This window comes from Cupressus sempervirens, chromosome 9, assembly GCF_028749045.1.
Source record: "Cupressus sempervirens isolate cs-2001-9-10 chromosome 9, ASM2874904v1, whole genome shotgun sequence".
NCBI classification, from domain to species: Eukaryota; Viridiplantae; Streptophyta; class Pinopsida; order Cupressales; family Cupressaceae; genus Cupressus; species Cupressus sempervirens.
Genome location: NC_143126.1, coordinates 305392244 through 305464332, shown reverse-complemented (window position 1 = coordinate 305464332; position 72089 = coordinate 305392244).

Sequence of the window (72089 nt, the reverse complement as noted above, 5' to 3'; positions counted from 1 at the left end):
GAGTAAGAAATGATAATATATTGAAATATATATTATAAAATAAACTCTTCAATGCATGATTTATGTACTATTATATCCATCCCAAAGTTAATGGAGATGGATTACCAAAAAAACAATGATCGCCAAACCTATGCAGTTCAATACAAAATCTGAAACAATAATCATAATAACACATTCTAAAATAATAATCATAATAACACATTCTATGAGTTATATAAATCTAACACACATGACTTATCTAATAAAACATAAGCAATTTCAGTGAGTGTTCTAAGAGGGGGCCCTTCCTCTAGTCAACTGGTGAGCTTAAAATAACTTAATCACACAATTATGCCATAACAACCATTAATTGTATATTCAATAATTAAATTAGAAAAGATACTATATATTTTAGGTTTGTAAATTATTTCAATTATCTATATGTTTCTATCATTGATTGCATACATATATACACAAATATGTAAAGGTCACTTGTCCATAAAATATGAGTTATAAACATAGGATCATTTATACCCGATTAATAACTAATTATATCAAATTAGAATATAGTTTTGGTTGTGGGACATTAAACCATATTTAGTTAAAATAGTATGTGCTAGATTCATAGATCTAAAACTATTCCATCCAACCATGAAAAATGAAAAAGACAAAAAGCTTGTATTGCCATTAATTCCCCTTTCCACTCATGCTCTTTAATCAATTTGGTCCTTAGTTTCCTCATGATGGATTCTTTTGGTATTTTTTTAATATATATTAAATGTGGAAGCCAAAGTTTAAAGAATATCATTCTTTCCACTCTAATAAAAATTCAAATATTTCCTTATTTTCTTGCTAGTTAATTAGTAACTAGGGACTAAAGACATGTGATAGATCAAGGATATATGGACATAAAGTATGACAGTTTTAACCCCCATAATTTCCCCCTAATTGAAAGACTTTTCATGTCCTCATGAAAATGAATAATACAAACCAAGTAGACATGCATCAAACTTGGATCCTTCTATTCCCTCTCTATTCTTGTTCACATCATTCTGTTGTGTGGTCATTGCTTACAATCTATCTCTTAACATCTAATTATCTTTCTACAATTGTACCATCATCTATAATAGCTAGTTGACTAGAAGGAGGAAGGGATGAAAAATTTGTTGAGAGGATTCCTCTTTATAAATTGTAATAATTATTAAACTTTCTTTATTATTGTCCATGATAGCCTCTATGTTTGGCTTTTATGGAGATATAACCATTTGAAGGCTTGCAAATTGATTAAGTGAATATTCATTATTCTTCTCCAAATTTTTCATTATGCCTAATTCATCACAATGAGGGATTTTATCTAAAGGAACTTTCCAATCATCAAGGTTAACATAATATCCAAGTTCTTCTAGTAGTGCCTTACCTTGAAGAATAGAAGCAATCTCCTCTTCATAAGCCCAATGGATAATGGAATCAAGGGATTCAATATCTTGAACCTCCATGACTTTTGGGATTTTTTTTTCTCCAATGGCTTCCTTTTCTATAGGGGATTCATGTTCTATAAGGATTTATGTAACTTATGGAACTCATGTATTGCAGGGAATTTAGTGGATTCATCTATTTTATGCATCTCATCTTCCTTGGAAGGGATTTACTTATGCCCTAACTTTTCTTCTTATGTTTCCCCTAGTTTTGAAATGCTCTAGCACACTTATATCATTTTCCTTGATATGATAGTTGGTGGAAAATATTTCCACATCATGAGCAACATCATCCAACTCATCAATATTTTTAGGGGATTTTCCAATGGAAACATGACTAATTATTATCTTTTTGTTGGCATAAAGATAAGAGATTATGTAGATTTTTTCTTATAAAAGGAAGACAAAGGTGAATCTCATAAGGTTTCAATAGCTTCTTTAGAATATATGTGTTTGACTTTTTCTAATGGGCTACCCTCTTCTTCAAAATGAAAAGGAGTGTTTTCCTCTTTTACATATGTATCTATGAAAAAGTAATCCCAAGTAATTGGAGGTTGAAAGGAATGAAGGCCATGAATGACTATAAATTTAATCAAATCATGGTGAACTAAGGATTATTCGTGACTTCTCCTACAATATTGATATGAACACTTTAAGAAACAATAAAAATAGTAAGGTACAATAACTAAGACATGTTTATGAAGATGAAACATAAATGAAAATGATGGTCATAGACATAAGCATATTGTCCCTCATAGATGACATACTAGATGAGAAACTTCACTACCTTATCATGTGGTGGAGGAAGTGACTTGCAACCTATCCCTTGCCCTTTAATAATTGTAACCCTTTCACCTCTCTATAGAAATTATGTCCTATAAATTTTTAGGTCATTCATTCATGGGTTTTCAATTGGAAAGAAAGATTCTATTTTATGAAAGCCTAGTAATATATGTTATTATTTATGTAATCATAGGAAAATCCAACCCTTGTATTTGTGCATTGACCTTTAGAAACCCTCTAGCAAATTTTATAGCAACATGTTCATCAAACCCTATAGCTTCTTGAAATAGTTTATCCATCCTACTTTTTGGAATGTTTTATAGGCCTTTATACATGCAATCATCTTGTTTATCCATAGAGGTTCGTGGTGCTTATTGTAGTGCTATGAAATTAGTGTGCAAAGAACATCAAGATTAATATAACATTCACACAACTAAATAAAATAGTAATACATATGAGAGGATGAAAGAAATACTGTAGAGGAATGCAAACCAAGTATGGAAAGCTCCTCAAGTGTGACCTTGATACTTCGATGTGTCCAAGCGATGGTGGATGTGTGCTCAAGTTCTCAAGATTCAAATGATGGATTTGTGATCAAGCATAAATATGGATGAAGGATTCAAAAATGGAGGTGTAAATGGATTTTGACATAGTAAGGATGTAATGAATAAATTTGGTGGTTAATGGGGCATTATAAGTTTGCATGAAAAGTGGATTATTTGTGAGAGGGGAAGGTTCCAATTTATAGGCCAAGGGGTAGTGAGATGGAGGGCCAAGATGCAAAGATGGAGGTTTGATGAGGAAGGGATAGGATGCAAGGAAGGGGAAGCACATGGATTGTGCTTCTTCAAATCCATAGCATTGTGACAAGTGTCACAAGGGGATTGGATAGGGGAAGAGTGTAAAAAATGAAGGGTCACAGGGATCTATGAGCGAGGAGTGGTGTGGAAGAGGGATGTAAGAGGAATTAAAGAGCCATTAAGGCATGTAAGAACCTTAAAGTCCTTGGATAGGAATGTAAGAAGGATGGGATAGGACTTTGAGTTTGGATAGGGTTAGAAAGTCTTAACCCTTTCTTAAAGTTGTGTAATGTTTAGGAGGGGGATTAGGCTTAGCTTAGGAGTGGATTAGGATGCAAATGGCTTGGCATTAATGAGATAGGTCAATTAGCTAGCTAAGTAAGGTTAGTATGGGTGAATGGGTTGGATTTGGATAATGATAGGGTTTAGAAATGGTTAGGGTTTGGGATTAATTTATTAAATGATTTATTTAGTAAAAGGGCATGTAGGATTAAATTAAATAGATTTATGTTATTATTTAATTTAGTAGAGGAATAGGGATTTAATTGATAATTTGACTTTGGGTTGTTATTTGATTTTATCAATTGTACTTAGTTAATTAAGTAAATTAATGAACTAGGGGATGATGATAAATTAATTAAATATTTAATATTTAATCAATAATATCCTAGAAGATGACTAAATAATATTACTTAGTGATCTAATCAAATTTAGGTGTCTACATTTTGCCTCTCTTTGACATAGTGTTGGGACAACACAATTTTACAGAAGTTTGAGCATAAATGATGCAAAGAAGATTTATTTAAAGCAACATAGTTACCCCAATCATGAATAGAAGAGGAAAGAGTAGATTTTGTGATGCCCCCTTAAGAAGGTGGTGAGGAGAGAAGATCAAGATTGATGACTTCTTGAAAAGGTACAAGTTGGGGTGAGCAGGAAGATCTAAAAGAGACTATAAGAGTGGTAAAATTACAATAAAATTGCAAAATTAATCTATTTGGAGGGAAAATGGAGTGCTAGATGGGGTAGGAGGAGGGGAGGCCATAGTAGGAGGGTCCATAGTGGGAGGGAGGAAAGGGGGCCCAGGGGAGGAGGAGGAGTAAGAGGATTGTTGGCAGGCAGAGGAAATGGGGGATTGGCGAGGAGATATACCTCCCTATAGTAGGCACATGATGCCATGAGCTAGCCACTGTGGGATACTCAGCAGAAGAGGGACCAGCTTAAAGTCAAGTGAGATTAGTTCTAGAGGGAGTGGGATGTGACTTAGGGACATCTAGATAGAGTAGAGATTCAACTAAGGGGATTGTGGTTGTAGTCAAGGTGGTTGGAGGGTTGGTTGTCTATGATGGAGGCAAAGAGGGAGAGGGTCAAGGGGAGGGTGGATAGTATTCAGGAGGAGAGAGATAGGTTGGTGATGGAGGTGGTGACTCTTAGGTCATAGATGGTGGTGGGGGGAGGTTTGGAGGAGCTGAGGAGATAAGCGGGGAGATGGAGGATCTACAAGAAAGGGCACGTTTCTATAGGGGGAGATACCATGCAGTCATGCTAGTGGATAAAATTGAGCACTATAGGTGACCAACATGGTTGGGTATAGCTAGCATATAGATAGGTATGCAGGGTGGTGGGGAGAGTGGGTGGAGTATTGGAGGGTCTTAGAGGACTGGTGGATTTCAGCGAATAGGACAGAGCCACAAATCAGGGTAGAGCTAGAGACAGGAGAGGGGGATAGCTAGAAGGAGGGATGAGGTGAAGAGTTTAGGGAGTAGAGGAGGGTAAGGGAGGATGAGGCCACCACCACCACCACCACCAATGGCAAGTGTAGAGATGGATCCATGTGAGTCTCATAGGGAGGAGGTGATGGATAAGGATGCAGATGAGTAGTGATATGATGTAGTGTTTATGATTTTAATGATAATTTGATGTATAGATATGGATTTTTATGGGCACAGGTCTAGATGTATTTGTATGGATATATGTACTTCATGGACACTGGTTTGATCTATGATGGACATTTTGTATTCTTTTAGGGGTGGGTGATGCATTTTTTTATTCTTTGGAGGATGTATATATATGATGAACATTATTTGGGGTGGGATATCTATGTGTGATGAGTAGTGTGTCTATGGGATTTGATTGTATGGTATATTTTTATGAGATAAATGTGGATATTTTGGATGATGTGGACTAACATGTGTTATGTAGGGTGTGATGCTTGATATGAGATGGATGATATGCATGATTCTACTAACGTGTGTGATTGCAAGATGTGATGGTGTGGATAAGATGTGTGATGTTACTAACATGTTTGATGCTGGATGTGATATTGTTCATGGGATACATGATGTTACTGATGTTATGTTTCTCATGAGATATATGAGATGTATGATGGTACTAATGCTTTTTGATGCAGGATGGTGTATGGCAAGCAAAGAATGATAATGTAAAAATGATTTTTAAAGAGCCTATTGATAATGTAAAATGATAACTAAAAATAAACCTAAAAACATGATGAGGCGAAAGGATAAATAATGAACTTTAAAACTATGATGATCCCAAAAGGATAACTAAAATGAACCTAAAAAGTATGATGAGGCAAAAAGATAAGTAAAATGAACCTAAAAACTATTGTGAGGCAAAAAGATAACAATGAACCTAAAAATCATGACAAGGGAAAAGGATAACAATGAACCTAAAAGCTATGATGAGGCAAAGGGATAAATAATGAACGTAAAAACTATGATAAGGCAAAAGGATAACAATGAACCTAAAAACTATGATGATGCAAATGGATAAAAATGAACCCAAAAACTTATGATGATGCAAACGGATAAAAATGAACCTAAAAATTTATGATGATGCAAAAGGATAAATAATGAACCTAAAAACTATGATGAGGCAAAAGGATACCAATGAACCTAAAAACTATGATGAGGCAAAAGGCTAAATAATGAACCTAAAAACTATGATGATGCAAATGGATAAAAATGAACCTAAAAACTATGATGATGCAAATGGATAAAAAATGAACCTAAAAGCTTATGATGATGCAAATAGATAAAAATGAACCTAAAAACTTATGATGGTACAAAAGGGATAAATAATGAAATTAAAAACTATGATGAGGCAAAAGGACACCAATGAACCTAAAAAATATGATCATGCAAATGGATAAAAATGAACTGAAAAAGACCATGTTAATGAGATAAGAGATAAATGAAAATAATGTGAATGCAAGTATAATGGTAGGGAAGTGAATGTGGGAGTAGGGGAATGGGTAGGATCAACTTGTAGCATATTATTGGTTGACTGTAGCCTCAAGTTGGGGGGTGGGGGCATAACATGCACGAAATTTGAATGTAGATGTTTTTAGGAGATCTAGGGAGAGTTAATAAGTGTAGGGATGGGAGAGAGAGGAATTGGGGATAGGTGTTGGACTAGACCTATGTGTTGGGGTGGAATAAGGATAGGAAGATAGGAGAATTGGGGATGTATTGGGAAAAGCAATGGTAAGATAGGTAGGAAAGATGTGTATGATAAGATAGAAACATGTAGGATTGGTAGTAATGATGTGGTAAAGGGAGATAAGGGAGATTATTTTTCAAGAAGATAAAGGTAATGGGGGGAGGAAATTATGCTTGAAGCTTGAGGGTGGGGTACTTCATAAAGAAGTACCATCATGTAGTTTGAGCATTTAGTTTTATATAGGAATATTAGGGATATGCCAAGGTTACCAAGAACATCAAGGCATGTACATCAATATTACATAGGACTGACTTGAAATAAGCACACAAGAATTTCTCTAGTATCACACATGAATCCCAAAGGAATTAGAGTGGAAATGATACTGGGTGATCCACATGCAAACAAAATTTCCTAGTTGCACCATGTGATAATAAATAATCATATGTTTGGAAGATGCAAGGATCACATCCGACTAACTCATATGAAAAAAAGACCATGATCAAGACCTCATTTTATAATTGCCCCATTTGTAGTGCACCATGATATAAAGGATTGTGGTGACCTTGAGGAGGGAACAACCAAATTGCTTGGAAAATATATTTAAAGAATTGAAAAGTGAAATCCAATATCAAAAGAAAGAATAAATCCATTAAAAGTAATCTTTTTCCAAAGAGATCCATGGGACTAGATACTGAAGGACCAAGATCAAAGATGATGAAGGATGTGTCTTGCAAGGACCTATTGGTAGTATTTGGGACTATGATGAGTTTGGCAACTATAACCTTCTTAGGACAATATTTCGATGACAAGGAATCTCACTAGAGGGTTTGAAAGATGACTTGGTAGGAGAAGTGTGATCTCTGACTAGATACAAACTCACCTGAAAAATAAAATGATGTGTGTGCATAGGGACTAGACTAGGAAGGATGAAATCAGGGATGTACAATAAATTCTACAAGATATGTTCAACAATTTATGTACAAAATCTCAGAGGTGTGAGATAGTTAGTGCGATAAGGTAGCAGTTTTATTTACAACAGGAAAAATTTCAGTATGAGAAAATAGCAGAAAACAAGGTATGGTACATTGTTCTAATAAATGCAAGTGGTATGATACATAAATATGATACATGAGAGAGGATATAACTAATATGATATATGTGATATAAAACATATGATAGGATACATGGATATGATATACGTGGGGAGCACCATGATATAATAAACTACTCTAATTCAATTTCCAAGCTCAGGTATGGAGATAGAAAGTGTGATGTAATAAACTACAATGTGAAAATGTGTAGGATTAGGAGATAGCACGAAACAAGATATGGTACATGGTGTTTTACCTATACAAGGGGTATGATACATGGATATGATACAAGAGAGAGGATATAACTAATATGATATAGGAGATATAAAACATGTGATAGGATACATGGATATGATATACATGGAAAGCACCATGATATAATACACCACTCTCATTCAATTTCCAAGCTCAAGTATGGGGATAGCAAGGGTGATAGTGTGGTAATAAGATCTTTGGAACACGTTCAGAAAATGGAGAGATGGATGATGAGATGTGGGGAAAGATGGTGAGGGTAGATGTAGACCATTGATAGATAATGGGAAGGCTAAGTACACATGGTGCCTATTTACTAGGTTTTCACTAGGTACCTATTCAAGGTGCTTGAATTGCCAAGTTTTCACAATTGGATGCTTATTTTTCTTTATTGTTTTCTTCTTTTTTTTAGATTTTTTTATTTTCATTTTGGTCTTTTTTTAGGATTAGCAAGATACACTGAGGAGCTTAGGCATAGAACTTATTTAGGTGAATGATGTTGGTAGGATCATTGAGTGTTTCACCTTTGAGTGTTGATCTTTGATGAGAGAGTGTAAGAATATCATAAAGAATAAGATTGTAGACCAAAGGGGTTTAAGAAGAGGGAAAAGTTGGGAAAATAAGGGGGGCATGGATTGAGAGAAGTGTGAGATGCAAAGAAAAATAAAAAGAGAAGAAGTAAACTAGACAGAAAAACAAGAATAAATTAGCCCAAGGTCAAAATTGAAACCAACCAAAAGACATAAGGAAAGACCCGAGAGAAAAAGTTCATTTACCCAAATGAAATACTAATAAACCAAGCATTAAGATACTAAAAAGGTAAAATTAAAATATATAAGGAAAATAATATAAATATATAGATGTGTGTGTGTGTGCGTGCGTGCACGTGCGCAAGTATATATATCTATATTATATTTATATACTAGCATAAGATATAAAAATGTAATATCTAGAGATGTATGTATAAAAATATAATAAACAAAAGATTGTAGAAAATATAAACATTGATATGTGTGTGTGTGTGTGTGTGTTTTCACGTGCGCACGTGCGCCCACACACACACACGTGTGCGTGCACGCATGCACACACATAATTAATAATACTAATTACACTCATAATGAAAATATAGATAAAAAGTTGAAAAGGATTAATTATTAAATACTTTAAAAATAAATAAAAGTAAATAAAATAAAAAATAATAATAAATAAAAATAAAAATAAAAGTAAAAATAAAAATAATATAATATATATAAAGTATATATAAAAATAAATATTAATAATATTAATACTAATAAATAATAATGATAAATTGGCAATAAAATACCAACAAAAATAATAATATTAATAATAAATTAAATTTAAAATAAAACTTAAATTTTAATTTTAATTTTTTTTTTAAAGTTAAAAAATAAAAATAATAATAATAATAGTAAAGATAAAAAAACCATAATACTAATATAAAGACACGAGCGAAAACCACAAAAGAAAAAACAAACAAAAAATGCAAAAAATTAAATCAAGTCAAAAAATAAAATAAAGATCCAATAGGAGAGAAAAATAAAATAAATTAAGCAACACTGTTTTTGTGTGTGTGTGTGTGTGTGTGTGTGTGTGTGTGTGTGTGTGTTAAAAATAAGAATAAAATTAAAAATTAAAAATGAAATAAAAATAAGACATGCATTAGTTTATATATATTCTAGTATATATGGACAAATAATCATAAATGAATAAGGAAGAAAAAGAAGAAGAAAGAATGCCTAAAAAATTGACAAAGAAGACAGACCTCAAAATAACATGTACAAGGATGAGGAGCAGGGGGACCAAGAGCAAGGAAGCCAAAGAGACACCCACACCTAGTAAGGAAGATAAAGGTCAGAGGGAAGGGGGCAAGGAGATGAATAAAGGGGGACCATCTACAAAGAAGAGAAAGATAAAACACAAGGACAACACAAAGGGGAGAAATAGGGAGGAAGGAAAAACTCCAAGAAGGAGTAGGGGGAGTAGGGAAGGGGGGAGGAGGGGGTAGAGGGGGTCAAAAGGAGGAAAATGGCAATCCTTGAATGAGGATAAAAGAGGGTACCATGAGAGGTTGAGATCCCACCCCTCATCATGATTATGATTGCAGGGGTGATTGAAGATCACAATCACCTCTGTCATTTTTCTCTTAAAGAAATTATCTTCTTTGAGAAGAATTTGGGTATTTTCCAAACAAATGTGATGTTTGGTGGATGATGAGTGCTCAGCCAAAGCTGACTTGAGAACTCGCTCATGCCTGATATCAACACTATGCTCCTTAATTCCAATAACAAATGATCTTCCTATTTCACCAATGTAAGGTGATCAATAAGAGCAAGGAATTTTGTAGACACCTGAAGCAGAAAAGTCATCTCTAGAGTCTTTAAGAGGGGGTAAACAAGATCTGATGGAGGATAAGGGTTTCAAGGTGCATTGGACTCCTTTTTTCATGAGAATTCTTGCAATTTTTTGATAGATACCTTCAACGAAGGGGAGGAAAGCAGTCAGGTGAGAAAGTGCCTAAGAATGGGCAGGTTTGGGGATGGAAGGGAAAGACCTAGCTTTCTTGAAAGCTTTAGAGATTTTCTTGCTATAATACCCATTGAGCCTAAAGACATGATGAAGATGGGACAGCTCTTGGTTGACATTATCATCATTGCAAATATGTAGGTCTCTCAAAGTTAGGGTCTTCAAGACCCCAACTTTCTGGCCTAGGTGATGAATCAAGGAGGCATGCAGATAAAGGTTAGTATGACTGGTCTTGTGAAAAGCCTAATGCCCAAGTGAGCCATTGGGTTTTTGGAGGAGCCACACATCAAAAAACAAAAAATGACCATAAACTCAACCTCCTTGGTGAAGGTGATGGAGGGGGACAAGTTGTTGAGGTGGGCATGGAACTCCTCCAACTTTTCAAGGCCATGAAGCCAACACACATTAGTGTCATTGACATAGCGTTTTCACCATTTAGGTTTGAGGTGGAAAAAGTGTAGATCCATGTCTTCAAAGTGCTCCATATAAAGAATTATAACGATAGGAGAGAGTGGGAACCCATTGCCACCCCATCAACCTGCTCATAGATGACACCTTGGAAGGAGAAAAATGTGGATCTCATGCACAACTCTACTAGAGAGTCGATCTTGTTATTGACTTTACACTTGATAATCTCAATATAGCTAGGAATTGGGACCTTGGTAAATAGGGAAACAACATCAAAGCTTATCAAAATGTCACCACTATCCACTCTAGCATCTTTGATGAAGCTAACAAAGTTGGTCGAGTCCTTGATGAAAGAATCACCATTACCAACCAGGGACAAGATTAACTTGGTCAGAAAGGAAGCTAAAGAATACATGGGAGATCCCATAGTGTTGATGATGGTCCTAAGAAGAACATTGGCTTTATGAATTTTAGGGACCCCATAAATTTGAGGGGTGATCTCTTTGGAGGGGAGAAGACACCTCTTGGTAGTCTTATCAAATGAGGATCTACCAATTTCTGCTTTAACTTGTTTAAGGATCTTCAAACAGGGATTGTGGGTGGAAATTCTATAGCAACTAGAGTCTGAGAGAAGAATGTGCATCTTAGATAAGTAATCATCTCTATCCAAAATGATAGTGGTGTTGCCTTTGTCATCTTTAGAAATAATAATATCATTGTGATTAACAAGATTTTTGAAGGCAAGAAACTTTTCCTTGGGGATGTTTTTTCTACGAGGCTTAGCACATTGAAGATCCACTAGACAGTCTTGCCTAAACTCCTCGTTCATCTAAAAAGGAAGAGCATGAACATCAATTTTAATTTCTCTTAGGAAGTCAATCATAGGAATGCACTAAGGAGTAGGGGAAAAGTTAAGGCCCCTCTTGAGGAAATGGAAGGAGAGGGGGTCAAAGATGACACCCAAGAGATTGAAAACCAATCTCAATTCCTAATTATTAACTAAGAGATTAGTAGAGGAAGGGGGAGGGGGAGAAATGAGCCCGATGCTCCTAGCCTAAGGAATCAAAGAAGGAGAATGAATGGGTTGACCATGCAAGACGATGCGAGAAGAGGTGAGGTCTAGCATGGATAAAACTTGAGAAGAGGATCCTAGAGAGAGAGGAGAAGTAGGTGGATCCACCATAGGAGAGAAGGGTTCAGACATGGAAACATGGCAAAGGAAGTGAGGGGGAAGAAGAGATTCTACCCACATCAAATGATCTATGCATGCATTTCATGAGGAGAGATACATGGTTTATTTACATCACAAGGAAGGAGACTAACAAAATTAAGGTCATGAAGAAGAAAGCAATCAAATAGAGTTGTGCCTAGATGCTCATTCAAAGAGAAGCTAGAGACAAGATAGTGAGACATTGGTGGTAGGGGGACATTAGAGACCATCTGCTGCATGCCCAAACTCCATGTAGGAAGACCATTGGACACCATGAGGGGATTGTGAGCACTCTAGTGGAACACCCAAGCAAGAGGATTTAGGTCATTAAAAGTGGGAGGAGTGACAAGGATCAAACCAAGGGGTGAGCTACAACCTTGAAAAATGGCCATCGGTAGAAGAGAAGACCATTGTACCAAAGGTGAGCACTGATAAACATTGTGAGGAGGAGTGAAATTGAGTTGAGATGAAGAATGCTCTTAGGCTACATCAACCATAGATGATTCACAAAAAGGACTAAAACAACTAGAGTGATGGTTATGAGATGACTAGGGAAAAGGGAGCCATGATTGGCACTTCTTAAGAAGGGAAAATATTTTCTTCTTTTATCTCTTAAATGAAGCAAACTAGAGACCCATCACTCTTTCAAAGGAGGTGGTGTCAAGATGAATCCACAAGTCTAGTGTAAGCAAGGAGGAAAGCTCCAGGTGCAGCAGTAGGAGTCTCGAGTTAAGAACATTGATCGATCTTTCGGTTGAGCTGATGACTAACCTAAGAAGAGATAGGTTGGCTTGGGAAAAAATGTAGTCAGTGTGGGAGCTCCACAAGTGATGAGAAATTATTGAAAAGGAAGGAATCACCTACAATTTTTTGCATATTTTCAGAAATGTGAGGTCTACAATTTTCTTTGAGAGCTTGATCCTTAACCACTCAAATTGTTTACATTTGTTTCCCAATTCCCTCCCATGAAGGGAAAATATTATAGTTAGGATATTTCCACAATATATATATATGCACAAACACACACACATGAAAAAAATAAATATATCATTGTTTATACTTTCTACAATCTTTTGTTTATTATATTCGTATGCATACATCTCTAGATATTGCATTTTTATATCTTGTGCTAGTATATTGGTATAATATAGATATATATACTCGCACACATATATATAATTTTTATTATTTTTCTTTTATATTTATATTTATATATTTCAATTTTCCCTTTTTAGTGTCTTAATACTTGGTTTATTAGTATTTCATTTGGGTAATTGAACTTTTTCTCTTCAATTTTTCCTCATGTCTTTTGGTTGGTTTCAATTTTGACCTTGGGCTTATTTGTTCTCTTTTTTTCTCTCTAGCTTACTTCTTCTCTTTTTCTTTTCCTTACTTCTCTCAATCCATGTGCCCCCCTTACTTTTCCAATTTTTCCCTCTTCTTATACCCCTTTGGTCTGTAATCTTATTCTTTATGACATTATTAGACTCTCTCATCCTGATGATGGATCATGGAGTATGATCCAAAACATTGATGGTTAAATTTTTTATACACAATCTTGGCCTAGAAAAATAGTTTCATAGGACTATACCACTTGTGTGAGCACCACAAAGTTTGGCGTGTACCACATTGAGATCCATTGTAGCCTCATTTTTGTCTAAAAATTGAGAGAGACTATCATGATAACCTCAACAATATAGGGTATTAGCTATGATAGTGTAGTGGGATGCTCTATAAATAAGGTTTTGGCATTGGGTTCATGTGAGGTGAGGAGATATGATACCATTTTTTAGATAAGCATGAATTTTTTTGTACCTGAAGGATTGGGGACCAACCAAGATGCATACCTATGTTGATTCATTTTTCTTGTATGTGGGCTCATGTAGCTTCTTGACCAAGTATTCATATTGTCTAGCTTCCTAAGGGATCTCCAAGAGAGAACCGATAGTGGCCATGGCATCTGCAACCTTGGTACCTATGTGAATTGGATATGAATAAAATGTTATTTTAACTAATCAACCAATTCTTTTTAGGGTTGAATTTTATCACCCTTTGTCTAGTTCTCATCAAGGACTTGTGTGATAATCAGTTGTGAGTCTCTAAAGACTTGTAGCTTTGTGATGTTTTATTCAACTACTATCTTGAGTCCTGCAATAAGAGCTTCATACTCTGATATGTTTTTGGTGCACTAGAACTAAAGTTTGAAAGCTTTAGGAATTTATTCACCTTGAGGGGTAACCAACAATATGCCTACTCTAGAGCCATGGGATGTATAAGATCCATTAAAGTATAGCTTCCATTATGGTTGTTCTCTATCATATAGAGGTGTTCATCTAGAAACTCCATAATGAGAGGGTGATTAGCAACTAAGGGTGCATCATCCAAATGATATGCTATAGCTTGTCCTTTGATTTTCCTTCTATCAACATATTGGATGTCTAATTCACTAAGAAGTATGACCCATTTGGCTAGGAAGCCTGTGAGTATTGTGCATGATAACATGTATTTCAAAGGATCAATCTTGGATATGAATTGCACAGTATGAATCAACATATAATGGCAAAGCTTCTGAGTGGGAAAAACCAAAGCTAAATAAGCCTTTTCCATAGGCATGTAATTAAGCTCATAGCCAACTAGAGTTTGGTTGATGTAGTAGATAGCCCTTTCAGTTCCTTTATCATCAAGTTGTGCTAGAAGTGTGCCTAATGTTGTTTGGGTAGTTGTTATGTATAATACAAATGGTCTTCCGAAATTGGTTGAACTAGGATAGGTAGGTTAGCCAAGGATTTCTTGATCTATTCAAAGTTGTGCTGGCAAATAGGATCCCATCTAAAATTTTGATCCTTTTTTAGAAAATGTGTGAATGTATGACATTTACCTACAAGTTGTGAGATGATTCTTCTAATTGATTGCAACTTCCCTTAGAGAGAGTGAAGTTATCATAGTGTTTTGGGAGGAGACATGTCCATGATGGCTTTGAACTTCTGGGGGTCAATCTCAATACCATGCCTTAATACAATAAAACCTAGGAGCTTTCCAAATGTGATATTGAAGACACATTTCTTGGAGTTGAGCATGATAAAATACTTGGCTAACTAACCAAACACTTTTTCTTGGTGAGATAAGTCATCAAGGGCATTGAGAGATTTGACCAAGATGTCATCCACATAATCCTCAAGAGTTTTATGGATGAGATATGAAATATGACCATCATAGGTTACGATAGCTTGCTCCTACATTCTTTAACCCAAATGGCATCATGTTGTAACAAAAGGCTCTCTAAGGGGTAGTGAATGTTCTCTTATGTTGATCTTCTTATGATATCTAAATCTGATTATATCTAGAGAAACTATCCATAAGAGATAAGAGCTTGTGACCTACTATGAGATCAAAAATCATGTCTATATTTGGTAATGGGAAGGCATCTTTAGGAAAAGATTTATTGAGATCTCTCAAATTTGTGCAAGTTCTAATATCACAAGAGGGCTTGGTGACAAGTACCATGTTAGAGATCCAATCTGAATAGTCAATTGGGTGAATGATCTTTACATCTAGCATCTTTTCTAAATCCGCTTTGACTAGTAGAGAAATGTTGGGATGCATCTCCCAGAGTTTCCTCTTGACTAGTTTAACCTTTGGATCTATAGGCAAGTGATGTACCACTAGCTTTGGATCTAGTCCTTGCATGTTTGGATAAGATTATGCAAAGTGACCAGTATTTTCCCAAAGCTCCTAAATGAGAAGGTCCATTTTCTTGTGGTAAAAATGTTGCAAAGTATGTGATCCTTGGGGTCTCTATTAAAATGATGTTGACTAGTCTAGTATCCTCTATCAGGATTGATGATACTATATGCCTATGATATTGTGAAGGAAGGATGAAATATCCATCCTCAGGTGCCTCAGAAAGGTTTTCACTGTCGAATATGTCCTTTATTTTTATTTCATTTTCTGAATGATCTAATGGTTCTCTAGAAGAGTTTTCACTAGGGCATGCCTTTTCTTTTCTTTTTTTCTTTTGGTTTTCTTTCTTTTGATTATTATTGTGACTAGAGATTTCATCCTCCCCAAAGTAACCTTTGGGATCCAACTTCTAGACATAAGTTGATTGTGGTGGTGGCTTTTTGTGTGGTGTCTTAGCTCCCATGAATATGAGGAGCGCATAATCCATAGAGAACTTGTCAACATGAATAACACTCGGTTGGCTCTAGTCAATGAGTTCAAGGTGAGCAAGGGGTAAGTCTATGAGGTTAATGGATAGATCGCAAAGCATAGAGGCTCCTAAGATGAGTTTGTCAAGGAAAATATCATCATAGAATTTCTTTTCAACTTCCTTAGGGATGTATTTGATTTTATCAAGGTTGTTTTGGATTAAAAGACATGACCAACTTTAGTAGTGCCCCTATTCATGGGGTTCCATAGCTTAGACCTTTCTTCTTCTCCTCTTTGTATGCTTCTACTAGTTGTCTGATGCCTCTTTCACAGTCGAGGCCACATCCTTGATAATCAAACTATTTGGTAGTAAGGAAATGTGAATGTGGGTATTTCTATCAAAAATAGTCAAGGAGATCTTTACCTTTTGGAGGTGGGTTTTTGTACAACCATGTACTAATATTAGGTGTTTTTTCTTCTCCATTAAGGATTCCATTGGTGAAAAATGTGGTGGATCTAAGTAGTTTTATTTGGGGATTTGTGTTTGTCTTTGGTCCCTAATAGGTCGGGCACCCCTAAGTATGTGGATCAAGTGGTAGAGCACCAATAGCAAAGGCATATGAAATATTGTATTCTCCACAACCTTCGTAGTTGATCTTAATAGTAGAAAGAGTGTAGGCTAATATACTATCTAGATTGTGGCAAGTACTAGAGGAGCTATCCATGGTGTTGCCAATCTTGATTCTAGGACAATTGTTATCATATGAGGCATCTATCACATTGCAATAAGAAAAGGGTTCAAGATCAATGTAAATGGTTATCTCAATGCCATGATATGGAAAATTGAAACACTAATGATAATTAGAGGGGACAACCTTCATAGCATGAAGCCATGGTCAGTCAAGGAGTATATTCAAGGATGGGTTAAGATTAACTACATGACAAACAATCTCTTAAGTGGTGGGGCCAACTCTGGTAGGTAGCAAGATAGTTATCTTGATGGTCCACTCCAAGTTGTCATAGGCATCGATAATGATGACTTCATTTATGATATCTACCTCAGTGTATCCTACTTATTTGATGAACTTTAAAGTACATAGATTTAAGGCTGATCCATTATCTATCATGACCCTTTGACAACAAAGTCAAAAACCATGAAGGCTATGCAGAGTGGAAGGATATAATCTAGCTCAATAGTTGGGATGTCAGAACTTTTGAAGGATAATGTGCATAAGGTGGAGAGATGGCCTACCAACTTTTCAAACTCTATGGTGTTGATATTAGTAGGGATGTGAGACTCATGCACAACACTATCAAGGATTTCTTTGAAAAGTGGATTGGTGTGCAAAAGATCTAGAATAGAGATTTGGTCCAACATTTTGCCAAGGTGTTTCAAGATATTATACTATGGACTAGATGGAGTAGATATAGATGGTCCAGTGATGTTGATTCGAGTTCTTCTTGTGGTAACTACACATTTGTTATTTGGGCCTTTGATATTTATTACATTTATATAAGGCTCTATCTAAGATACATAGATGATCAATTTACCATAGTTTAAGTATGTCGATGTATAGTTTTTTAATTTGTCATGATTATCACCTTGTTTGGTCTAAACAATATTTTGTTTTTTGGCATTGTTGGCAGTAGTATCATTCACAACGGCCTTGCTCACATTTTTTTTGTGTGGGGGAAATGAATTTTAATAGATTGGTAATCTTGCACTCGGAGAGGTTTGTGCCCCCACTATGATTTCCTTTTTCTTGATGAGATCGTGTACATAGTCTTTGATTTGCATACATTTTAGGGTGGGATGCCCTTTTGTTAGAAATAGTAGTCCACCAGTATAACTAAGAGGGGGGGTGAATCAATTATATAGAAATCTGAAAATTAAACCTCTTAAGAAATTGTTAATCATTCAACCAAATCAAACAGCAACCATAAAGAAATGCACATACATAATTACACCAGATATGTTGACTAGGGAAACCCTTGATTAGAGGGAAAACCCTAGTAGGAATGATGCCCACAAGATAATGTACTAATCTGAATATTCCTTGTTAGAGGATGGACCCTATTAGGAGTCGTTTACAATGCTTAGTATAGAGATTCCATATTAGGAGACCTTGAATCCCTATTAGGAGTTGAAGAAGGTGGTTGAACCCATTGTCCAAACAGCTTCAAGATCATATCAACAAACCCACTATCTAATTAATCTCAATACTATTCCTTTTAGAATAATAGATGTGGAACAATCTCTTATGTCTTCCTTTTTCCAGTACATCAAACTTCTTTACCCTCAAATCATGCAATCAAATATGGAATTCAGCAACAGTAACCCTTAAGGTCACTTACACACATTACCAAATTACTTTGCTCTTCTACATTGCAATTCATAAGCCTTTTCTTCTTCTTGGTCTCATTAATCATGACTAAAATTTGGAAAACATCTTTCCTTTATACCACACTCAACATTAATTCCTTGAGTCAGCTCCATACACTCCTCATTAATTCATTGACTCAACTCCATATTTAATTAAATGAAATAAACATTTTAATTAATGTTATCAGCTCACAATTATACACAAAATTTCACACATGCAACTCTCATACCTGCACACTTTCTGATGTCATCAGTGGTTAGTATACTTCCTCTAATTAACTACATAATCTTTCATTTCAAATACAATGTGCTATATTGATCATACAATAGAAACTATTTTCCCAATGCTCTATTTCCATGTGGTTCTCTATAAATCATTTATATCTTTTGTACATTGCTGATTCAAGTTCTGTGCACTTGCCCACATGTCAAATACATGTTGTAGTGTATGTAATTGCACATAAGTAGATATGCAAGGTCATATCCTTAATATACAAATCTTAGTCAACTGCTCTGTTAGTCTTTTGCAAATTTATTGCTATGTTGTCATCAATGACAAACACAGTCATAACACTATTCTGTAATGCTCCCCCATAGCATGAACATTCATGCTAACAATCTCCCCCTTTGGCATTGATGGCAACATAGATGAAAAACATCTAGTTCCAAGAATATCAATGAGTTTCTTCATCACTCAAATCTTGTATCATGCAAATTCTTAATTGCAACATTTCTCCCCTATAGTACAAATTCTTTCTAATTTTTTTCATGTCACTATCTCCCCCATTGACATCAATGTCAAAGGTAGTACAAAAATTATACATATAATAATCTATCAACACAACCACAAGCTAGTCTATTGCTTTACAACTTTTGCATATAATTCACAAGTGTCTAAAGACACTATTTCACACCAATTACCTATTGCTAAGAGCCCTTGATTGACACTGTTCATGATAGATACTCCCCCATTGAGGAAGCATCAGCATTCAGTCCAGTCAAACAATGGTGCTATGTACCCTAGATTGATGCATTTTGCATCTTCTACTCTGAGCTAGGTAGGAGCATAACCCCAAGCATATCTCTTAGGTACTCATAGGTATCCTTTGGTAAGGCCTTTTTGAAAATGTTTACAATCTATTCCTTAGTGTTGATGTACTCTAGTTTGATTTCTTTCTCTGCAACTTTTTCTTTTAGCACATGATATTCTATTGCTATGTGTTTAGTTTTGGAATGCAAAACATGATTCTTGGACATGTTGATAGTACTTGTTTTATCACAGTAAATGATAATAATATGTTTTGTGAATGTAATTCTAATAGCCTTCATCATTTGTTTCATCCATATGATTTTATTACAATTGTTCATTGCTACAACATGCTCTGCAATACTTTGTGAGGTACAATCTTGCTTCTTGTTGAGCCAAGAAACTAGTCTTCCTCCAAGGAAAAATGTTCCTCCACTAGTTCTTTTTTTGTCATCTCTATCTCCAACCCAATCAAAATTAGTATAAGTACAAAGAGTAAAGTCATTACTTCTATCATACCAAATGCCATAATCTGATGTTCCTTTCAGATATCTGAATATCCTTTTTACTATTGCATACTGATATTCTTTAGGATCAAGTTGAAATCTTGCTACAATTCCAACTGCATTAGCTATATCTGGTCTAGTATGAGTTAGATACTGCAATCCTCCAATCATAGATCTATACTTATTTTGTTCAACAGTAGGCATCTCATCTTTGCTTGATAAGTTATGACCAGTTACCATAGGAGTTCCAACAGGTTTACAATTTTCTAGACCAAATGTTTTCAGCAAATCTTTTAAGTACTTGGTCTAAGAGATAAAGATACCCTCTTTGTTCTAAACATTCTGCAATCCCAAGAAAAAATTCATTCCTCCTATCATTCTCATTTCAAACTCATTCTTCATGTATTCTAAGAATTTTTTACTAAATTATGCCATCAACAAATACAATGATTATTAGCAAACCATCTTCTATTTTCTTTTTTAAGTACAAGTTACAATCTATTGTTCCTTTAGCAAATCCAAGCTTTGCTAAGTACTTTTCCAACCTTGCATACCAGGTTCTAAGTGCTTTCTTTAATCCATACAAGACTTTCTTTAATCTACAAACCATGTCTTTTTCTTTTGTTAAAGAAAAACCCTCTAGTTGTTCAATGTAAACTTCTTCTTCAAGTTCTCCATTCAAGAATGTTGACTTAACATCCATTTGATATACCTTAAAATTCTTGTTTGTTGTATATGCTAGGAAAATTCTAATTACTTCCATTCTTGCTACAAGTGCATATGTTTCTTCATAATCAATTCCTTCTTTTTGAGAGTAGCCTTTGCATATAAGTCTTGCTTTGTTTCTTATCACTTCTCCTTGTTCATTCATTTTATTTTTGAATATCCACTTTGTGCCTATCACATTTTTTTCCTTTGGTCTAGGAACCAATTCCCATGTATCATTTTTTATTATCTTCTAAAGTTCTTCCTCCATTGCTTTTATCCAATGATCATCTTTGATTTCTTCATCTGTGCTTTTTGGTTCTACTTGAGATATCAGGCATAGTTCTTCATTAATTATACTCCTCATCATTACTCCATTTTCTTTACTTCCTATTATTTGATCAATATGATGATTTCTTATCATGTTCTTATTTGGAGTAGGATTTGTTGCTTCAATTCTTATTTTAGGCACTGTGCTCTGCTCTTCTCTTACATCTTCAATCTATACATTATTCTAGAAGTCATTGTTAGTCTTGAGAAATAATTCATTACTTCTATTAGTCATTCCAAAATAATCATTTGCATCATAGTTATAATCCATTATCCTTTCCTTGGTGCAAAAGTTTTCATCAATTTTAACATTTTCTCTCTCTACTATAGGTTTTGTTCTATAGTTGACACATCTATAAGCTTTACTTTTTAATGAATAGCCAAGAAACATACCTTCATCACTCCTTGGGTCAAACATACTGATATCATCTCTTTTGATGTAACATTTTCTTCCAAATATCTTGAAGTACTTGATTGATGGTGAGTGACCAAACCATAACTCATAAGGTGTTTTGCCCATACCTTTCCTAATCTATACTATGTTCAGTGTATATAATATAGTATTGACTACTTCTTTCTAGAAGGTCTTTGGTACATCATTCTCAAACAACATAGCCCTTGCTAATTTAGCAATTGATTTGTTTCTTCTTTCAACAATCTCATTCTACTCGAGTGTATGGGGTGAAGATAATTCTCTCTTGATACCATGCTCTTCACAATAGATATTGAATTCTCTAGAGGTGAATTCCCCTCCTCCATCTAACCTTAAGCTCTTGATTTTGACTCCAAATTCATTCTCAACTTTTTTCTTAAATATCTTGAATTTCTCAAATGCTTTTGAATTTTCTTTAAGAAAAGATACCCACATCATTCTAGTGAAATCATCAACAGAAATCATAAAGTACATTTCTCCATAGTATCTTCTTGTTCTTGTAGGACCACTTAGATCTGTATGAGTCAGTTCCAACTTTTGTGTAGTACAAAACTGCTTGCTCAAAAATGAGACTCTCTCCTACTTAGCCAAAATACATTCCTTACAAATAGTATCAGTGGGCTTAGTGATCTTAGGTAAATCTCTTACAGCAAGTGTATTACTAGCCTTCACAATGTTATCATAGTTAATGTGACAAAATCTTCTATGTCATAGCCAATTATTATCAATCTTAGCTACCAAACATGTTATTTCAATGGAGTTTAACTAAAATACATTACCTTTGGTTCTTGTACCAGTACCAAGTAGTTTTTCTTCCTTGTTCTTGATAATGCATGTGTCATTACCAAACTACAATTAATAACCTTTGTCCATAAGTTGTCCAAAACTCAATAAGTTATGTTTCAGTCCATCAACAAAATAAACATCATCAATGCATGTTTTACCATCAAGAGTGATAGATCCAATTACTTTCATGTGATAGGCTACATTGTTTCCTACTCTAACAATTCCTCCATCATGGCTTCTAAATTTGACAAATTTTCTCATATCACAAGTGATGTGATGTGAACATCCACTATCAATGATCCAATATTTCTTTTCAACTTGTGAGATTAGCATACTTTCTTCTCTAATTTCTCTGTCAAGATCATCCTCCTTTATAGCTATGAATCCTAATTTGTCTTCACTCATATTTTGATTAGATTCCTCTTCTTCTTCTTCTTCTTCATTAGCATACAAACAATTTCTAGGTCTTCTAGACTTGAACCTTCCCTTATACTTTCTTTCTCTCTTAGGACATTTAGATGCATAATGACCATATTCATTACATGTCCAACATTTGAAGATATTTTTACCATCTTTTTCTCTTTCCATAAGAAGAGCTACTCCCTCTTGGATCTTTTCTTCAATGGACTTGCTACTACTGGAAATGTCTCCCTACGCTTTTGTGTTCCTTGCTATACCAAGTTTGATGTTTAGTGCATTAAATGTTGTCTCAACTTTTTCCAATTCTCCATATTGTTTTAGATCAAATTTTGCAACTTCTAGTCTACCAAGCAATGTCTCTTTGGTAAAATTAGTAGTACAGGGTATCATTAGTTGAATCATTTGTGCTACTATCTTGAAAGGTGGCATTAGAATTATCAAAATCTCCCATATCACTTCATCATCAAAATTCTTTCCATCAAGAGATGTAATTCCTGCAAAATTCTCATATATTCTCCCAACATAGCTTCTTATAGATTCATCTTCCATCATTCTAGCATCTTGAAATGTGCAATACAGATTTTGCAATCTGACCTTTTTTGCATGTGTATCACCCTCATAATTAGCCTCTAAAGTTTTCCAAATTTCATGTGATGTTTTGAGTAGTTTTACCTGACTATACTCACTTTCAAGTAATGTTGACAATATTGCTTCTCTTGCCTTTATGTTTTACATAAACACTTCTCTCTGTTCCTCAATACAAGTTTTGAGATTGTCTTCTTCTAGAATGGTTTTTGAGGTCTTGGTTACAAGCCAATATCTTGGACCCATGCACAAGAGATGAGTCTTCATTTTATCCTTCTAGCTGTCATAGTTAATGCGATAAAATCTAGGAATTTCCTTCCTAAATAGATTCACCATGCATCTCCCAAAGTTGTTAAACTTCCCTTCAAGGACCTAAAGCTCTAATACTAATTGTTAGAAATAGTAGTCCACTAGTATAACTAAGAGGGGGGTGAATCAGTTATACAGCAATCTAAAAATTAAACCTCTTAAGAAATTCTCAATCATTCAACCAAAGAAAAAAATAACCATAAAGAAATGTGCATACACAACTAAACCAGATATATTGACTAGGTAAACCCTTGATCAGAGGGAAAACCCTGGTGGAATGATGCCCACAAGATAATGTACTAATCTAAATATTCATTGTTAGAGGATGGACCCTATTAGGAGTCTATTACAATGCTTAGTACAAAGAGTCCCTATTAGGAGACCTTGAATCCTTGTTAGGAGATTCCAACCCTATTAGGAGTTGAAGAAGGTAGCTGGATCCACTGTCAAAATAGCTTTAGAATCAGATCAATGAACCCATTGTCCAATTGATCTTAGTACTATTCCTTTCAAAATAATAGATGTGGAAAAATATCTTATCTATTCCTTTGTCTAGTACGTTGAAATTCTCTACCCTCAAATCATGCAATCAGATCTAGAACTCAACAACAGTAACCCTTAAGGTCACTTACATGCATTAGTAGATTACTCTACTCTTCTACTTCACAATTCACAAGCCTTTTCTATTTCTCAATCTCATTAATCATGACAAAAATTTGGAAAACATCTTTCCTTTATACCACACTCAACATTAATTCCTTGAGTTGGCTCCATACATTCAACATTAATTCCTTGCATCGGCTCCATATTTAATTAAATGAAATACACATTTAATTAATGTTGTCAACTCATAGTTATAGAAAAACTTTTGCACGTGTGACTTCCATACCTGTGCACTTGTTGATGTCATCAATGGTCAGTATACTTCCTCCAATTAACTGCATAACCCTTCATTTCAAACATAATGTGCTATATCGATCATACAATAGAAACTATTTTCTCAATGCTCTATTTCCCTATAATTCTCTATAAATCATTAATATCTTTTGTATGCTATTGATTCAAGTTTTGCGCACTTGCCCACATGTAAAATACATTTTGTAGTGTATGTTGGTAACTATTCATAAGCAGATACACAATGTGATGTCCTTAATATACAAATCTTAGTTAACTGCTCTATTAGTCTTTTACAAACTTATTGCTATGTTGTCATCAATAACAAACACAATCATAACACTATTCTATGATCTTCCCCCATAGCATCAACATTCATCCTAACACCTTTAACATGGTTTAATTTGGAAAACTCATTTTCTTTATACCAAGATTCTCTTGATTGATTGTAGTCTAATGGTTGAGTCTGTGGATGTCGGATAAGATTTTTTTGGCCAAATTTTCAAAGATGACATCAAGTGGTTCCCCCAAAGGGTTGTATTCTTGGGATTTCCTCTAGATGTAGGGCCTTAGCCTGGCTGCAATAGTAATGGCATTAGTCTTATATTGAGGATTTGGTGCTTGTGGAATTTGTTGATTATGTTGTAATGGAGGTTATTGGTATGATTTTTGGTATGCACTCTATTGATAGGTAGACTATTGTTGTTGTGTTATTTGTTGATAAGGAGTATTTAGTGCATTGGGAGGTTCTCCTGCCACATGAACTTGTTGGGTATCAGTGGCACCATCGGTGACTATGCTTTTGTTTTTGTTCCAATATCGTGGTATGTCATTGTATTGCCCTCATTCTTGGGTGTTTTCTTCGTAAATATTGATGACACCATATTTAATGAGTCCTTTCTCAAGGCCCATCTCCTTTTCCTTAATGTATTTGTATGTTTGGAGGAAATTCATTATCATGAGATGAACAAGAAGGGGATGAGCATTGTCAATAAAATTTTTGACAAGGTGATGCTCTAGGATAGTGCAAGAGATCTGGGTAGTGAGGTTTTGCCATCTTTGCAAATAATCAGCAAGGCTTTCTCCTTCTTTTTATCTAGTATGAACTAAATCAACCATGGATAACTCAGTCTCAACTAAGTGAGCATATTGGGCCACAAAGGCTCCTGATAATTTAGCAAAGGTTTTAATTGTGTCATAAGGTATCTGATAAAACCATTCAAGAGTGGGGCCTCCTAAGATTTTAGGAAAGAGGTGTATGAGAAACACATCACTATAAGACACTTTGTGGTGTGCATGTAAAATTCCTTAACATGTGTGATAGGATCTCCTTTTCCCCTAAATTTATCAAACTTATGGGCCTCAAAATGTTTTTGAAATGGTCTCATTATCATTGCTCTATCGAATGGATATGGAGAGACAGTTTCAAATTTGAAATTTTTGGATTTTGTTCCATCTTTGGGTGCATTTAGGGAACTCTTCATCCCTTCCCACTTAGGTTTGATATGTTTTAACATTGGTTCCCCTAATCCTTATGCCCCTGGTGTAGGGTATGTATTAGATTGGGCGGGTGAATATAGATAGTTTTGTTTGGTTTATTTTGGTGGGTGAAACATGGATTGAACTATGGTTTGGATGGGATTTATTGGTTACTAGGGTGGCGGTTGGACATACTATTGCATCTATTGGGTAGACTATTGATACTATAGTTGGTGCAACATGGTATAATTTGCAAAACTCACTTTCTTTATACCAAGATTCTCTTGATTGATTGGGGTCTAATGGTTGAGTCTGTGGATGTCAGATAAGATTTCTTTTGGCCAAATTTTCAAAGATGACATCAAGTGGTTCCCCTAAAGGGTTGTATTCTTGGGATTTCCTCTAGATGTAGGGCCTTGGCCTAGCTACAATAGTAATGACATTAGTCTTATTTTTAGGATTTAGTGCTTGTGGATTTTGTTGATTATGTTGTAATGTAGGTTATTGGTATGATTTTTGGTATGCACTTTGTTGATAGGCAGACTGTTGTCATTGTATTATTTGTTGATAAGGAGTATTTAGTGCATTGGGAGGTTCTCCCACCACATGAACTTGTTGGGTATCGGTGGCACCATCAGTGACTATGTTTTTTTTTTTGTTCCAGTATCGTGGTATGTCATTGTATTGCCCTCATTCTTGGGTGTTTTCTTTGTAAATTTTGATGACACCATCTTTAATGAGTCCTTTCTCAAGGCGCATCCCCTTTTCCTTAATGTATTTTTATGTTTGGAGGAAATTCATTATCATGAGATGAACAAGAAGGGGATGAGCATTGTTAATAAAATTTTTGACAAGGTGATGCTCTGGGATAGTGCAAGAGATCTGGGTGGTGAGGTTTTGCCATATTTGAAAATAATCAGCAAGTCTTTCTCTTTCTTTTTATTTGGTATGAACTAAATTAACCATGGATAACTCAGACTCAACTAAGTGAGCATATTGGGCCACAAAGGCTTCTAATAGTTTAGCAAAAGTTTTAATTGTGCCATAGGGTATCTGATAAAACCATTTAAGAGTGGGGCCTCATAAGATTTTAGGAAAGAGGTGTATGAGAAACACATCACTATAAGCCATTTCATGGCAGTGCATGTAAAATTCCTTAACATGTGAGATAGGATCTCCTTTTCCTCTAAATTTATCAAACTTAGGGGCCTCAAAATGTTTGGGAAATGGTGTCATTATCATTGCTCTATCGAATGGAATTGGACGTATAGTTTCAAATTTGAAAGTTTTCAATTCTGTTCCATCTTTGAGTGCATTTAGGGAACTCTTCATCCCTTCCCACTTAGGTTTGATAGGTGTTAAAATTGGTGCTCCTGATCCCAATGCCCCTAGTGCATGGTATGTATCAGATTGGATGGGTGAATATAGATAGTTTTGTTTAGTGTATTTTGGTGGGTGAAATGTGGATTAAACTATAGTTTGGATGGGATTTATTGGTTACTAGGGTGGTAGTTGGGCATACTATTGCATTTGTTGGGTAGACTATTGATATTGTAGTTGGTGCTAGGGTGGATAAGTATGTGATTGTTATCCAAATGGATAATTCTATATTGGTGCTTGGATAGGCTTCTTTTTTGGTGGTTGTTGTTGGAGAGGCAATGGTGGAAATATGGGGCTATGTTCTAAGATTGTACATGTTTCCCAACATATGCGGGTTGCACTCCTACTTAAGAAGGAAAATGAGTGTTGATTGGTGTCAAATAGTTGGTGTAGGGAATCATCCCTATTTTTGGTTGTTGTTGCTATGGGATTATTTCACTACTTGTTAAGGGTGGCATAGAAAATTAGTTGGTGATGGGTGGTAATGGATTGATTGGTAGTAGTAGTGGTTGATGTGCTTAGAAATTTGGCATCGATGAAGTACTAAATGTGAAACTTGTGGTTGACCCTTGTGTTTTTCCAAAACCCCAAGGACCAAGTGAGAATGGAGTGGTGGTATTTGGCATATATGTAAATGGATTAGTGGTGACAAAAGGTGGGTTGGTAGGTCAAACTAGTGGTATCCCCATTGTGAATTGTAATGCTAATTGGGCATTTGGTTGAAATGTTCTAGATGCAACACTAGTGTGTTAGAAATAGGGATTACTAAGAGTAGGGGGTGAACCAATAATCTACAAACTTTAGTCACCAACTGGATATTATTACTTACTTTAAACAATACATAACAAAGAAATAAAGTAATTTTGAATAGTAACAGTAACAATGCACAAAGATAACTCATAACACCATATTTTGTTAACAAGGGAACCCTTAGCCAAGGGAAAACCCCAGTGGTGATGATACCCACTAGATAATATATTGATATATATGTTCCTTGTTAGAGGATGGACACTATTAGAATTCAATGAGCAAATTTAGTATAACAATCCCTGTTAGGATACTTTGAATACCTATTAGGAGATTCTAACCCCATTAGGAGTTGTAGTGTAATGTATGCAAGATGAGCCCATTGCCCAAACATGTAATTTCAACCACGTGAATAGCTCACTACTCAATCAAGTAATCTATTTTTATTTTCCTTCCTTCACTACTCTCTAACCTTTAGCTCGATCTTGAGTCACCAGATAGTTCATACAAAACTTCGCATATATTGCTTTCATAAAAGTTTGCTCATTTTGCAATTTACAATTACATAATCATAAGACCACTTCTTATCATAATAAATCATATGCATAAATACCATGCCTTTTTATAAAATATTTTTGGGTTGGCTAATACCAAAATTCACTTTTCCAAGTTAGAGTAAACATCTAGGATATTGGCCCTAATTGGAAAACAATTTTTTCCTTCAATTCCACTATCTTGCATCATCAAAACATGATTGACTCTCTTTTGTATAGTCCATACAAACTCCCAAGGTTATACACATCATCTCCAACATGTATACTATCTCCATGTAACTTCATGTGTCATAATATGACATCTGCAACATGTTATAAACAAAACAATAAACTATTGTAAACCAAATTCTATACTCAGACAATTTTTCGATAACCAAACACTAAGTATATTTATTTCTAAGGTTTCCTATCAGCATGTTCATTATGTGTTTCCATTAATGACAACAATTAAATATCACAATTAGCCAATTTTCAACAATTTCTTCCTTTGGCATTGATGGAAATAGAATAGGGAAAATTGGCTAAGTGACAAAAACAAACTATCAAAATAAACATTACATCTATTACAACTTTACAAATATGCTCCCCTTTCAATATATTTCATACTACACCTATATCTCTCCCCTTTACTATCCAAATTTTCTGCTTTCCAATTTTCTTTTGCTATTACTCCCCCTTTCACATCAATGACAAAGGTCTCAAAATGTCAAGATTTTGTCCAAAACTGTCAAAACTGCTTTTCCTTGCCTTTATGCTAAAATAATCTTCATACAATCATCAAAAATAGCCTTCAAATTGTCTATATCTTTGTTCCATGTTTCTTTGGTTGGCTCTACTGATGTGAGAATTTCACATAATGCATATGATGTAATCTCAACTGCATTGATATCTGAATACAAAAAAATTGTATATGTGTCTTTGGCCTTGACACATTCTTCTAGCTTCTTTTCAACAAATGATAACTTCAGAGCAATAGATTCTTTAAAATCATATGTTCTCTTCAATGTCTGCTCTTTTTGAAGTTCTAGTTTCCTAATCTTGTTGTGAATACTAGTAACTTGACTCTCAATATCATCAACTTTTTTAGATGGGTGTTGGATTAGGCTAGATAAAGTCTCTAGTTCATTCATGTTTGCCTCTATTTGACTATCCAAGTCCTTAATTTTTATGATAATGTAGACTTAACATACAAAGCTTTCCCTTCCTATTGACATTTCTAAAGTTCTTTGATGCATGTATGAAGGTTGACTAAGTCATTCTTGATACTTTGGTAGATGGTGCTAAATAAATGACCATCGTGGAAAATTTGAGCATTTTCCTCTGCAACATTCAAAAAAATTGTAAACTCTTCATTGAAAGACTTTAGCACTATCTGTGCTCTCAGTTTCGCATCTAACTCAATATGTTGTACTATTAAAGTATTGTGCAATCTATCAGTTACTTCCATCAATGATTTATGAAAACTCTTCACTGCCTTATTTTTCTATAGGAGTTTGGATAAGGATGAAATCAGATCTAGCAAGAGAGAGTACAGTAGATGAACTAGATGGTTTAGTCTCATCCTTCATCTATTTCTTTGGTACTTCCTTAGATTCCCTCTCTTCCTCTTCTTTCATTTTCTTTTCCTCTCTTTGTTTCTTCTCTTGTAATATTTTCCTCTCTTCTTCATATGTTTTCTTTGTCCTTTCTTCTTCTACAATTGTCCTATTATCTTTGTCTTCCTTTCTTTTTCTTTCATCCTCAAGCAATTTTCACTTGAATTCCTCTATCTTCTACTTTTCAATTTCTATTAGCCTCTTTTCGTCCTCAATTTGTTTCAATTTCTCTTCAACATCTTTAGTATTGGGTACATTTGGTTTGGAACCACCAAATGGATTGGTATCATCAATGTTGATAGTAACATTGGTTTGATCAATCTTCATAGTATCACCACTAATTGATACTTTTGTGGTTCTAGGAGCTAAAGGAGTTTTTGTTGATGATTCTATCAACATCTGGATGATAGCTATTGTTATCAAAGTTCACATGACATAACCTCCTATTCCATAACCAACTTTCTTCAACTTGAGCAATGAAGCATGAACATTTGCCAAGTTCAAGATAAAACAAGTTACCTTTTGTTTGAGTGCCTGATCCAATCAGCTTTCCTTTACCATCCAGCAGTCTTGATTTTCCATGCATGAATTCCATTTTGAATCCATTATTGAGTAGTTATGCCATGCTCAATAGATTATATTTTAGTCCTTCTACCCAATATGCATTATCACATACAAGTTCTTTGGTTAGTGAGATTCTTCCTTTTTCTTTTATGCAATAAGGTTAATTATTACCAAACCTCACACTACCACCATCATAGTCTTCAAAATGTTCAAACTTAGTTTTATCACCAGTCATGTGATGAGAGAAACCACTATCTATAATCCATGTATCATTTTTTCTCACATGAGAAATAAGTGCCATTTCCTCGTCATTATTAGACTCATCCTTTATAGCAATGTAAAAAATTTCATCTTCTTCTTCATCATCAAAACCATTAGAATCTTTAGCCATGAAACATGTTTTCTTACCTTTGTCCTTGAATGATTTGAAGTCTTTCTTGGCATTTCATTTGTGACCTTTCTTCTCATCCTTGTTTTGCTTATTTGGACACCTAGCAGCAATATGTCCAATTTCTTCACAAGAAAAATAAATTAAAGGAACCTTACCTTTGTATTTCCCTTTGCCTCTTGAATATTTCCTTGCTAGCAGAGCTTCAACCACCTCAAGATCACTATCTAAACTCTATCCTAATTCTTCATCACTATCTGACTGAGAATCATTTATCTTCTTGCCTTTCTCCTTGAGTGAAAGCTTGGCTTCAAATGTTGATTCAATATTCTTGGCAACTAGAACATAATTATCATAGTTATCTAGCTCAAATGCAGTCAATCTTCCAACTATGGCCTCTAAATTTATCTTGTGATTTTCTTCACATCTTCTTTCTTGAATTGCAAAAACTCTGATTACATAAATGGGAAGTAATGTTCTAACAACTTTACTTATAACTATTTCCTCCTTGATGTCTCCTCCAGATACTTTGATTGCACTAACACTTTCTTTAACTCTTTCAACATATTTTGCAATGTTTTCATCTTCTCTCATCTTCATTTGATCAAATTGTCCTCTTAAACTTTCTACTTTGGCTCTTCTCACATTATCATCTCCTCCATAGATTTCCTTTAGCTTGTTCCACATTTCAAAAGCAATTTTGCAATCCTTGATATCATCAAATTCTTTATAACTTAGGGCAGATGCAATATCTATCATCATGTTGTTATGAGTCTTCTTTTCAGCAATATCATTGATAGATAATGTGCCTACAAGTTCTACATATTTTTTATCAATATACTTCATCCCTATGTCACCAATAGAAGCTACATGAAGTCTCATTAATCCTTGCCATACTGAGAAGTTGTCCTTGATAATTCTTAGAATTTCTCTCTTGTAAGACATCCTGATCTTTGGCTTAGATCCTTGAAATATTTTCCTACAAGCATCTAAAGCTCTGATACCAATTGTTGGAATTATAGATGGAGTAACTGAGAGGGGGGGTGAATCAGTTATTACAAAAACAAATCCTGAACCCTTAGATGTCTTTAAATAACTAGTTACTATTGTCACTTGGTAAACATTCACAAAAATGTTGTAACTTGGTACATTAACTTGTTAATGATCTTTAAGCATTCACAATTATTAATATGCACATAAAAGAAAATAACATGAACACCAAAGATGCAAGATTTAATGTGGAAACCCAATATGGGAAAAACCAACAAGTAACTAGCTACCAATTTTCACCCTTCTGAAATGAGCCCTGTTAGGAGCCAACCTTGTTAAAGGTTACAAAATACATTGTTAGGTGTGACCCTATTAGAGGATTTAATCACCCTATTAAGAGTCACCTTGCTAGAGGTCCTTAGAACAATTCAACTGAACTGTTACCTTGTTAGAGGATTTACAAAATGCCTTCTAAACCAACTCTGTTAAGAGATTTTGAAATCACTGCTACAATGGTTAGAAAGTAACAATGAATTGACCTAAATAAGATGCAACTAAATTTGCTAAATACAGATCTCTATTCTGCACCATTAGATCCACCTTGATCAAATATAACTTTGCTACTCCTCAATGATCCCTAATCATTCTTCAAAAAATTTCTCTCCAATAATCAGTCCTCCTTCATATTTGCATCACATCAAACCCATCACACACACTTATAATTTGCAACTTGACCTCTTATATATACCATTCATATTATCAAGTTGGCTCATTCACAAGTTACATTTACAATTAAACCATACATCAATCAGCTACAAATATTACATTAAACAAATAAACTTTATTTCCCAAAATAATAAAATCCTTCATTGGCCAACATGGCTCAGTAAAAACTGCTCTAGAAATAATTTCCTAAGTTAACCATCTCAACTTTGTGAACATTGCAAGTTCTGTGAAATCCTTTGGCTACCAAGTGAACTTGGTAAGAACTGAACTTCCTTATCTAATCATGAGAGCTCAGTAGACACTAATTTCTGCCATATTTTCCTTTGATGACTGAGTAAGCTTGGTAGACACTGAATTTCCTTTGCTAACCATGAAAGCTCGGTAACAACTGTCTACACAAGGTAAAGTCTAAGAATGCTCGATAGACTCATCTTTTTCCTTGGTGACCAACTGAGCTCGGTAGACTCTATCTAATAACTGATATGACATTTTTGTAACATCAAAGACAACGCACAATTGGACAATTGTATCCAACAAAATACACCATTCTTTATCCTCTTAATCTTCTCAAGGTTCTCCGAGAGTTGCATTCTCAAAATTTCACTCAAATTCACTTGTCCTTTCTCAACAAAAATCTTGTAAGCTGCATATATAAATCTTGTTGAAAGTTCATCTATCTTAGAACTTTCAAAAACTAAATAATTTATTATTCTACTAAGAAATCTCACATCATTCAAGTTGATGGAGCTTATTACCATAGCCTTCCCATTGCAAACTGCCTTAGAGTAAATTTCTACTTTCTTCTTAACCAGTTTCTCTCTTTTGGGTACAATGCCTTGTTTGCTGAGACTAGTTACCTCATGAATAAGGTGAGTTGAGATGTCTATTACATTATCTTTCATTCATAATTTTCCATCATGAATCCTACTAAATATTATTTGAGTCCATTCATTTGTATCTACTTTACGATAAAAATGATACTTAAACAAGTCCAATTCACTTAAATGTTCAAATCTAGCCTTCACTATCATGTCATGGTTAAAGGCCAATTCCATATCCTTATTCATAAATTCACTGCCAACTGATTCATACTTACATTTCAAATAGTTTTCTATATCTTCCAAATAGACTACATTGTTTGGAGTGATAGACAATGTAGAGTTATGGTTTCCTTCACTAGGTTTTATAGAAACTACCTTAAACTTAGGTCTATCCTCATTCTCAACACTATGAAAAACTGACATATCCATAATTCTTATCAACAATATATTTTACCAAACAAATTTTGCAAAAAAATGATAATATACATCATTCCAAAAATAGGGTTTTCTTTGAAATGGCTCCAAAAACTCACTTTAGAATGCTCTTTTCTTTGAATATGTTTGCAATGAAATAAAATAAATTATGTACTCCATTTATGCATCAAATTGAAATTGCATTAATTGTGTACTTTGAAAATATGAAAAAGTTGTCATTTGCATTTTGCAATTAGATAACTTGTCCAAAATCATCTATTTGATCTTTAAATGTTGCTTGAGGTTTACTATAGCTTCCTTCCATCATGAAAATCATCCTCAAAACTTTGCATCATGAAATTCTTTACAAAAATGTACTTTTCATCTTTTGTTATAGAATCAGCTCTTACTTTAATACCAATAACTCTGGATTTCATCATAACTTGTTTATATGAGCTCCAAATCATGAGTGAGCTTAGGTACCATCTAAACACAATTGGGTACACCATTTCCCAACTTTGCTACCTCTAATTTGGTCTTTGACTAAATTTCTCAAATTTTGATGTTGTGAACAAGCTTAATTCAACTTTATTGAATCAAACTCAACAACTGCCTTTGATCTTTCTATCTCATCATCATTTAGCTTTTCTTTTAAGATATTTGATCCTTTCATGAATGCTTCATTAAGTTCTTCTCAAAGTTCATGAATAATATTTCTTTGTTCTTCATTGCTTCTACTAGTTTTGGAATTCCATGCCCAGTTCCTTCTGTCATTTCTGGAGTTTCTTCCATCATTCCTTTTGTTCATAAAGTTTCTTCCATTATTCCTTCTATCTCCAAAGTTTCTATCCATTTTTCAATACCTTGCTGTGTGTTTGAAGTTATTGCATAACTCACATACAAGTGCTTTGCTTCTAGGATTCTATTGATCATCAGGTGCATGACAATTTTGAGCAATGTTTCCTAAGTTGTTACACTTGTAAGACATGATCTATCTTTTGTCATCATAAGATCTTCTTTCTCTTGATTTCCTTTCATTAGATCTTATATCTATAGGGTTAGTATTTCTAGACATTATACTATTTCTTCTATCATTATCATACTTAGTTTTCCTACAATCAATTGCACTATGACCCATACCATGACAATTATGATAATAAAAGTCCTTAACATGATTAAATGACTTATTAGTACAATATCTTTTCATATAACCTATTTCATTACATAAAAATCACTTACCACTAAATTCATACCAACTTTCCCCTTGCTTTGGTTCATCCAAGATTTTAACTTCCTTGATTTGCTCACTTTCTTTAGGTTTCTGAAAAGATTGACTTGACTCAATCTTATCATCAGATTTTTCTTTTTCTTTTGGATCTAATCTAATCTCAAGTTTCTTTGCAAACATGTTAATTAAATAACCAAGACTAGTATTTTCATAAGAAGGTCTCTATATATACATAGAATCATCAAGCTTTTCTCTACTAGAATAAAGTTTCTCAAGCTATTGTTTACACTATGTCAATTCACCTTTCACAATAGTATTGTACTTATGGAGTTCTTCATGATCTTCTTTCAATTTTTCAAACTCAAATGTTTTCTTTGCTAGACTTTCTTTTAGAACTACATTTTCAGTCTTCAAATCAAATTCAACTTTCCTAGGATCATTTCTTAAAGTCAACTTCAAATTTGTAATTTGCAATTCATGCTTCAAGATTTGGTACTCTTTCTTCAAATTTGAATAGTCATCATCAATAGTTCCAAATTCAATAGATTCAGGCTTGGATTTCAGATGATCAATCTTTTCTTTCAATTGACCAATGTATTCTTTGGGGTCTTCATATCTATCTTTTAGCTTATCTCTTTGTTCAGTAAGGAGATCAATTTGTTCAACAATTTTTTTGAGGTTCTTCATCAACTATCCCATATCCATAGGGATCTTACTTAAGTTGTTAAGCCTCTTCAAAGTAACTGGGCTCTAATAGCAATTATTAGAAATAGGGATTACTCAAGGGGGGGTGAATCATAATCTACAAACTTTAGTCCCCAACTAGATATTATTACTTACTTTAAACCATGCATAACAAAGAAATAAAGTAATGTTGGATAGTAATAGTAACAATGCACAAAGATAACTCATAACACCATATTTTGTTAACTAGGGAAATCTTGGCCAAGGAAAAACTCCGGTGGGGATTATACCCACTAATAACATAATGATATATATGTTCCTTGTTAGAGGATGGACATTGTTAAGAGTCAATGAGAAAATTTAGTATAATAGTCCCTGTTAGGAGATTTTGAATCCCTGTTAGGAGATTCCAACCCCATTAGGAGTTGTAGTTTAATGTATGCAAGATGAGCCCACTACCAAAACATGCAATTTCAACCACATGAAGAGCTTACTCCTTAATCAAGTAATCTATTGTTTTTTTTCTTCCTTCACTGATCTCTGATCTCCAACTCAATCTCAGATATTTTAACCAGATAGTTCATAAAAAACTTTTCATATAGTGCTTTCACAAAAGTTCACTCACTTTTCAATTCATAATTACATAATCATAAGCACACTTCTTATCACATGAACTCCTATGCATAAATACCATGCCTTTACATAAAATACTATTGGATTAGCTAAGACCACAATTAACTTTTCCAAGTTAGAGTAAACATCTAGGATGTCAACCCTAATTGGAAAAATATTTATTTCCTTCAATTTCATTGTCCTACTTCATCAAAACACAATTAACTTAGTTCTATACATTCTATACAAACTTTTGAGGATATACACATTATCACCAACATGTATGTTATCTCCATGTAACTTTTCTTGTCATAATATGATATCTGCAACATGTTATAAATAGAACAATACACTGTTGTAAACCAAATTCTATACTTAGACAATTTTTTTATAACCAAACACTAAGTACTTTTATTTCTAATATTTCCTCTCAACATGTTCATCATGTGTTGCCATTAATGACAACAATTACGTATCAAAATTAGCCAATTATCAACATAGTGGGTATGTAAGAAGTGGAAGCAACACTCTAGGACATGGAAGGCCATGTTATATTAAAGGGAATGAAATTGAATTATAAAGTAGTGGTAGTAGCAGTGCTGGAAATGGTTGTAGATGTGGGTTGTGAGATGGTAGGTTGCTGAGGTGTTGTGCGGACTAGTGATTGTGCAATGGTGGATTTATTTTTTTGTGGGATAGGAACACCAAGTTGGGTTGATGGGATATTTGGATCTATGGGCTCTAGTTGCATCATTTGATGTCTTCTTTCTAATATGAAAAAGGAATCATTCGTATTAGATGGACCAATTGGAGGTGTCAATCTACCAAATAAGGTATGATTAGGATCAAATATATCTAAAGGTTGTGGTCTCCCAAAACCAAAGACACTAGCATTGTCTCTTAGGAAATTTTCCATAATGGTTTCCCTATTTTGATCTATGATAGAGTTAACAATAGTGGCATGCCCTAGTTGGTGCATAAAAGAATCTATGTCTAGGGAGGAGACCAAATCTTCTAGATTTTGTGGTGGATCATCATGTCTAATTGAAGATACTGTTGGATATGGTTGTGCTCTAGCTGAGCTACCACTAATATTAGAATCCATGTCTTTCTTCTTCTATTTGTTCCTTGTGAGACATGTGGTAGGTGGAATGAAAAGATAATGTTCCTAAGAATGAAGTGCAAGGTGTGATGACAATGAGTACAAGTATATGTGAGTGGATGGTTTTCATAAATGTTCTTAAGGATACAATTATGATGGCAAGATTTTCTAAGATGCAAAAATTATAAATGATAGATGTGTGGGAAGGATCCTAGTTCTAATAATGTGATATCTAGGAAGCCTAAAGGTGAGTGATGTGATGTCAAAGTAAAAGAGATTATGTTCTCCCTATGTGTAAGCTCAAGATATGATGATGATATCAAATCTAAGGTATCCTTCTAACATTTTGGAAGACAATAGAAGATCAATTGTGGATCCCAACCTTTTTCACAAGGTGATGAGGACATAAATGAAAAAGATAGATTACCCTAAAAAATGCTCTGTTTGAGGAATAACTAAGATAGTGTGATAGATGTAGGATGTAGGGTAGACAAATTCTCAACAAAGTGACACCAAATGTTTAAGTGTGATGGAGGATGTTTTGATCTATGATGTTGATTTGGATGGGGTTGGATTTCTAAAGCATGACCTAAAGATGATGAATCTTAAAAAATGTCTAAGTAGGATAAGAACCTGTATGAAGACCTTAACCTATGATAAGTGAAAAGTGTGTGTGGAAGAAGAGGAGCCTAATAAAAGTGGGTAGAGCTAGTGTAGTTGATAAGGATTTGTTTGACCCCACTTCTTAAGGTTAAATTATGAAATTTATGGTCCCACTCAATTTGTAGAGAAACTTCAACACCTTCTTTCTCAATTTGATCTATTTTGTCAAATCTTGGATTAGGTGCATGCTTCTTGTGTTCGACTTATATCTCTCTATAGATTTTTTTTTGTAGAAGCTTGACCTTTTTGAACTTGGGTTTTAGTTGGTCTGACATATGGTATTCTTACTTGGTTAATCTCAACTTTGGTTTAAGGTAGTGACTACTCTAGGTATATCTTTTTTTTAAGTTGGACAATATGAACCTTCTTGATAATAAATAGGTCTAAGTAGATAAAGAAATAATTTCCATCAATGGATGGTATAACTTCCTTTTTTTAAAAGAGTTTAAGTGAAACTAGCTTATATTTAGGGTTGTTACTAATAGACTTGCTAACAATAGTTTTGAAATAACAAGGATAAGACTCTTTCAATAATGGATATTATGTATTGTGAGAAAAAAAACTCTCAAAGGATAGAAACTTTTAGAGAGATAAACATGTGATCTCTTTAGCAAAAGGATTTGATAGTAACCACAAATATGTATGTTCTACAAATATTTTTTCATGAGGTCTTTTGCATAAAAAATAAAATTCAAGAACACTTTTATCCCTAAGGTCAAATTGGTTTCAATATGTTTTTCCATGGCCCACAACTTGATGTTATTGGAAACATGAATGTTGATGATATTCCTATGGGGGAGTATTGTAGACATATTACTATGATGATATGTTACATTCATGACTGTGTTTTTCATTAATGTCAATGTAGGAGTTTTCTATAGTATCTCACAAAAGAACAGTAGAAAGATCAAGTTGGTATAGATGGCTAGTTGAGTATTCTCACTATCTGAGGTTATGGGAGATACTTTTGAGTATTGAGTATATGTAGCTAATTTCATGTGAAGAATTTTAAGTCTAGAAGAAGTTATGTAAGTTTTGGTGATGTTTGTTCTAAGATAAAGTTTATAGAGGCATGTTATGATAAACTTCTTATATATCTTAGTAGAATTGTTATTCTAAGAATTGAGGTTGACGATGTGTAGAAGACATGTTGATGATGACATGGTCAAGCTTTCTTGTCATAATATTGCATGTAGATAAATTTATTCAAGTTTAAGGTGGAAGATTAATGTTATTGTTAAGTGCAATATGTTCTTAATGTGGTCCTGTAATAATTAATTGAGAAGGTGTAATAGCCAACTCTGGGAATTATTTTATGGATTTAGTAAAAATGAAGGACATTTTCCTTTATCAAGTATGACATGGAGAAGTAATTTGTAAGTAGCATAAGAGTGGAATGTAAAGTTTAGTAGAGCAGAGTAGAAGTGAAGAAAACTTCATTGCTAAGGTTTTATTGTTTGATCTGAGGTTTGACATTTGGATCTGAGGTTCATGACTTAGTCTACAAAGTCTGATAGAGATTGGTGGTTGACAGTGTTGATCTCAAATTAGTTTTAACAAGTGAGTATCAACACACTTAAACCATTTACTCAGTTCATGTTGAACTAGTAATACATGTCGAGAATAACATGCAAATATTAGACCATGTCAAGTTGCAATGAGTGTCGAGTCACTCAAGTGCCAAGTAGATAGACCATGCCAAGTAAAATCAAGTGTCGATTAAATAGTAGATGCCAAGTAGTTCAAGTGCCAAGTCAGAAGCAGAAATACAATGTATGCCAAGCATCAGAGACTTCATATGCCAAGTGATAGAATTTGGACATATTTGTTTGTAATGGCATAAACAACTATGTAAACCATTTTTGAGCCGACCTAAGGATAGATTTTGATCTTTTGGAGATAAGGATGAATCTATATGTGGATTCCCTATACAATTACATGAAGCCAATCATAAAATGGGAAGGTTTAAGTAGAAAAATGGATGAATCTTAGTCATATATTCATACCTAACTCTAAGCCACTAGAGTCTTCTTAAGGAGGACGAAGCCCTAAATTTTTTAAAATGATGAGAACAATGCACAAGGGGTGAATGATCAAATTGGAAGAGTGAAAAAGATAGTTTGCATAGCATTTAAGGTGACTTAGTAGTAAGAGTGAATTGTAGAATTAGTTAGATGAAGAATAAAGGATAGAGAAGGATACAAAATTGATACATCAAATCTGAAGGATCAATTAGAGAGTTGGATAGAGGTGATCTATTATTAGGCAAGAAAGTGCCAACTACAAGATCTATGCTAAGACATTTTAATAGGGTGCTTACTTAATTGTAAGTTGAAGTCCTCCAACCAAGCACACTTCTAATAGCGTGTTGAAATCCATTAATAAGGTGGGACATAACCATCTTTGTAAACCTTTAATAGGGTAGGCCTTTCACAGGGAAGACCATGATTCATGGTCAAACCATTGTAACCTTAATTGGATACACTTTATTGTTGTAGTAGTGAAGATTTTTGGGTGTTATCCCCACCCCAGTTTACCTTCTCACTTGGAGAGTTTCTGGGTAATCATATAAGGTATTACGTGTGTGCTTGATTACATGTTTACATGATTGATGCATATGTTTTACATGTTATTTTAGTTTATTAATGCATGTAATGGAAGAATGGTCAAAGTTTAATAGATCCAAGTTTAAACTCTTGATTCACCACCCCCCCTTAGAAGTTTACCCTCTTCCTACTTATAAATCCAACAATTGGTATCAGAGCCTAGTTCCCTGAAAGAGAAGCATTGCAGCTTAGAGGAAAGATCTTGAAATGGAAGTCTACAAGATAGGAAAGACAATAGAGAACCAAGAGATTGAAATACATCTCATACTACATCAACTGAATGAGGCAAGAGAAGAACTAAAGAAATCCTTGAAGAGAAGGAAAGAGATTGCTATTGCAGAGAATGACACACTATACAAAGTGATATACACCACCAACCTATTTGTAGATGGTAACTCTAGTGAATTTGATGTAGCAGTTGCAGATCTAATGGAAAATAATAAATCCAAGCTAAGGAAATCAAAAATCTCAAGTTGGAGCAAGAATCACAAGCTCTACTGCTATGTGAGGTGACTAAACAAAGGAAGAAAGCCATGGAAGACAAAGCCATGATTGAAGAAGACAAAAGAATTTTGGCAAATAGACTAGAAGAAAAATCCATAGAGCTAACAAAGATCTCCAACATGTAATTGGATACTCTAAGTCAAATGATGAATGCCAACTATGAACTAAATGTCAAGGATACTGAGATAATCACATTGAAGCTATACAATGAACAATTGTAGAATAATCTAAAAAGAGAAAAAGAATTTTCTAAAAGTTTCAACAAGCCAAATGAAGCCATCAAATACTTTGAGCAATTACTGAGATCCCCTAGATCTAGCAAAGACACATCAAGATTGGGCTACACAAGCACTAAAGAAGGAGAATCATCCAAAGTTGTTGAAGAAAGGATCATCAAAGGTGAGAACTCCAAACCTACTTTTCATAATTATGGAAAGAAAGGACATGCTACTAATGTGTGCATGAGAAACAATGCAAATCAGAATGTCAAGCCTAAGAATGTGACTTATTATCATAAGTCCAACAAACAAGGTCATTAGGTACATGAATGTAGAACTAGGACTACGCATAAACAAAAATTTGAAGGATATTGCTACAACTATTAGAAGTATGGACATAGAACGTTTGAATGCAGATCCAAATCCATGTGGTCATCAAACAAGATAGCAAAGGTAAGAAGCTATGGAAACTCTTATAATTGGAATTCAAATACAAGATATAGTTGTCATTATTGTCAAGAATATGGACATATTCCTAAGAATTGTATTAGAACACACTTCAATGGTAACTAAAAAAGATGGTTGAGTCAAGCAACATATTTAGTTGTTTGAAAATTGGTCACATTAGTAAGCATTGGCACCAAGTTGTGAATTTGATAAAGGAAAAGGTAAGGAAAATGTTGAACACATAAGAGATGAGATGAACAAGACATGGAAAAAGAAAGATGCTTGCAACACATCAAATGTAGAAGGTATCACTTCACTAAATGGGTCAAGTGACCACACCTCATCAAATTGAACAATCAAGAGGTGTGTGGGACTAATATTCAAGTGAAATATCATACATCAGTTCCAACAAGGGTTATAATACTAAAAAGACTACATTAGCATGAAAGAAGATGCAAAATATTGTTATAGATTCAAGTTAAATCTTTAATGTTTTTTTGTTTTTTCCAAGCATGAAATGTCTCTTGTGTCTGCCAAGTAGAATGCTAGTTGATGCATAAGCTGCAGAACTATCTATATAAGAACTAAGCATTAAATTCAAGGGTTTTTAAGGGTATATGATCATTTCTTCACTCATTATTTATCATTTCAAATTCAAGAAAAGAGAAAACAGGGGGAAAGGAAATTCAAAAACTTGTTCACATCATTTGCAAAGAATTTTAACAGCGATCTCACATCAATTCTCTAGATTTTACAAGGTATTTATCACAAGTTGAGCTATCTAGTTTTACTTTGCATAAACCCTAGATTGACAAGCGGTGTCTAGTTCAAAGAAAGTAGAAGGGAAAGAGGTTTTAAATGTTTAGCTTGTTAGTAACAAAGTCAAAAAACCTATCTTCAAGGCCATCCCTGACATAGCATGCAAACAAGATCCTTCTTGCACCTTATCTATGATCTCGATCAATGTCATAATGGTACAAGATGTAAGGAGATGTTATAATTGCAAAATCGGTAGCATTGGGGACTTGGAAATAAGAGAAGCATATGATACATTATGTGAAAATGGTATTCTAAAGGAAGAATATAAAATCATTGAGAAGAAAGGTTTGACACATGCCTTAGATTTTCCCAGTGTATTCAAAATTGAATGGATTAGAATTGTGTTGAGCTGAATACATGATGGATCCTTATGGCTAGAGGGTAGACCAATTAAGATCACCAAGAGGATAATTCATAGGTTTTTTGGATACCCAACCCTAGATCAGCCCAAGACTCTGAGGAGTGATTCCAAGGAAGTGATAGAAAAAAATACTGGGGCAAAACGGAACAAAAGAGGCATGATAATAGATATTGTTACTAATCCATTGTTAAACTTTATTGTTAGGGTAATCTCTCACAAATTATATCAATCTAGAAAATTGAATAGTGTACCCTATATTGTATTAGATGTTGGCTACAATATTGTGAAGAAAGGTTATACTTATAATCTAGCTGAGCTTCAACTCCAACAATTGATGGAAAATCTCAGAGCAATCAGAAAGACCAAGAGTGCTCAATGTAAATTTGGTTCAATTCTAGTCTATATATTCTTCTATGTACAAAATAAATTTCCCTCCTTTGGTATAGTAAGCTAGAAAAAAAATAGATCAATAGCAGTGTAGATCAATGAATTTATTGAATAAATGGGAGAAAATTTTGAATCATTAATGACAAGTTATTTTGAAGATTTTAAGAAATCAGTGAAGGAAAGAATGAGGATACCTATTTCATTGGTTAAGAAACATTACAATGATATATGTTTTCTAGTTGATGTTGATTACACCTTTGTACAGGATGCCACACCAAGGGTGAGATGGTTAAGGCTACTTGGGTATAAGATTAATGTTGATGAAGCATCAATAGCATTAACTACACTCCTAGCAGAGGAAATTGACAAAAGTGCAAAGATATTTGGCAACTAGGAAATGGTAAAATCAAAAATTACAATGGAGTTGAAAACTACCTCTACACTCAAGAAGAAAGATAAGCTAGTAAAGAAGCTAAAGGCTAAATTTGGTGAAGGTGCAAGTGAGAAAGAAGTGGAAGAAGATGAAGAGGATGAAGAAGAAGAACATGCACAAGCACAAGGACCTCTTGCATTGACTCAAGGCATGGGAGAGGATAAAGAGGAGGAAATAGAAGGTGCAAAGGAAGAAGAAGCCAAGGAAGCACTCACACATGCCAAACCAAAGAAAAGAAAGGCTAAAACACAGCTAATGGCTAAGGTAAAGAAAATTGCCAAACCTAGCAAAGCTAAGCCAAGTGCACCCACCACTAGAGCCAACACCTGAGTCACAACATAGAAGGCCAAGCAAAAATCTAAGAAAATAGAGCAAGGAGGCCAAGTGCAAAAAACAAAAGAACAAAATAAGTTTCATAGCTAGATTCAGATGAAGAAAGGACTGAATTGGATGACATAAGCCAATTCAAAGTGGTAAGTCACAAACTACTTTTTGATATTGAAAATTTGTGTGAAAATGTCAAGAATAATGTAGATTTGTTTGGATTAAAGCATATTGATTTTGAGAAACTTGAGAAAGAAGAAAAACATCTAGTGGAAGAAGCCCTAAATGCAATGATGTCTAAATTTAAGACTACACCATTAGAATTTTCCAAATCAATACCCAAGAATCTATAGGCCTTAGTTGAGAAAAAAATGGCATTATTGTTTAAATTTAGAAAAACAAATAAGGGAAACAACTTTAGCTCAACTAATACTAGAACTAACAAAAGGGAAGATTGTTAAGGCTACTAAGAAATATGGAGTTAGGTTTACACCTAAGTATAGAGCCTTGCGCATACTTCAAAACAATATTAAAGATGTGGTCGAGAAATCTACCCAAATATGGAAACTTATCTATGGGTTAAGCACTAATAAACAAGGAGAAGTTGATCCCTTTGAAGCTAAACTTGATGATAAAGAGGATGAGAATGATAATGATGACAAGGAAAAGCATGATAAGGAAGATGATACAGTGGGGAAGGAAATTGAAAAGTAGACTGAGTAACAAGGCTATAGCTAAATAGAAACAAAAGGAATAGAGTGTGCAAGACCCACAAGTAATGAGTGTCAGTCCCCCACATGACATAGTCAAGTCTACTAAAACCATTATTGTAAAATATGTCTCTAATCTTTTAGCTTAGAACATAAATCTCTTGACTGTAGAAGACCTAAAGAAGATACTAGACCAATCAACACTACATGCTAAGATATTTGATAATCTAGTTTTGGTCAGTATAAACAAGCTCCAAAAGGCAGTAACTGATGCTACAAGGGACAAGGTGAATCCACAAGAACCACCTTCTACTATCCCTTCAATTACTCAAGTACAACATTTGACCAAAACAAAAATAGATACATCTACCAAGGTTGATACATTTGTTAAAGGTTACATAGCAGAGTAGAGGTAGACTGGAGAAGAAGAAAAAGATAGTACTACTAAATAGTAGGAAGTATGATAGATAGATTATTCTATACTTGAAGAACAAGGACAAGGTGATTTTTATATTATTATAATAGATAAGAGAAAATCTAAAGAGAGTCAGCAAACACATAAGATAAAGGAGCAAGAAGCCATCCAGGCATTGGTAACTCTACCTATATCTAGCACTTCTACTATAAAAGTTCTTCAAAAGCCAAGCATAGAAGCTATACCATTACAAATCCCAGTGCCAGGCTCAAGCTCTTCATAACTTGAAAAGGTGATTCACTATGGAGATATCACTCTTGATGAAGAGATTTTTATTCCTAAATTTGATTATGATACAGTGACACTAGATCAAATAAGCATTTTGCAACAAGCTTTAGAGAAGAAAAAGTATCAAGAAATGCTTAGGAGAGAACATAGGTAGAGGCAAGCACTTCAAGACATTGAAGACATCTTTCTAGATGTATTTAGCCTGCCAACTCCTGAAGAGACCAAGCCACTACTAGAACAACTATTAGATATAGTGGAAAAGGTCAACAATGAAGACATGGATACTAATGCTAAACTTGTAGAATGGTCTAAAAAGAAATTCTAGAGCAAGGTAAATGAAAAAATATCTAGTGATATAGCACTCACTCAAGTTGCATTGACAACAAAGGCTGAGGATGTGAAGAAGGTACTTGAGAATATATTCTCATTGTACACCAAATTGTGTGACCCTACACTCTTCACCCAAGAAACCAAATACCATATTCTGAGCTTGGATAGAAACCTAAACATGTTAGCTACAAGGCTTCCTCAAAACCTTACTTAGAGTGAGAAGCATTTTCATACATTACTTCAAACACAAATTCAATTAATTATATTAATAGCAGAAGAGGCTAGTATAAGAGCCAAACTGACATGTATTCAAGCATCCCTCACCCCACACATGAAAATACTACACAAAAAACTAGGTTGTGCAAAAAATCTACCTAAAGAAAGACCCTAATCTTTCTACTCTAAATGGCCTAGTACACCTTGTTGCCAAGCTTGCTATCTAAATCAAGTCATTAGATGTTGCATGTGACAACTGGGATGCATCTCTTAAAATCATAATGGAGGTCCATAAATAATTTTTGGACAAACACACTATACATGTATAGCCCATTTGGCATAAGTGTCAAAAAAGGGGGAGAGATAAAGAAAGGGGGATAATAAATAACAATAGACATTTGGAGAGATAAACCATAGGGGAGAGATAAAGAAGAGAATAAAACAAAGAATAAAAGAAAGGAAAAAATAACAAAGGGGGAGCCTAGTAATAAAGTTATATCATTGGGGTGATATACATTTTTGAGATATTTTGAGATTCATTTTTTAAAAGCACTAAATAGATATAGATATCAGCTATGATAGAGCATATCGGATGAAAGAATATCAGATACAGCACATTGAAGTCAAAGAGAAGCACAAATTATGGATATAAAAAAGATGAATTAACTCAGGGGGAGTTATGAATTTTGAGTTATATAGGTTATTGCATAATTTTGAATTTTTTTTTAAAGTTTTGTATATATAAGCCAAGCCATGGATATGTTATGCTTGAGAAGTTAAGTAGAACATTGTATATTTTAGTGTTTTTTGACACTCATGTCAAAGGGGGAGATTGTTGATCTTAGATTGATTTTAACAAGTGAGTGTCAACACACTTAAACCATTTACTCAATTCATGCCAAACTAGTAACTAGTAATGTATGCCAAGCACAACATATAAATGTTAGACCATTCCAAGTTGCAATGGGTGTCAAGTCACTCATGTGCCGAGTCACTCAAGTGCTAAGAAAATAAACCATGCTAAGTGAATTCAAGTGTCTAGTAAATAGTAGATGCAAAGCACTTCAAGTGTTGAGTCAGAAGCAAAAATACAATGTATGTCAAGCATCAAAGAATTCATATGTCGAGTGACACAGTTTGGACTATTTGTTTGTAATGGCACAAACAACTATGTAAACCTTTTTTGAGCTCACTTAAGGATAAATTTTGATCTTTTGGAGATAAGGATGAATCTATATGTGGATTCCTTGTATAATTACATGCAGCCAATTAGAAAATGGGAAGGTTTAAGTGGCAAAATGGATGAATATTAATTGTAGATTCATACCTAACCCTAAGCCACCAAAGTCTACTTAAGGAGGATGAAGCCCTAAATTTTTAATGATGATGAGAACAATGCACAAGGGGTGAATGATCAAATTGGAAGAGTGAACAAAATAGTTTGCAAAGAATTCAAGGTTACTTAGCGGTAAGATTGAATTGTAGAATTAGTTAAGTGAAGAATAGAGGATAGAGAAGGATACAACATTGATACATCAAATTGTGAAAGATCAATCAAAGATTGGATAGAGGTGATATATTATCAGGCAAGCAAGTGCCAACCATAGTATCTATGCTGAGACATTTTAATAGGGTGCTTATGTAATTGTAAGTTGAAGTCCTCTAACTAGACACACTTCTAATAGGGTGGTGAAATTCTCTAACAAGGTGGGACCTAATAGTCTTTGTAAGAATTTAATAGGGCAAGACTTTCATAGGGCAGACCATAATTCATGGTCAAACTATTGTAACCTTAATTGGATACACTTTATTACAGCAATAGTGAAGATTTGTAGGTGTCATCCCCACCCCAATTTCACCTTCTCACTTAGAGGGTTGATAGGTAATAATATCTGGTGTTATGTGTGTGCTTGATTACATGTTTACATCATTGATGCATATGTTTTACATGTTATTTCAATTTAATAATGCATGTGATGGATGAATGGTGAAAGTTTAATAGATCCAAGTTTTAACTCCAAATTCACCCCCCACCCCAAAATTTTACTCTCTTCCCACTTGTAAATCCAATAGATAAAATAGGGGAAAGAGAAAATTAACAGTAAATTACTTGTTTGGGTAGTGAGCTTTTCTTGTAATTGAAATTGCATGTTTGGGAAATGGGCTCTTCTTGCATACATACTACTAGAACTCCTAACAAGGTTGGAATCTCCTAATAGGGATTCAAAGTCTCCTAATAGGGACTCTATGTACTAAATGTTATAATAGGCTCCTAACAAGGTCCATCCTCTAACAAGGAATATTTATACTAGTACTTCATCTTATGGGAATCATTCCCACTGGGGTTTTCCCTCTGATCAAGGGTTTCCCTACTTAACATATCTGGTGTAATTGTCTATGTGTATCTTGTTATGGTTGTTATTTACTTTGGTTGAATGGATGAGATTATTTAAGGATAATAAATGTTTTAATTATTGGCTAACTAATTCACTCACCCCCCCACCCCCCACTCTCAGTTATATTGGTGGACTATTTTTTCTAACAATTGGTATCAAAGCATCAAGTCCTTGAAGATAGAGTTTAACAATTTGGGAGATCCATGGCAAGCATGTTCAAGAAAGATAGTCTTAAGTTCAATGGAACAAATTATGACAAATGGAAGAAAAATATGAGGAGCAATCCATTGTTTGTGGTAACATGAGCCCTGTATGGGTCTAGGATATTGGATCTTGACAAAAACATCAAAGATAATCATTGCTAAAAAAGATTTGGAATCTTGTACTAAGGATGAAAGAGATCTTTTTATGTGCGACATGAGAGCTAAAGAAGCACTATTGACTGCACTTCTTGAAATTGAATACAATCAGGTAAAGTCACTTGCTACTTCATGTTTGATTTGGAAAGCTTTGGAAACTAGTTTTGAAGGTGATAAAAAATATAAGAAGTTGAGGCTACAAAATTGGGTTTATGCATTTCAAGATTCTAAAATGATGAAAGATGAATTTGTAAGATCATATGTAGGCAGAATATCAGAAATCACTATAGGTATTAGATCTAAAGGGGGAATCAAAGAAGATGATGAAGTAATATAGAAGGTATTGAAGAGTTTAACACCACCATTTAAGTTAGTAGTTTAGATGATACCATTTGTGATATCTTGTACCAAATATTTCACAAAGGAGATATTGCTTGGAAGACTTGAAGTAGTTGAGAATGAGCTTAGACAGTCCAGAGAATTGATCAGAATAGAAATAGCTTTAAGTGCCTTGAATATTTTACCTACTTTATCAAGGAGTACAAATGTTAGAGGAGACTTTTCTAGCACAGAAGATTTGATGAAGGTAGAAAGATTGAAGAAGGAGTTGCCCTTTTGGTAAGGAGAGAAAAATATGGTAAGAAAATATTTAAATTTTGGACTTGCAATGAATTTGGTCATTATGCATCTAAGTTTCCTAAAAGAGAGAAAAAGTATAAAGTAAATTTCAAAGCTATAAGAGATAGAGAATGTTTTTATGCAAATGAAGAAGATAAATCTAATGAACAAGAAATAAGTGCTAGTGATGATGAAATAGGATTTGTAGCAATCAAAGAAGAAAGCCCAGAGAAAGTAGCTTTGGTATCACAGGTTGAAAAGATATCTTATTGGATAGTTGATAGTGGTTGTTCACATTATATGGCTAGTGATATAGATAAGTTTGTTAACTTCAAAAGTCAGGATGGAGGCATTGTCAAAGTTGGAAACAATGTAGCATGTCAAGTCAAAGGTATTGGATCTATAACTCTTGATGGTAAAACCAACACTAAGGATGTATATTTTGTTGATGGTTTGAAGCACAATCTTCTAAGTCTTAGACAACTAATGGATAAAGGTTATTATTTGTAGTTCACAAAAAAGATGTGCATTATAAGAGACAAAGATGGGAAGGTAATTAGAATAGGAACCAAATCTAGAGGTAGTGTATTTCAGTTGAATCCTACTAAAGTTACATGTTTGGTTGCAAAAGTAGATGATAGTTGGTTATGGCATAAGAAATTTGTTCATATAAACTTTGATAGCATTGTGAAGACTAGTAGTATGTTTGTAGTTAGAGATTTTTTTAAGATTGTAAAACATACTAACACGATTTGCAAGGAGTGTGTTTTGGTAAAGCATAACAAAACTTCTTTTCCCTGCAAGAAGTTTACTACTATAGAAAAATTAGATATTGTACACATAGATCTTAGCAGTCCTCCAAAGACTAAAGAATTATATGCTAAAAGGTATTTCATGATTTTAGTTGATGGATTTTTTAGAATGATGTGGGTTGTATTTCTTTTTAAAAATATGAAGCATTTGATAAGTTCAAGATATTCAAGAATAGAGTTGATAATTAATCAGGCATGAAGATTAAATTTTTGAGATCAGATAGAGGAGGAGAATTTACTTCAAATGAGTTTAACATGTTTTGTGAAGAAAATGGAATAAAAATACAATTATCAGCTTTGAGAACCCCTGAATAGAATGGTACAGTAGAGAGAAGAAATAGATTAGTAATAGAAGTTGCAAGAGCTATGTTAGCTAAGAATGAAGTATCCAAGATGTTTTGGAGAGAAGTTGTGAATACAATAGTCTACACTCTAAATAGAGTACAGGTTAGGAAAGAAACAAACAAGACCCCTTATGAACTATGGTTTGGTCACTCACCTACAATTAAGTATTTCATAATTTTTGGTAGTAAGTGTTATATCAAAAGAGATGATGATATTGGTAAGTTTGATGCTAGAAGTGATGAAGGTATGTTTCTTGGTTATTCATTGAAAAACAAGGCTTATAGATGTTATAATTAGAGAACTAAGGCTATTATGGAAAGTTCAAATGTAAGACTTGATGAGAAATTCAAGATACAAGAAAGAATAGTTGATTAAAATTCAAATGATTATTTTGTTACTAAACCAAGGAATGATGAAGTATTTCTTGAGACTAACAATGATTTGCAAAATGAATTAGAGCCAAGGAAAGAACAAAGCTTAGAACCTTCAAAAAAGCCAAGAGTTAAGATAACAACTCCTACTTTAGGAAAGAATATGATAAAGAATCACCCATCCTAGTAGATCATTAGAAGAAAAGATAAAGGTGTGATGACAAGAAGGAGAGTCAATGAAAAACTATGTTTGATATCTCAAGTTGAACCTTAGAATGTAGATGAAGCATGTAAAGATTATCATTGGAAACAAGCTATGAAAGAATAATTGGATCAGATAGTAAAAAAAGAGACATGGGAATTGGTCCCAAACCAATAGACAAGAATGTGATAGGAACTAAATGGGTATTCAGGAAAAAGATGAATGAACAAGGAAAAGTTGTAAGGAACAAAGCAAGATTGGTTTGTAAAGGTTACTCATAGCAAGAAGGAATAGACTATGATGAGACCTATGCTCCTATGGCCAGAATAGAAGTAGTAAGATTATTCTTAGGATGTGTAGTATGCAAGAAATTCAAAGTACATCAGATGGATGTCAAGTTAGCATTTATGAATGGATAACTTGAAGAAGAGCTATACATTGAATAGCCTAAAGGTTTTCCATTGATAGATAATAAGGACATAGTATACAGATTGAAGAAAGCATTGTATGGCTTGAAGCAAGCACCCAGAACCTAGTATGCAAGGTTGGACAAGCATTTGACAAAGCTTAGATATAGAAAAAGTATGGCAAATAGTAACTTCTATTGGAAAGAAATTGATGATGGACTAATGATTTTGATATTATTTGTTGATGATATGATATTTGAAGGAAATGATGAGGAAAGTGAAAAAATTTCAAAATAAATGAAGAAAGAATTTGAAATGAGTATGATAGGAGAAATGAAATATTTTCTAAGATTTCAGATTGTACGGAATAAAGAAGGAATATTTATCTCTAAGACTAAGTACTTGGAGGAATTTTGAAAAGGTTTGGTTTGGAAACATGTAAACCTATTGGAACACCTATGGTAACTAGACATATTATGTACAAAGGATGAGATACCTACTATATAGAAAAAGAAGTGCAGATCTATGATTGGAGTTTTGCAACATCTAAATAACACAAGGCCAATTATAGCAAATGTAGTTGGAATTATTGCAAGATTTCAAGCTGATCCTAGAGAAGCACATTATATAGTAGTCAAAAGGATATTTAGATATATGAAAGGAACACCAAAGTTCAAATTGTGGTATGATAAGTCTAATGATTTTACTCTAAGTACTTATAATAATGCTAATTGGGCAAGCCGTATGGATGATAGAAAGAGCACTAGTGGTGGAGCCTTATTTATTAGAGGAAGATTAGTTTCTTGGCTAAGTAAGAAGCAAGATTGTAGCTCACAGAGTACAGCAAAAATAGAATATGTTGCAGTAGCAAACAATTGTAATCAAGTTTTTTGGATGAAGTAGATGTTGAAGTATATAAGGATAGAAATTAGTGAACTTGTTGTCATACATTGTGACAATACAAACACAGTAAATATGTCTAAGAATCTAGTGTTGCATTCTAAGACCAAGCATATTTCTATCAAGTATCACATGTTGAGAGAGAAAGTTGCAAAAAAGGAAATTAGATTGAAATTGTGAGCACTAAAGAGAAGATTCTAGATATATTGCCTAAGCCTCTTCCCAAAGAGACTTTTATTATTTGCAAGGTATGCTAGGGGTTATGCTCATTCCTACATCAAAGTAGAAGATGCAAGGATGCATCAATCCAATGTAATAAAGAAATATTGTTTTTCTGGATTGAGTGCTAATGCTTCTTGTATGAGGGAGTATCTATAATGGATAGAATCATCAAGGACTCTTGTTGGATGTTGTTTTTGAACAGTAACTTTGGACACTTGAGCTAGTAAGAATCAGTTGTTGCAGAGTTTGATGGATGCTGAAACCTTTGACATTGATGTCAATGGGGGAGAAGTTTAGCATGAAAAATAAGTTGGGGAGAATTCAAGTTAGGGAAGATTAGCATGGAAAATGACATGGGGGAAATGATTGATGAAGAGGATTTGAAAAGAAAGGTTAACAGTCTCTTGCAGTTAGTATTCTTGGAACTGTTGAAGAAGGAGATTGTTGAAAATAGATTGATACAAGTATGATAAATGTGTTTCAATCATTGTTTTTTCACTGATGTAAAACCTACTATTTTTTGGTAAGACAACTACTTACATGATTTGAGTATTATCGCTCGTTTGATTGATGAAGAGGATTTGATCAAAAGTTGTAACAATAGCACCTAGAGGAAAGGTTGAGTTATGATATGAAAAGTAGCATAAGAATTAGCTAAGATAGTGGTAACATAATGCCTTGATAATCTACTTAAGGTTGCAAAGATTGGTTACACTAAGCAAGTTTAGAAGAACAACTATAACAAATTTTTTCTAAAAAGCTTGACTGAGTGGACAGTAGGCATTGAGTAAAGTCAGTGCAAGACAAGTAGAAAATTAGTTGGAGCTAAGTAAAAGTTTTTTTTTAGTGTATGCTAAGCAAAAAAATGGATACTGAGTAAATTTTTGTTGATGTCGAGCACCATTAAACTTTAGTTTGTGTCAAGAAATTTTACAAAGGATGTCGAGCAATGGAGTATGTGTTGAGCATCAAAAGAAAGTTAATATCAAGTATCAACATTATTTGAAAGATCATGAATTTGATAGATCTGAGCTAACAAGTTTATTTTTTTGGATTGTGTGAACTAGATGGAAGATAAGATTGATGAGTTGGTGGCACAAAATTCATGGTAAATTGTTTTGAGGCTAATCCAAATAGGATTGAAGGAGAATTTTCTAGAAAAAGATGAAATGATATAAGGGGTAGATTCATTGAATCCTACCTAATCTATCCTAACCCTAAATTGGATGATGGAGAATGAATGACAAAATATATTTATTTCCCATTTATAGGAATGGTTGGTCAAAAGCAAAGGTTGTAATGTTTGAAAACCTAAGAAAGACAAAGAGTCTAGGCTATTGCTTCATTCAGTGACCTAAGTGAAGAGTCTGCATTGTCATGTTAAGTAAGAAGGCTTAAGGGTATGGATGCTTGAAGGTTGAACAAGCTATCATAGCTAAAGTGTGTGAAAGCCAAGCAAAATGGAGGACTAAAATAGAGATCTATAATCTACACATCAAGTTGTAAGTTGTCATCAAATCAAACCTTACTATTACTCTCTAATAATTGTAATTAGTCTAGGGTAAATCCTTTGGACTAAGGTTGACCTAACAATTATTTGTAAATTCTTTAACCAGGTGACATTCCAAATAAATGGTCTAAAGTCCTCTAACAAGGCTCACTCCTAATAAGGTTATTGAAATCCTTTAACTAGGTCACATTTAATAGTGTGCATTGTAACCTTTAATAGGGTTGGCCTTTCACAAGGCATCACTTCAGAAGAGTGACAAAGAGTAGCATGTTACTAGTGGTTTTTTCCAAATTGGGTTTCCATTTAAATCATTGTGTCAAGTGTGTTATTGTATCTATTATGTTTCTACAAATTGATTTGATAGTAACCTATAAGTGTTAAGTCATTGCATAATCTTATGGTTGTAGCATGATGATAAATGTTGTATGAGTTCACTAAGCTATGAAAAGTTTAATTATACATATAGAGCTTGGATAATTGATTCACCACCCCCCCACCCCCCCCCCCCCCCCCCCACCCCCCCCCCCCCCAACCCAACCTTTTAGTTATTCTAAATAATTCCAACAATTGGTATCAGAGCCATGTTCTTAAGAGGACTAGCTTGAAGGTACTATAAGAACAAAGATCAAGATGTCAAAAAGAGAAGTACCCAAGCTTAACAAAGATAATTTTTCTACATGGAAAAATCTAATGAAACTACACCTTGGAGGATGTGGAGATCATGCATAATCTACCATTAATACTAAGCATGTTGTTCCTATTGGAGCCCTAACTACTGAGGATCTAAAAAAGAAAAAAGAACACAACTAGGCAATGTTGGAGATTGCCTCTACCCTAAGCTATGCTGAATTTGATGATATCAAAAGTCTTGATAGTGTAAAAAAAATGTGGGATGCCTTAAACACTATCTATGGAGGAGACAAGAATGTTCTAAGTGCCAAAGCTAAAAGTCTCAAAGGTAAGTTTGATGATATGAAAATGCAAGAAGGTGAGCATATTGCTCAATACTATTCTAGGATAAAATATGGTGTTATATTCAAATTCTTGCTTCATTTCATTTTCAAAATCCTTACATTAAGTATCTTGACCTCCAAGTTATAGACCTTTCTTGACTTGTACATGGTTCAAGATATAGATAGCAAAGCAATATTTTTCTCCATCATGAGTGTCCTAGAAAAATCTATTACAAACCTATTCCTCCTTTCAAAAATTTCATTTGTGGAGGGGTTCTAGGAGCAGATGTATGTCTTTTGATTCTTTTGTCATTACAAAACATCTCAAACTCTTTTGATGTATATTCTCCTCCTCTGTTAGATCTCAAATATTTCAAACTTTTAGCTTTTTTTTTTCAACTCGTGCTAAGTACCATTTAAACATTTGGAAAATATTAGATTTTTGTTTCAAAAACATAATTGTCATCATTCTAGAATAATCATCAACAAACAACATAATGTACTCATCTCCTTTGTAGCTTTTCACTTCAATTGGTCCACAAAAGTCAGTATGAACAATCTGTAATATTTCTTTAGAGGTATGACTTTTACTCTTAAAACTTGACTTTGTCATCTTGCCTATCTGACATTGTTTGCACATTATATTGTTAGGCTTCTTCAACTTAGGAAAATCCCTAACTCTTCTCATGTTACTAATACTAAACAACTTATCAAAATTAACATAACATAACCTCTTGTTCCATAGCCACATATCATTAAATTCTACAACTAAACAAGTAGCATCCTCTATATCAAGATAGAATAGATTACTCCTAGTTTAATCACCCTTTCCAATTAGTTTTCCATCAATACCATATATCTTAGCACTCTTGTTTTCAAAATCAACCTTACATCCTAAATTATTCACTTGTGACACACTCAATAGATTATAGTTAAGTCCTTCAACATAATAAGCAATATCACATAAAATATTTTATGTGAGTTTGATAGAACCTTTTCTTTTTATCAAACATGGTGCAGCATTACCAAATCTTACACTATTTCCATCATAACAATTCAAGGTAATGAACTTAATTTTATCTCAATTCATGTGATGTGAACACCCACTATCAATGATCCATCTATCATTCTTGTTCACACAAGATACAAGTGCAGTTGCCTCATCTTCATTAGATTCATCCATCATTGCAACATACACCACTTCATCATCATGTTCATCAGATTTATCTCTTATTTCCTCTTCAGCAATGTAGCAAGACTTCTTGTCTTTGTCTTTGTAATCTTTGTTGTCTTCATCTCTTCTACTTTTGTACTTGTCACCACTTCTATAGTTCTTCTCTAGACATCTAGAAACAATATGACCAACCTCATTGAAATTGAAAAAAATGATAGGTAGTTTACCTTTAAACTTGTCTTTAACTCTATGAAATCTTCTTGCCAGTAGTTCTTCAAGTTGATCTACATCCTTCTCATCTGTATTACTATCATTAGACACATATTTTGTCTTTTTCTTCTTCTTCTTCTCATCAGGTTCCTTCAATGGCAACTTAGCTTTGAAAGTAGATTCAATATTTTTAGGTTTTTAATTATCAAAGTTAGATAGCTCAAAAGAATTGAACCTACCTACCAAACCTTCAAGAGTTAGATCATTCCTTGGTACACATCTTAGTTCTTGTATTGCAGAAACTCTAATAGCATAGATGGGTAGCAGTGTTCTGAAAACTTTTCTTAGTATAGTGTCATCATCTATTTTACTAGTAGCTCCCCTTATTGCATTAACATATTTTATCCTAGATTAGTATTGAGCAATATTCTCACCTTCTTGCATTCTCATATCATCTAACTTACCTTTGAGACTTTCAACTTTGGCTCTAAGAATATTCTTGTCTTCTCCATAGATAATGTTTAGAGCATCCCACATTTTCTTTGCACTGTCAAGACTTTTAATATCATCAAATTTAGAATAGCTTAGGGCAGAGGAAATCTCCAACATTGCTTGGATGTGTATTTTCTTCTTTTTCAGATCCTCAGTAGCTAGGGCTCTAGTATGATCAACATGCTCAGTATTAATGGTATATTATGCATGATCTCGAAGTCCTCCAAGGTGTAGCTTCATCAAAATTTTCCATGTAGCAAAATTTTCTTTGTTAAGCTTGGGTACTTCTCTTTTTGACATCTTGATCTTTGTGCTTCTAGTACCTTCAAAGAATTCACCCCCCCTCAATTATTTTAAATAATTCCAATAGGAACTAGATGTTTTTCATCTATGTTGCCATCAATGCCAAAGGGGGAGATTGTTGGAAACATAAATGTTGATGATATTCCTATGGAGGAGTATTGTAGATATGTTACATTCATGATTGTGTTTGTTATTGATGTCAATATAGTAGTTTTCTATAGTATCTGACAAAAGAACAATGAAAAGATCAAGTTGGTATGGACAGCTAGTTTAGTATTCTCACTATCCAAAGTTATGGGAGATACTTCTAAGTATCTAGCATATGTAGTTAATGTCAAGTGAAGAAATATTAAATCTAGAAGAAGTTATGTAAGTTTTGGTGATGTTTTTTTTGAGATAGAGTTTATAGAGGCATGTTCTAGTAAACTTGTTATATATCTTAGCAAAATTTTTATTCTAAGAATTGAGGTTGAAGCTGTGTAGAATACATGTTGATGATGATGTGGTCAAGCTCACTCATTAGAATATTATGTATAGAAAGTTATTCAATTTTCAAGGTAGAAGATTAATGTTATCATTAAGTGTAACATGTTCTTAATGTGGTCCTATAATAATTGATTGAGAAGGTGTAACAGCTAACTTAGAAAATTGTTTTATGGATTTAGTATAAAGGAAGGATGTTTTCCTTTATCAAGTATGACATGGAGAAGTAATTTGTAAGTAGCACAAGAGAAAAATGCAAAGTTGAGCAGAGTAGAGTAGAAGTGAAGGAAACTTCATTGCTGAGGTTTTAATGTGTGATCCAAGGTTTGATATTTGGATCTAAGGCTTATGACCAAGTTTAAAAGGTCTAATAGAGATTGGTTTAGTTGAAAGAATAGAAAAAAGAGGAACTTAATAGTAAATTACTTGTTTGGGCATAAAACTCTTCTTGTAATTGAAATTGCATATTTGGGCAATGGGCTCTTCTTTCATACATTGTACTACAACTCCTAACAAGGTTGGAATCTCCTAATAGGGATTCAAGGTATCCTAATAGGGACTCTATGTACTAAATGTTTTAATAAACTCCTAACAAGGTCCATCCTCTAACAAGAAATATCTATATTAGTACATTATCTTGTGGGCATCATTCCTACTAGAATTTTCCCTCAGATCAAGGGTTTCCCTATTTAACATATCTAGTTTCATTGTCTATGTGCATCTTGGTTATTTTTTACTTTGGTTGAATGGATAAGATTTTTTAAAGATAATAAATATTTTAATTATTGGATAATTGATTCAAATCTTGGTGGACTATTTTTTTTAACAAATATCTTCTTATTCTAGTGCAATATGTCCCTCTAATCAAAGAGGTGAGTTGATACAAGATTTAATTGACAAATTATACACATCAAAAAAAATTCAAGACATGGCAAATAGAATTCCCCCTTTTGCAAGGACAATGACTCTTGGAGATGAAACTCAAGTAGCCTTATGCCTCTACTAGGGGAGCATGATGATGAGTAATCTTGAGGGATGTTGTTTCTCTTGCATCACAAATAACATACTAAAGATAAAAGGGTAGCTACTAAGTTGATTTGTAATTATATCTAAATCAGCCACTCATTGCTTGAACTTTCCTAATGGAGAAGAAAAATTGTCCTTGTTCTTATTGTTGGTGTAAATATGTATTTACTATTTACACTTACTTAAGTTTACTTAAGTTAATGCATTATTTTATTATTTATTTAGGTGAGACACTTAGAAGTTTGTGTACTCTCATGAGTTATGCAACTCTAATTCAACACATGGTGTGTACAACACTAGAGTTTGCATCATTCACTGATTTGTCATGTAGATAGCATAGTTATTTGCACTCCTAATTTAGAACATGTTGTCTACACCATTAATTTGCATGCTACACCATTGCAAGCTTATCCTCACATCATCACAATCACATCAATGCTTAATGGAGGATAACCCATATCTGGTGGACATGTCCCTGGTTGTATGACTTATCATGATGCTAACTTCTATGCATTCTAGAAGCTCTCTAGAGGCCTTTATATATAGGCACTCCTAGAGTACTCTTGATGTGGCATACATGGCATATTGAATGAATATATCATTATTCTGATCATACTCTTTCTTTTGGTTTACAGTTGTCCTTGTGTTTAAGTTCTTAGTTCTTGGGTAAATTTTTCCCTTAGGAAAATTCTTACATGGTATTAGAGCTTGGAGATTTTCTCATCACATAGCCATTTGAGGCCATTGTTGCTTTAGCACCTCAGCCCGAATCTAGAGTACTGCAAAAATTAGGAGCGTCTACCTCGCCATTGCATCTAGAACATTGATTTGGTGAAGATTGACTATAAACTCAGCTACCTTGCCCCAAAGCTGATAGTGTGGCAAAAAAAATTTTCAAATCAAAATTCAGAGGCCCTGATTTCAGTTTGGGTATGGTCATTTTTTGTAGATTTAATTAATTTTTGAATCTACATTTTTTATTTCTCTGTAATTTTTCGTCAGAATTTTCAAAAAAAAAAATTTCCCTTTGGGCACCCAACAGAGAAATTTTTTAGCAGAACCGGGCAATGACACCTCGGCTCTGCCATTTGGAGGAATATTTTTTCATAGGTCATACAATAACTTTAGGCAGATCATAGTATAAATCTTCAAGTGGATAATAGTATAAATCCATAGATGGGACACATAATTCTAGCACATTTCCCTTGAACTAGCCAACTTCATACTGGCAGCTAAGTTTAAACTCACTGGCCAAAGAAAGCTCTTTGTTTAGAGTGGCGGTGGTTTGTGTTATATACACTACATAACATGTTCCCTAGTCCATGTGGGATTAACATCCCCATGCCCAGCACCATATTTTGTTAATCTATTGTTAACTCCACCTTTCTCGGTCTGCACTTATTCCTTCGGCTCCCATTTGCAATCTCCTACAAGTTTCAAACCTTTTGCTGGCACCTAAAAACTTTTTTGATGAGAAAATTAAATACCTCTAGCACTTGCATTTTCAAAAAAATTGGCATCACTACAAAAGGTAAATCTAATGACTATTGTTTGGAGATATTCTAACCATTCTCACTCCCTCCAGCCTGCTATTTTAACTGGCAATAGTAGTGTACAAATTTTTGGTGATTTCAATACGAATCTAACCATGTTGTGTTTTTAAAAATTTTTTAGTGACAAGAGCCTCTCAAACTGATAGAGACTTTTCCAAACTCCGACAGCCTCTTTGCTTTGAATATTATGGCCTTTATCTTTTAAGCCGTGCATAGGACTTTCCCATAGTCAATGTGGGATTATTCCCAAAACCTCAATGGACACCACCTCCCACCAGTGTAGGACAAAGCTACCATGCAGCATCTTTAAAACATTGCCACCTATGCCACACAGATTAACACACAGGCAACTTACGTTAGTTGGAGGTGACATCAGCACCCTAAATCTACCACGTGTCCTTTTGACAAGTCATACTTTGCTACATTAGCTGCCACCTATACCCAAACATGTCTATAATTTTTGTATGGATCCATACATTCTGTATGGTACAAACACCCACATCAACCTAGCACATCAATAGAGGACTTTTTCACTAACGTTAGCCAATCACTAGGTTAAAATTGATGACCATTCGACCATCAAAACTAGGCCATTTATAATTTCTACAATGGTTGTTTGACTGTCAAATTTAATCACGTAGGTTTTCTTCTAGACCCCTCTCCAAATTTCTTTTCAATTTGGTAGCCTAACTTCACGAGCCCATAACTTGGACATCTGGACTCTGATTCAGATGCAATTATTTTTGAAATTGGGTAGAATTTCCTAAATTTTCTAGTGGTGGTGTTGTTTTCTAGTTTTGGTGAAAGTATTTTTTAGAAATTACATTTTTTGGTTATTGTACCTACATAATCCTACATTTTGCAACTTCAAATGCTCTGTACGAGCACATCTGGTCACTTTTTTAGGTTCTATTTTTTGTGAAAGTGTAATATTTTTCATCTACTTTCCAAATTTGAAGTCAAATTCTTGGGTTGTGTGGACTAAAATCTCACTTTCAAAATTAGGCCTTTGATTACTTTTTAGAATTATTGTACATTTGAGCTATAGTGCTTAGTGATAGATTTGAGCCTCAAAAGGCAATTGTAAAAGAAAAATTAGAAAGTCCACTTTGTTCATTTTGACAAGTGGCCCATTGTACACACACTACTTATAAAGTGCCAAAAGCATCCTTTTTGAGGGAGTCTTTTCATTGAGTGAAAAGGGGGGGGTGTGTACTATGTTCTTATGTCTTCCTTTTGTGCTCTTTTCATTTCTGCATCATGGGTTTTAAATGTCCACCTCTAACTTCATGCAACTATTCTACATGGAAAGATATTGCTTGGAGTAGATTAATGGGAAAAGGATATAGTCTTTATGTTGATGGTACAATTACCAAATCTATTGATGCTAAAGAACTCATTGAATGGCAAAAATAAGATCGACAGGCTTTAGGAGCTATCAAGAGTTGTGTTCATACATATCTCTTCTTTCACATTGCTAGTTGTACAGAATCCAAAGTAGCTTGGGATAAACTTAAATCATTGTATGGTAAGATGGATGAAGAAAAGGGATTTTAGATTAAAGATGATCTACTTCTCTTGGATCCAAAGAATTTTGACACAATTCAGGATTACATCAACAAAGCCAATGAGTATAGGGAACTTCTTAAATATTGTGGAAATCCCATGAAGGATGAAAATATGATTCATCACATCTTGAAGAGGCTACCTTCAAAGTATGCTTCATTTGTTTCGAGTTTCAATACTCATAGATTGACCATGGGATTTGCTTTCTAGAAGCCTTCATTTGATGCATGCATAAAAATGTTGATTGTTGAACAATCTCACTTGATGGATTCAGGACTTCTCAAGTCATCAAAGACCAAAGCCTTGGTGGCTAGTGATGAGTACCAATCAAGTCAAGGAGAGAAAAGAAACAACAACAACAAGTAGTGGAAGCAAAAATCACAATTTGAGACACAACAGTCCTCCTCACAACAAGGCGATTCTTCTTCCAACAGGAAGGGAAGTAATGAAAAGAAGGACAAACTATTTTGTGCATACTACAAAAAGCCAAATCATGATGAGCATCATTGTAAGACTAAAAAAATTGATGAGTTAGAAAAGTTACTCAGGAAGAACAAGATTTAAGTGTTAGGTACTTCCAAGGATTCTACTCCAACCTCTTCAAATGGTAAAGGGCAAGCACTTATGGAAAACACAAGTTCTTCTTTGGAATAGATACTTGACTCAGGTGCCTCTTACCATATGGGTTCTTCAAAGGGAGATTTTTCTTCATTGAAGTAGTCAAAGGTACCACACATCTTCATGGGAGATGATACTAAAATGGAAGTTGAATGAAAAGGACATGTAGAAATGGAAAATGGGCAATTCAAAGATGCTCTCTACATTCCAAACCTTAGCTCCAATCTCCTATCAATTTACCAAATCACTCACCTTGGAGATGGTCATAAAGTTGAGTTCCTTCCAAATTTAGTGATGGTGTGAAGTCTTAGAGATGATTCATTGGTTGTAGTGGGGAAAGTCAATGATGACAAGAGGCTTTATTCCTTCTCCCACTTTGTGCCTAAGTCTCCTTCTCAAGCCTTGTTGACTCACTCTACTTCACACATCAACCTATGGCATGAGCAGTTTGGCCACCTTGCCTTCTACCATCTTCAAAAACTTTTCTCAAAACACATCATCAAAGGTCTACCTAACATCAACTTTTCTAAGGGAGAGTGTTCATCATGTTCAGTAGATATGCATCTCAAGGAGAAATATGATAAAGGCAAGTTTTTGAGAGCTCTAGTTTTTCTCTAGTTGATTCACATGGTTTTAGTAGGACCCTTTGCAATGACTTGAGTCAGCCAAGGTTGCTACATCCTTACTTTTGTTGATGGCTTTTCAAGATTCACTTGGGTCTACTTCCTTCATCATAAGAATGAAGTGATTCATAATCTTCAAGACTATAAGAATCATGTTGAACACAAGTCAAGGAAAGCCATCAAGGTACTAAGGGTGGAAAATGAGAACAAATATGTAGACAAAAGACCTAAGGACTTTTGTAGACTTGAGGGGATTGATCTTAAAAACCCACCAGCATTCAGTCTACATAAGACAAATGTTGCAACTATGAGGATTAGGACTCTCAAAACCATGGCAAGTTACATGATAAAATTCAAGTCTCTTGATCATACATTAGAAGTTGAAGCCATTAGTAGTGCTACTCACATACTTAATAAGTCTCTTCATAAGACTCCTTTTGAGGCATGGTGCGGTAGAAAACTAGTTGTGAGTCATTTTAGAGTCTTCAATTGTCCAGCATGGGAAAACCTATCTTCCAAGGGTTGCAAGGCACTGGCACCTAGGCCTTGTACTTTCATCGATTATGAAGACAATGCTAAAGCTTACAAACTTATGGATCCAGAGACACATGAGATCTTTGTGGAGAAGGATCTTCACTTTGAGGAAAGTTCACCTAGCTTATCCTCTAATCTTCTTTCACTTCATACATAGTGGAAATTGATGGTGAAACCAGCAATAGTGCTTCAATAGATTCAAACATGTGGGGTTCTATCGATAGTTGCAGTAAGCAGTCACATCATTAGTATAGTCCACATGCTTGCATTGCCATAGTGAAAGGTCCATCATAGCATGGTACATCTCATCTTCTAGCTCTAGCTTCAATTGACTTGGGAGATAGCCTTGAGGATTTACATCTTCTCATTGATGAAGGTGATCCTTCTATAGCTGTTGCGAGGGCTCACTCTGACCCTCATGTCCATTCTCTACATGATCAATCTTCATAGGTTGGTGTGATTGTGGATACTTATGTACAGCAATTGGAGGAGGTCTCTTTGTTAGTTGAGGAGATAGCTGGTTCATTAGAATAGGTTCAACAAACATCCTTTCTAGATCTATATTCATTCTTCTCAGCACAGTTGGAAGGGGAGAACATTAACATCAGCAAAGGGATACTTGAGCAAGCTTCAAGGCCACCATACATCTTCAGGCTACCATTGTTTCTTCCAAAGGGGAGGAATTTAATTTAGCACTCTTGGACTAGCTTCTTCATTGAAGCATCTTTCACTTGTCAGCATTCTTCATTTGGGTGAGGAGGGACTACCTTGTCTTTCTTTCTCTTCTTTCTTATGGGGGGACTTTTTCCTCTTATGAGGTTTTGTCTCTCTCCATCTTCACTTATGTATATACTGGATGTATGTCATAATGGGGGATCTAGATTACTCCATCCATCCATGCATCCCTATTTATCTCTCTTTTTGGGGGATGGTTTTTTCCATAAGAGATTTCATATCATTATGTACATGGGTACCTAATATGGCCTAGTATCCAAAACCTGTCATGCATCTACATCCTAGTTTTTATAAGCTTAAGGGCATTCCCCTAAGTTTCACTTAAGGGGGGTGTTGGTGTAAATAAATATTTACTATTTACACTTGCTTAAGTTTACTTAAGTTAATGCATATTTTTATTATTTATTTAGGTGAGACACTTATGAATTTGTATACTCTCATGAATTATGCAACTCTAATTCAGCACGTGGTGTCTACAACACTAGAGTTTGCATCATTCACTGAGTTTTCATGTAGACAACATAGTTATTCACACTCCTAATTTAGCACATGTTGTCTACACCACTGATTTGAGTGCTACACCATTGTAGGTGTGTGCTAGAAAATGTGACCTGTTAGTAGCATGAGTTAACAAACAAACATTAGTTTAAAACCTCAAAAGTGTAGCAAAGATTCATCAAAATGCAAGAAACAAACACTAACTAATGCTTGCTTGGGTTTTGCAACCCTAAGCAGCTAGCAAACCCAATCTTCTAGCCACCTCTATAGCTCAACAAAGGCACCCATAAGAGGCCTTGCTGGTGTGTTAAGATGGGGGGGGTATGTTTGGTGTGCTCTCCCAAACACAACAATAAATGAATCTCTTAAGTGTGTGAGTGCAAGTGTGAATGCAAATGTGAATGAAAATGCACTAAAATCCTAAGCTATGTGGGATGAAGAACACTTCAAGAAATGGCTATGGAGAAAGCCATTCTTGGAAGCATTCAATAATGAAAATGATATGCAATAAAAGAAACTAACTAAGAATGTAAGCTATGGAATGGCAATGCAAATGCATAAAGAAAACTAAATGAACAATGCAAGATGCAAACTAAATCAGCTACCAAATGATTAGTATGATCCTAGAAATCTCTATGAAAATCAAACTACAATGCAAACTCTTAGCATGAGAACTCAAAACTCAAAATGGCATGGTAACAATGCAAAAATGGGAGATACTAAATGCTTGAGACAAGCCCTCTATTTATAGGCTTGAGGGAGGGCTTGGTGAGGTGGCATCCATGTAGATGCCACATAAGGTGACATGCAAGCCATGCAAAATGGTCAAGAATTCAAAGTTTGCTCACACATGTATGAGCAAACTTGAGAAGAAGACTGGGAGACAAGAGTGTGTAGGCATGTCATCTCACACATGTGTGAGCACACTCTTAGGATAATGAGGTGGATTAGGGAGATGATTAGAAATGATTAAGTGGGATTAGAGAAGAAGTAGGCTTAAGAGGATGAAAATGATAGCTATAGGCTAGGCTCTAGGTTAGGCTTAAGATTAAATTAAGTGAGATTTAATTTAATCATGAGTTTAGAGGAATTAATAGAATGTGAGGATTTAAATAAATAAAATTTATTTTAAAAAGGGGAAACATGGAGGATCATGTGTTAAATTAATTTAACACATTAAGGCTCGAAGTATTTAAATTAGATTTAAATACTTAAGAGAATGAATTCATTTAATTAATTAATTTAATTAAATGAGTAGAAGAATGTGAGCAATATAATTAATTAATAAATAAATAATTACAATGTCACGCGCAATATTAAAATTAATTAATATAGTGTTTAGGGACAATTTTAAGTGTCTACAGTAGGCTTATCCTCACATCATCACACTTACATCCATGCTTAATGGAGGATAACCCATATCTAGTGAACATGTGCCTAGTTGTATGACTTATCATGATGTTGACTTCTATGCATTCTAGAAGCTCTCCAAAGGCCTTTATATACAGGCACTCCTAATGTACTCTTTGATGTAGCATACATGGCATATTGAATGAATATATTGTCATTCTAATCATCATCTCTCTTTTGGTCTATAATTGTGCTTGTGTTTGAGTTCTTAGTTCCTGGGTGAATTTTTTTCTTAGAAAAATTTTTACAGTTATTTATGTACTGTAAAGAGAATTTTACTAGTTTGAGCTTCTATCCAAAGAGTACACACTTCCTAGGGGATGATGAACTTGCTAGAAGCACTACTAGGTTATTGTAGATGATCTTACTAAAAAATTTCAATACATGTGTTACGTATTTAAATAGTTCAAGTTTGCAAGAAATAGAGAAGTCAAAGATGTGCTAAAAGGCACAATCTCAATACACACAAAGCACTTGATTCATTCTATTTCTAAAGCTTTTAATGTGTCCTTCCTATTGACTATATGAAAGCACTTGTGATTGTAATCACCTAAAAATGGTCATCTAGACTATTAGCCCCCTTCTCAGCATTTTGGCTAAATTAATTTAATCATTTACCTAGACCAAATTGCTAATAATCAATTTATTTGATTATAACCTATAGTTTGACTATGCTATCCTAAGTTCATTATTTGATTAAAAGAACATGTCCCCTTTTAATTAAATAAAAGACCCCATTCTTATAACCCACTTAAAGTGCACACATAAAGTCCTTTTTCTATTTTGCAATTAAAAGAAAAGGCTTTGTGACTTTTGTCTTATATGACAAGTCAACTTATATTCTATTGGTTGATTTGTGTGTGCACATGGATCACTCCTATTTTCGAATTCCACCGTTGATCATCCACCATCTTCATCTTGATCTCCACCGTCCATACATCTTTAAAAGGGAGAGAGCTTTCCCCCTCAATCCATCCATCTTTTGAACATTTTTATGCTGCAGGTTTTCTAACAGGTTTCTTTGGAGCTTTGTGGAGAACTTCTATTTCTTGTCTACATTCTCTCATACCATAGCATCTTAGCTTAGATTTCATTTTTACATGTAGCTTAATCTCACATAGCTTAATATTTGGATTGTAACACTCTCATCCATGCTTAGAATAGCTGCATTTTTCATATTCATTCTAGCTTAATCTTCATTTGCATTGCATTCTTGAGGAACTCCTTGGGACATTTGCATTCTTGCATCTTGTCTTTGGAACCTCCCATTGCATGGTTTACTAGCAAGAAGAGTGTCTCTAAGGCTCATCTAAGAGTCCTTGAACTTGAAATACACTCTTTTGCACTCCGTGGATAGGGAGCTCTAAGCCGGCATCCGAACTTTCCAATCTCATGGAATCGTTTGGATAGAAGGGTTTAGAGTGTGACACTTTCGAGTGTACAGTGATTAACATGAAAGTTTTTTTTACAACTTAACAATAATGGTCAACATAGAAAATCAAGTCAAGATAAGAAATTGTCCATATGAAAGCTTCAAAAAGGATGGGAATAAGAACAATTTATTCTTTAAGGCATTCAAGATTATGTGAATATGTTTTAAGCACTAAATTTTGAAGTGTTTGATCCACAATGTTCATTTAACACTCAAATCAAATGTTCATCACATTTATTCTTTTTAACATTTGGCATTCAATATTTGTTTGCTACTTATTCATTCCATTTGAAAGAATGTTAATTCATCTTTTGACCATTCAAGATTGAATTTAATGATCGCAAAACTAAAGTAAACCTGCAAGCATACAATTAAGGGACCAAATAGAAAATGATACCCGCACATTGTTCCGCCTGTAAGAATTAAACATAACAAATTGAAAATACCATCAAACCTACATGAGTCAACTTGAAATCCTACAATGTGGGAATGTAGTTAAACTGAGTGGGATTGTGGTACAAAAAATATTGAAAAATAGAAAAAAAAATTGGGTCCCGAAAGAAATAATCAAAAAGTAAACACACAAGTATTGCAAGTGAACCTACTAGTAGTATTAAGCTTTCCCACAAAGAGATTGGAGGGAAAGAATAAAGAAAGGAAATTTAATGGTGAGGTGGTAGGTAAGTGTTGTAATAGACTCAATCCTGCATTCGCAAGTTCACATTCTTGCAAAGTTCTTCCCACAAACTCAATGTTGTGGGTTTGCGAAAATGATTTTTTTTAGGTTTAGTTGGTAGAAATGGATGTTATGGTCCATGTGGAGAAGAAAATAATAGGATCATACAATTGATGGCCAAGGTAGAGAGATCAAATGGGCCCTACTAATGGCTAAGGCAAAAAGAACATGAAAGGGTGACAAGAATTAGAAAACATCCTATCACAATACATGAAAGTCCCAAGTGCACCATGACATGCAAAGAACCTACTTTTTTTCAAGATATTTGATAATGATACAAGGATGTTGAGACATTATTTTTCACCTAGATATCACTTGGATGTGTTGGTAAACTATATTTCACATCCAAGGATTTTTTAGAAATGCTTTAGAATAACTAAGAGGGGGGGGTGAATCATTTATTCAAGGTCCAAATGTCCTATTCAAACTTTTCAACAAGTAAAGTGTGCCCATCTAACCATTCATTCATCCATGCTTTAACTTTCCTATTTAGTAAATTACTATAAATCAACATGCAAGCATAAGACATCAAAAGATCAACACATAACATAGTGATATACATGGAAACTTAATTTAGGAAAAACCACCAATAACATGCTACTCAATTCTCACTCTTCTAAAGTGATGCCCTATGAAAGGCCTGCCTTGTTAAAGGCTACAAAACTCTATTAAATGTGACCTGGTTAAAGGATTTAACCACCCTATTAGAAGTGGGCCTAGTTAGAGGACTTAAGAACATTCACTGGGAATGCCACCCTATTAAAGGATTTACAAATGGCTATTAAACCAACCTAAGTCCATAGGATTTTCTTCTACCCTAACTGATACAATTGCTAAAGAGTAACAGTAAGGGGTTTAGACCTAATTACACAATACAACTCAACTTGTAGATCTCAGATCACTTCTTAGCTCATAACATTGCCTAGCTTACAGTCTCTACAACTCTTGATAGCTTACCCCCATTTCAAGCTTAGTCTCCTTGAGTCTCCATGCTCAATGTACTATTGCAATCCTCTCTTTTTGACCACTTCTCAAAGCAGAGTCTCTATTCTCTGTTCTTCCTTCTCCTAGATGCCTTCTCTTTGACACCTTTCTAACCACTTCACAATTTGGCACTCCAGCAGCTCTTGCTTCTTGGTCTGTGACTCCATAAATAGAAGTTTGGAATTCCTTTTTCTACTTGATTATTCCCTCTTTCAATTTCAATTCATATGAATTAGGTAGGATTCATTAAATCTAACCCATAGTTTGCTTCTTCTAGAAACATCATGAAGAATCCTCTTGAATTTTTTCAAAAATGGTTTACATAAAATTTTGTGCCACCAACTCATCATCCTTATCCTCCAACTAGTTTACAAAATTCAAGGTAACAACTAGCTTGCTCAGCACCCACTAATGAACTTAGTTTAAGCTTTACAATAAACCTTATTACAACTTATACTTCTAGTGTTTCTAAGTGTGGCCAACCTTTGTATCTTCAAGTATGTTATCAATATATCATTTAACCATTGTCTTAACTAATTCTTGCACTTCATTAATAAACCATAACTCAACCTTTCCCTTAGGTACTCTTGTTACATCTTGTTGATTAAATCCTCTTCATCAATCAAATAAGTGATAGTACTTGGATCTTATAAGCAATTTTCATTCCTACAAATAGCAAGTTTGGCATCAATGACAAAATAATGATTGAAAACATTCTTTTAACAACAATCTCCCTCTTTGACCTTCAACAATGATCTTTTCAATTAGATTTCCAACAATCTCCCTCTTTGGCAATGATGGCAAACCAAACTAATCAACCATTAGACTAAACTATTTAACCAAGTTATCAACATGATAACTAGGTTATAATAGTAAGTCAAATGCCAAAAGGAAATTGTGTCATCATTAGTTGTCATATCTCAAAAATCTCCCTCTTAGCTGTTGTGTCATTTTTATTACATTCTTTCTTCTTCCATTCTCTCCCTCTGTATCCATTGCTCATCTTCTACTATTCTCTGTTCTAATCAGCTTCTCCATCTTCTCCCTCAACTATTGATCATTTCTATCTACTTCTCCCTCATATTATTGATCAAATGTTGTTGATCAGTTTCTTGACATTTCTCCCTCTTTGACAACAATCCCAAAGACGTACTATTTTAGCTTCTTAACATGAAAGTGTAGCATTTTCAAGTTCTTTAAATTTCTCCCTCTGTCACCTTGCTTGTGATTGATTTGAATCTTCAGCACTTTAATAACTTTAGGCATCAATCCTAAAGTAAATATCCTCTACATCAATGTGTAATATTTCTACAATCAACTCTTTTGATGTAGGGCAGTCTTATTTTCTCTTAAGTAGCCTTAGCTAGGAGTATCACCCCTAAATTACCTCTAAGATACTCAAAAGTATCTTTAGGCAGTGCTCTTATGAAGATGTTAGCAATTTGTTCCTTTGAGCTGACATATTCCATCTTCACTTGTTTGTCTTCCACCAATTCTCTTACATAGTGATACTTGATTGCAATATGCTTGGTTTTAGCATGCATTATAGGGCTCTTTGATATGTTGATAGTACTTGTATTATCACAATAAAATATCATAAGTTCATTTACCTCTTCCTTCATACCTTGCAAAAAATATTTGATCCATACAATATTGGTGCAATTGATAGCAACTACAACATATTCAGCTTCTACAGTAGATTGTGAGGTATAGCTTTGCTTTTTGGTGGTCCATGTAATCAATCTTTTTCCCAAGAAAAGTGCTCCTCCACTGGTGCTTTTTCTATCATCAATATTACCTCCCCAATCTATATCAATGTAGGCTCTTAGTTCAAATTTTTCACTTCTCTTTTAATACAAACCAAATGCATCAGTTCCTTTTAGATACCTTAGTATTCTCTTTATTTCCATCAAATGATTTTCTCTTGAATTTGTAGAAAATCTTGCCACTATTCCAATAGCTAATTCAATGTCTAGTCTACTATGTACAACATATTGCAACTTTCCAATCATTGATCTATATAGTGTCTAATTCACTTCAGTTGACTCGTCATTCTTGGATAACTTATGTCCTATTACTAT